The 63132-nt window shown below is 37.5% G+C and overlaps 2 protein-coding genes across 2 annotated transcripts; both read left to right on the top strand.

Moving 5' to 3' along the window:
• The first annotated feature begins 15033 nt into the window (after positions 1-15033).
• On the top strand, positions 15034-42077 carry LOC126831134 (fibroblast growth factor receptor 2). The gene is made up of 19 exons (XM_050561797.2): positions 15034-15136; positions 15944-16154; positions 16405-16555; positions 16873-17021; positions 18030-18142; positions 25245-25280; positions 26925-27153; positions 28251-28392; positions 29012-29163; positions 31124-31249; positions 31656-31768; positions 32459-32545; positions 34490-34652; positions 35600-35710; positions 37561-37757; positions 39820-39942; positions 40237-40348; positions 41350-41446; positions 41663-42077. Exons 4-19 carry the CDS (start codon positions 16931-16933, stop codon positions 41838-41840), a joined length of 2070 nt encoding a protein of 689 aa, XP_050417754.2. The 5' UTR covers positions 15034-15136; positions 15944-16154; positions 16405-16555; positions 16873-16930; the 3' UTR covers positions 41841-42077.
• A 6444-nt stretch (positions 42078-48521) lies between these two features.
• LOC126831138 (bile salt-activated lipase) lies at positions 48522-53044 on the top strand. The gene is made up of 3 exons (XM_050561804.2): positions 48522-48652; positions 49270-50103; positions 52911-53044. Exons 1-3 carry the CDS (start codon positions 48601-48603, stop codon positions 52979-52981), a joined length of 957 nt encoding a protein of 318 aa, XP_050417761.1. The 5' UTR covers positions 48522-48600; the 3' UTR covers positions 52982-53044.
• Positions 53045-63132: the final 10088 nt, after the last annotated feature.

Here is a 63132-nt window from a genome sequence, read left to right as displayed (position 1 = left end):
GTTCAATATTATAGATTTTATGTTATTATTGTTCATGTATGTTGATTTAAAAAAAAACTTTAGCAAGTTTAGTCTCTTAATTGCGGTACAGCACGAATTTTCGTTTACGGTAAAATTCCATTCCTAAATTTGGAATATTGGCTGAGCGCAGTTGTGAACCGGTCTGCGCAGGCGTCAGTTTACAATGGCCGCCCCATTCAAATGAATGTTGTTTGTGTTTTTGTATCGTACAATTCTACATGAAAATAGTGTTGGATTATTATAAATTTGTGTCAGATGTGTCAGGAAATGATTCCTGTTGGTGATCAAAGAAGAATCACGGTGAAAAATAGACGGTAAGGATTCCAAAATAGCCTTAGAACCGAGATGAGGAAAAGTCTTATTTTCATACTAGGACTCTCATATTTTCCTTACTAGAGTAACTACTGAGCCAGCTGCTTGGATGGCTAGTTCCACACCTCTACAGTAGTGAACCCTCAATGGAACTAACGGATAGAGCCAAGCCCACTCTACCACAGTAATCCGCTCTACGCAGAGATCCAGTTCACCGCAGGTGTTTTCTGGTGGCAGAGGTGAGATACAGATAGACAAGCCCCAGGTGGAATCCAGATGGACAACCCGAGATATAGATCGACAAACCGGGATACAGACAAATCGGATGGATCTAGATAGCCATACTTCTTCGAGTAATTTCAGAATTGGTGATAATCAATGCAAACTGGTGTTTCCTGAGAGCAGCTACTCATTTGGATGTTAGCTCTAATATAAAATCCATAGAAGAGCCAGAGGAAGACTGCAATAAAAAGGCTTCGCGATACGGTCTCAAGGCCAAGAGCGAAACCGGTTAGTTCTGATGTACATAGCCTGATAAAGAATCCGCCAGCATCCAGAGCCAATACTGAAGAACCATTTGATGCTGTTTTACCGATCAGAAGAAAGAGTTAGTATACCAACAGCCGGATATGTTATCCAAAGGAACACAGACAATAAGCGCTATTAAATCAGCATTGGGGTGTAGTAGAAGGGAGTGTAGCAGCTACCACAGTCTGGTATTTAGTAGGACTTCCATGGTGCACTTAAGGTGTATATTATTATATCCATTTTTTATCCAGAAATAAACCCCAGAAACATCAATGTAGCTTTCTACAATGTCAGGATGTTACAAACAAATCAGCACCTACAGGACGTTGGACATTTACTGCTTAGACCGGGAAACTGAACATATTATAACACGGTGCATTCAAAATAACCATTATTCCCTCTTCCCTGTCTAAAGTATAAAAGCACATGCCAAAACCTAGCAGAATATGTATATGGTCAAACCCCTGTCTTTTATTTATTAACCAAATAACAACCAAATCGCTATGCAAATGGCTGAAAAACCTTGGATAATATTATAAACAGAATTACAAACAAACTGAAGATTAATATTATCAAATGAATATTGGTTTTGTCTACGTGTAAAGAATTATCGATAATCTAGATTCAGGTCTGACGGCGAAGAAATAATAAGAAATATCGAAGATATAGTTACAGGTCTGCATCCAGATTTACATGCAAGGGTTGTTTCTCGTATACCAGTATGACGAAGTTGCACGGTAAAGTCTAAAAATTAGAGCCAACTGCAGATTTCGCCAAGGTCGCGAGATGTAAACAGGGCTAGGGCACGTGATTGTTGACGAGATTATGGGTAAGTGTTAGGCTACCCCTGTTTACATCTCGTGAGCTTTGACCAAATCTTCAGTTGACCTTAATTGTTTTTACTTCAGGTTAATTTGGAACGAAGTGGTTTCTATCCCCTAAAACACACTTTCCCCCCTCACACCCCACACATTGGGAATCTTATACACATATTTAGAGATGTGCAGCGGCATTAAAAAGTAATGTTTTACCAAGCTCTAAGAAAATCATCATTTATATCAACGTGAACTCATTTCCCTCCAATCCCCCCCCCCTCCTTTTCCACACAAGCACACCTGCAACCCCACACCCTACCTCCCCACAAATCAAAACAGTTGTCCAGGGGCATCATATACACTTATTTAGAGATGGACAGTCCTAGAAATTTATGTTATATTAATATATAACATGATCATCATTTACGTCAACATAATCACATTTCCCCTCTAATGTAGACATTGGACCCCCCCCCCCCCCATATCTCTCAAACGCCCTCTCAAACGCCTGATCACCACCCAGATTCGGAATCTACGCAAAAAAAATGGTCAAAAAACTTTGTCTCATAAATTCACGGCTCGAGTGGCAATTCCCCCTCCCCCGTTCAGCCACCGGACTAATTGGAGCATTATTTGCCTTAATTCTATAAATTTGGGTATAAACTATTCCTTATACAGCGATCCGGTTTAATGAAGCGATATCAGATTTACAATTTTCACAAATGCAAGATAATGACAAATGGATTGAAGGAGTCCCATCGCATTTCGCGCAACTGAGATTTTTTGTGGGCGGCTCTCTGATGGGGAGGGGGGCCATCAACAAGATAGCCATAGACAGAAGCCTACCCGGACACATAATATATCTCTGGAAGACTGAAAATTAGCTGGGTTCATCTTTTACGACCACAGTTCGTCACACCATATTTAACAATCAATAGGTTCATCCTCTCAAAGTCCTTATGTTTCACACAAAATTTGAAAGGAGATTCATGAAAATCTGTTCATTGAATATTGGACATAACTGCGACACGCCCTCTCATGACTCCAATGCTTCACACCTAATTTGAAAATAATCTGTAAAAGAAACTAGCTGCAAAGCATTCAGAAAAGAAGCCGTAACTCCTGACCATAGTGCTTAACGCCAAATTTAAAATACAAAATCCATTCACACTGTTCACAAGGTTTGTGATCTGTATTATTATAACCACAAAGATCCCAACATGTGACAATTATCTGATAGAAATATTGAAGGTGTAAATGTATTTGAACCGTTTATTTAAAAACTCATCGCAAGTTAAGGCGAGTAGGGACTGGGTAATAATACCATGTGGCCTGAACTAAAATTCCGTCAAATATATAAATCCCCATTTCTCATAGAAATAATGCATAATCACATCACAAGAAGAAAAAAAACATATAACTCACCAATCATTATGTCCCACTTCCGATGTATTGCTCGGTATGTGTATTGTATTTACTTTTTTTTATCTATTGTTTAACTTACATATCTTACTGACCCATTCTAAAAAGTCTACGCATAATCCAACAAGCGCTAGCCATGCAAGATACGCACATCTTATTTTGCAATAATGGGTCTAAGACATAGAAAATGAACCCATCCTCTTAGTATCCCAATACTTACAAGGACACTGTTAAGAACTGTAGCCTCTATCGTGTTCATAAGGTTTTAGGAAATGAAGGCCATGGAACGTAGAATGTCGACAGAATTCGTCCCCTTATGACCTAAAGGCTTCGGACCAAACTTCGGCCCCTGTTGTTTTGGGCAATTCATAACGATGACTTCCAGGGTTATGACCACTGATTACGAAAATTTTACCATTTTAGAGACAATAATATTATCATTGCATCAATATGTATGTTTAGCATATACACTATATTGGTTAATATAGAACAAACAGAATTGGATCTGTACGAAATTTAAATAATATGTGAGATTGGTAAAATATACCCTCCGCCCCCTCCTCCTTCCCTGATACCCACAATTGTGTGTGTGGAAATACGTCTGCACAGCAGCTATGTTGCGAAAGCAGCTTGTCCAAGATAAAAAAAAAAGCTTGCTGTTGACCAAATTTGATAAGGAAATCTTTTACTGTGGTCACGGGATTTCGAAAAAAAAAGGTGGGGGCGTCATAACTTTGGAACGGCATGTCGTGGTACGTTAAATATCGATAAGGTACGTCCTCTTATACATGTAGCTCCAATGTTTCACACCTAATTAAAAATGTCCGATAAAAAAAACTGTAGCCTCTGTCGTGTTCACAAGGTTTTCGCCAAAGGGGAGGAAACCAGGAACGGAAAATCATGACCCAGATGCTTCCGGTCTAATTTGGAAAAGTCCTTAATAACTTTAGCCTTTATCGCGTTCACAAGGTTTTCCTATAAAAGGGACATAACTCTGACACAGAAAGTCGGTGAATATCGACACGGTTCCTCCTCTCTTGGCCAATGCTTCACATCAGAATTGAAAAAAAAACCGTTAAAACATGTAGCCTCCTCTAACGTGTTCACAAACCAATTGTTCAACGATGGACGGTAGGGTGATGGCATAATGCGTATGAAAAGGATGTTAACATTTAAACTGGTGACTTTATTTCTATTAGATTACAGCCAATCGTGTCTTTTTAATTTCTCAATTACGGTTTTTATGATTATCTTTTGGACTGACATTTTACAATATTATTTTATTATAAAAACTGATCAATATTCAAGAGTGTGTCAAAATAAACTATAGGAAAAATAATTGCGTAAACACGGAACGTGAATCATGTAATTTTTTTTATAACAAGTCTCGTTAACGTAATTTTATTGTATATGAACTGCGTCATTCAGTTATTTATTGATCCGTTTGTGATGTCATTTCACCTTTCATTTATTGGTAGTTTGTTATCGGGAGGAACAATATTGAATACTTTAGCGTACTGTATTCATTAGGGTTTCTCGGCAGTGTAATTATATGTGATAAGCTATTGGCTACACCAACCATAACAATTAACCTGGGGTGACTGTCATTTCCGAAATAGATCTTAAGGACCATGCAGTATTTATTCACGCCACCTTCAACACAAAACAGTCCAATGCTGAAGTGGGGCCTTCTGCTAATTAGACACTTTTGACTTCTTATCATTTCTGTTCCATTCATAAATTTGGATTAATATGGGGATGGGCGTTGTTTCTGGAGCAGATCTCATGAACCATCTAATATTTCATTTCCCTGGATACAAGTTAGAAACAATCTTAGAGTGAGTTTCTTAAAGCGGGCGTCACACTGTCCCGAACGGACACATGATAGAGTAAATGTTTATGTTCACCTCTGATCGTAAAACATCAGTCCATTCGTGAGGGCATTTAAGCCATCGTATGGCATCCTGTGGAGTTTCTCAGATTCCGGCAGCAACGTACTGAGCGCTGGCAAAAACTTGCGAAAGTTCATTTTCGTTTTGAATTCGTGTGTCTATTTTGTCGTGCATAAGACCATCGTGAGGTCATCTTGTCAAATCGTGTCACCTTCGTCTTCACTTCGTATTATCACCGGTGCCATTGGACATTCTTATACGTCCACATTTTAATTGCACGTAAAATCTTGTTTTTAGCGTGTGGTCCCTCTAGAGGTCTCAATTGTTATCTTATTTAAAACAAACATTTAAATTGATCACCGTTACACCACAATGGCGGTTGAGTTCGAATTTTGTGAAAATGACCCCTCCTCGTATCACATAGTGTAAAAGTATGTAATACTAAGGTTGTGGACCCTCTAGCGGTCACAATCTTTATTCTATTTTGATGAGACTTGAAGTATATGTTTTTAACCCAACTATCCCGGTGATTTTCGATATTTTCGCATATCGGACCGTAACTTCCTGGATTATGTCCCCTGGTTTTACGTAAAATCGCGTTTTTCAATTGCAAAATGTGGGCGTATCATGTATGGCAAACGCTTGTTCTCCATACGAACACAATACGAAGTAAACAAGAATCTGCCCGATTGACTTTGTAAGGAAGCACGACTACGTGGAGCTCTCGCAATGCCCTCGCGAAGGAGGGGGGGGGGGGGGTACATAGGCTAAACCTGTTCCCCAATCCCATTCAGACATCCTGAATAAAAATATTGTTTATAGAAAAAAAAGAAAAAAAAAGATTCCCGGTAAAGTGATATAAGAAAAGAAAGAACCAAGAGCAGACAGGGGCAAATAAATATATTCTAGCTCTTTGATCTTTTACGTTTTTATATAATAAAGGACATGTTGACCGAGCCTTTTGAAGTTTTATAAAATTGTATATAATGTATAGTACTGGCAAGTCAGTGATGTTATTTTTTTATTTCTTGTGTTCTAATAATTCGAGCAAAGGTAGTATACAAAAAACACAATTTTAACTTCTGTGAAGCTTGACATGCGCATTTTATGTTTGTATGTATAAACAGTGTTCTTAAAATTAGTTTTTATACGTGCACATTTTCAGGCTGAGGTACTATGCCGTCGTCCCTATCCATCTGTGGACACTCAACATGTCACAATGTTTATCCGATTTTTCATGATACTTAAAACATTATTACATCCCCAAAATCCCGGATGGGTTGGATTTTGGCACGTATCGGACGGTAAATTCTTGGATTATTGTCCCTGATTGTACGAAAATCGTGAGTTTTTGGGGTTTTGGTTTGTTTTTGTTTTTTCATGTCGACATGTCGACATATTATGTGGTCGCCCCTGTCACGTGACTTATGATTGCTATGGTTTCTTATCAAGTTCTCTGCACTATATCACGAGCCATACCCATCCCACGACATAGTGTCGAAATTGGAGAATGCGGGTGGACTAGATGGTAATATTTTAATTTGCTGTAAACAAGAGGCAGAGCATCGTATAATGAAGTTTTATGTAAATCCAGTAAGAGGTGCACAACCTCCAACTCATCCGCAAATTTGTGTAATAAACACATATGTGAAGATTCATCAAATTCGAGTAGACATTTCGTACTATTAGGGTTAATAATCAGGAAGTTGCTGATAAAAATGTGAATGGGTGTCCGGACGGACACATACTGTACATAATTTGAAGATAATATTTGAAAACTTGGACGCACAGGAAAACCCCCTTTCCAAACTATAGCGGTAGAGTTTCTGGAAAATTTTCTTCAAATATTAGCTACACATGGATCTTGCACATGCATGGTCGGAAGCTGTTAAAACTGTGGAAATATTATTAAAAACAACCTGTCCCAGACTGAAATGTTTTCAAGATCTTGATTAAGTATTTACTCATACATATTATATTACACTAATAATTGTGTTATTTTAGGTCTTTTACACGATGGCTTCAGGATATTACATTATTAATTTAATAACGTTTTAGTTTTCAACAAAATGGAATATAACGTCATACAAATTACCTATCAACGCTTATTAACTGAGTTTTTGAACGTTGAAAATATAATATAGTGTCTGGATCATTATTCTTTGTTATTCACTAGCTAATTAATTTTGATGAAAGGGATTTATGATTTATCAATTTTCATTATCCTTGTTGTAAATGTTTCCAGAGTACGAAACTCAAAGAGCAGAGCAGAAAGTTAGATTATATCCGCATATATTCGATGAGCGACTTGCTGCATGATATGCAACGATCTGAATTTGTGTGAGAGAGAGGGAGAGAGAGAGGGGGAGGGAGAGAGAGAGTTCAACGTCCACTTGACACAAATTATGTCATTTCGGGACTAACACATGGTTCAATTTTATTTCAATAATTCGCTTGCGCGTAGGGGTCTTTAGCAGTGGGAGGAAACCGGAGGACCTAGAGAAAACCCACGAGGTTGGACAGGCGACCCTACTCCTTATCACGTACAACCGGGTAATCGAAACCACGCCAGTTGACTCAGTGACAGACCTTATGATACGTGCTAACCATTCGGCCATCAAATCCCCCATCTGATATTGACCATGATACACTAATCAGTGACATTTATACCAAAAAGGAAAACAGTTTACGAGAAACGTGATAAAATAAACAATAATAATAACAGTAATATAGAAAAACAATATATTGCGCTTTGTCCAGTCTTTTTGCGACCCATGTCAAAAATCGTGCGACTGTGTAGGTAGATTGTAAATATTTTGTTTATTTGTTGCAGAATTTTTAGTCCGAATCTAATATTTCGGCTTCATATGACGACGCATGTTCTAATTGTGTGTCATCTACTTCTTCATCGCTAGGTTTACATCTTTAGGAACGAGGACATTTGATCGTCGTCGAACCAGATTTTGTTTGAAATAGTTATCGATTAGTCGCTTGTTCTGCTGAGGACGCCATCTTTAGTTCAGCCCCAAAGCTTTGTCATCCTGGACAATACACATGGTAAAGGGTGTTAATGGCTGGGTTTCCAATTCCTCAACGCAAATTGGCTTAAAACACCCGATCTCTAGTCTTTGAACCCATTAACACCCTTCTGGTATGGAGCGATAAGTCGCTGCCAAAAACTGGTGAATACAATAGCCTGCTGTCGCGCAACAGTTGCAGCTCCCACGAGAAGTCATATGTTCTCAGAAAACTTAGAGACCGGTTGGGTGGGCAGACACATGGTGAATTATAATAATAGGCCTTATGTTCTTGTGGACTTATAGTGTTCTTACGGAAGAATAGGAGTGTCGAGGGTTTTCTTTAGTAGAGTTCTTGATGGTGGGTCGAGGGTCTTTTTAAGCAGAGTTGTTGATGGCATCTGAGATTGGTCGACTTTTGCATGAATGTTAATCGTCGTACGTTAAAGTCGAATGAAACTCATGGGAAGGGGGCCCATAACTTTAGAAAGTTAAGAGTACCTGGTCCCGTTTACCACTCACCTAGCATAGTAGAATTTTGTACGCGATTTTCAAAAGAACTTGAACCTAGCTCCCTTGCTAATATAGAAACAAAACATGAAATCCCATTAATTGATAACAAAACCAAACGCACAAATTAAAATCTAGAAATGTATTGCTCCTACATTAAATGCGATGTTGTTATTCGTGGTTTTTAACATTCACATTTAAGGGTTGGAGGTCATAAATAAGTATGGAAGACCAAATGGGACAATATCAATGATTTTTGTTTCAACATTCCAAGTTGAACATTTTATTTACGAAAGCAATGTTTGAAATTACCGACTGTTAATTCTACATTCTTCTGTCAAGCACAAAATCAACACTTTAAACAAGAAATTGACCCTGTGTTTCGTTTTCGACGTTTTATCGGTAGCATTTGTATATCATTAATTATTAAAATTGAACAATAATTTCTTACATTTCCACGACAAAGAAAGCAATTTGTTGGTTTCTAAAACTATTTAAAACAGTTTCTGGAATTTGAAAATATTTTCTACGTTTCAAAAATTCTTCTAACTAAATTCTTGAAATGAGCAAGCAGGGGCGTACATAACGATTTTGTTTGGGGGGGGGGGTGGTTAGCGAAAATGCGACCGACTGATGCCCATACCCCTAGTATGAGTGACGAATTCAGGAACCGAGCACCACAGGTGCGAGTTTTGTAGGGGCCATGTGAAGTAGCGGATCTAGATAGGGGTGGGAGGTGGGGTCCAAATCTAGGGCGCCACCTCATACACATTGTATAATTATATAGTTGTTTGCCGATCGTTGTCTCGCTGGAGAGCAGTTTTATTTAAGTTGACATAAAGTTTATGTCATATATGATTGTGCCTATAACACTGAGCAACCTGAGAAAATTTTGAAAAATTGAGTCAATATCTTGGCATTTGAGGTCATTGCTGGGAGAAATTCTTATGGACGAGGGGGCCAGAAATGTGAGTCAATTTGACAAAATCTCGAGATCTGCCCCTTGTCAATTCCGCCTGTTTTGCAAGAGTTGACAGAACTTTTGTATAGTCTGACGCCCCACGACCCACACACCAGTGCCAGTGGTACTACTAACATAACTAGGCAGTTCAGTATAACCGTGAATATGATAGTGCTGAGACAGTATAAGACAACAGAGGAGTGGAAGAATGATGTTATAATGGAATCGAGCGCCGCAGGCTCGAAGAAATTTGAGATGTGTAACCGAGTTTTTAATTTTTGGGACTGGGCCTGACAATTTTAGTCAATGTCATGGCAAATGGATCCAAATTCTCGTTAACGAGAGGATAAGAAATGGGACCTATCTGTCAATGTCGCCTGTTTTGTGAGAGTAGAACTAACAATTCTACAGTCTTTTGACCCACGACTCACTCACTAGTGGTACTACTAACTGGGCGATTCACTGTAACTGTGAATATGATAGTGATGAGATAGTAAAAGTCAGAGAATTAAGGAGTTGAAGAATGATGGCATAATGGAATTTAATGCCGATATGTAACTGAGCTTTTAATTTTTGAGGACTGGGCCTGAGGGCACTTTACCTCAATGGGGGGCTTACTTTGTCTCTGAAATGCCCTGGACTTTGGGGAGAGATTTTGCAGAATTCTGATGGTCAGAAAACACCTCATTAATTCATTTAGTCTGAGACCGACTGCGGTGAGCATTTTTTTGGGACCGACTATTTTTTGCCATGGGGTGAAAAACATTTTTTCAAACATAAGTCGACAAGGTTATTTTATACTTAAGTTTTGCATGAGTAGAGTGACGTGTGCAGTGAGCACTTATTTTGATACCGACTGCTCATATCTTACGACCGACTGCACTGATTTTGCGACCGACTAGTATTTGGGATCTATTCTGGCATTATTTGTTTACCTCATTAATTCATTAAGACGGTGATGCATAATTTTGAGACCGACTGCAGTGACTGCACTTATTTTGAGACCGACTATTTTTCTCCCTGGGGGAAATTTTGTTCTTAGACCTACATACTCACAACAGAATAAGAGTGAAACACATTAAGTTGACAAGGTTATTTTATACTAAAGTTTTGCGTGAGTAGCGTGACGTGTGCAGTCAGCACTTATTTTGATACCGACTGCTCTTATTTTGCGACCGACTGCACTGATTTTGCGACTGCTCTTATTTTGCGACCGACTGCACTGATTTTGCGACCGACTATTTTTTTTCCTGGGGGGTGTACCCCCCCCCCCACATTTACGCCCCTGTGAGCAAGTCCCCAAAAAATACAATGAATTACCAGCAGTATTACCTCAACTTTGATACAGAACATAGAAACTAAAATGCGTATGGATGAACAAATTCGCTATAATTTCGTAGTTTTATGTTATGTTAGACAACATAAACTATTATCTCTCACAATCACATTACATTTTTGGCGTGTCTTTGGATTTTTTAAAACATAATTTATATTCTTAAAAGCTGAATACACGTAGAGCTTCAGGACCGGACTCATGCCACATCAATTGTGGCTATTCACGAATTAGTCTAGTCTGGAATTAGTCTAGACTGAATTATTGGCGAATTTTAAAATTAATCCACCCAAATGATTTGAAATGTAATCTCCATAGACCTTTTGGGGGACACTTTGAACATGCCATGCCTCTTAATTGATACGGACTAGCTTATCAATTAAGACAATTTATTTTTTCCAAGAAAATATACTGATGGCTCCAGTGTGCTTCTCGGGTTTATGTTATGTTATTGATGTAAGTTTTCATTTTAAAAACAATAATAATTTAAAATATTAAAATTTAATTTTAAATATGCCTATAACAATACACATTTGAGCCTTTGATTTTTTCCATAAACTGAAGTTAACCATTAAAGCTTACTAGAATAATATTTTGATTTACTGAATGATATAAAATAAGCGATATGACATCCTGTAATGCTACGGAAATAGATATGTTATTTATATATTGAAATGACCCATCGCTTAAAGATGTATTATGTATAATTTAGATAGAGAGCTGACAGTTCTCGGTATAATAGTTAAAAATAGATAATAAAAAGCAAATATGTTGAAAATTTCAGTCAAATCACTTCATTCTAGGCGATGTTATCTTTGATTGCAGAACAGTGTAGTCACGCTTGTCATTGCGTACTGTTGTTACGATAATAAACAAAATCTTGATTATCCATTTTACATGTAAATTAAATCATTAATCTAGAGCACCGGGTGTTGATTATGGTATTAGCAAGTTAATATAGGTCTTATTAATAAATTGTATAACATTTAAGGCCCAAAGAAAGACCTGCAATGGACAGATTCGCCCTTATATAATGCTTGAATCTACACGATGGAAAGTACCGACAGTAGTGGGGTGTATCTAGCTTACCAAATTAGGCAATAATCCCATCTAATTTTCACGGATTCCATGCATATTTCTGCCATTAAGTTAACCAATCAAGTACATGTAATTAGTATCTGTGGTGTATTAGCCTTTAAAATAGAGAGGAACACGACAGAGATCAGATATAGTGAATGCATCCTTATCAAAATTGGTCAACATCCAAGTTTGCTTTTCAGATAAGCTGATGTCAAGACATAGCTGCTGTGCGGGCGTATTTCTATGCTTTGCGTGGCTTTCTGGTTTATCTCTTGCCATCCCAGACAGCTACAATATGCAATGTGAACTACCGTTAATAATAGATCACAAAAACTGTGCAGTCGACAATAGCTGCTATATTACGGAAGCATATAACTACCATTCGTAATACTGCTTTTCAACCCTTCAGAACGCGACAGTCGAAAAAGTAGAAGTTACGACAAAATGTGAGGCGACAGCACGCTACACAAGCCAAAATGGACTCAAATAAAGATATATACGCGCCACGTTAATAGCACCCCTCGTTTTATCGTGTCTTCTTCTCTTCGACTTGTTTTCAGGCGTGGTTCTCCTCGTCAGTGATGCAGGACGGAGGGCCTGATAAGGATGGTCCGAAAAACCGAGGTCCCGTGTACACATTGGCGTGCACGTAAAAGACCCCTTGATACTTGGAATTCGATATAAGAGTTGGCCGTAGTGTCGCTGTCCGGGCAAAATTTCCCTCATAGCACACTGTATGGCGCATGCCCGTCTTCATTAGCCCAGTTCGGAGCAGAACAGTAGGGCCCCATTTTATTTCATTTTCATTTCTCTTCGACTTGCATTTTGGCTTGTATAGCGTGATGTCGACTTTTGATTAATGCTAGGTTTCCACTGTCGTGCGATGTGTTAGGATAGCATTGTCCTTATTGAGTCCACGATCTGGTACGTGCAGATACTTTCGGATACGTTTCGATACGATCGAAACGATTGCTACGACCGACCACAATATGATTAGACCTGATAGGATCACCACGATTTCAATCGTGGCGCGAATAGTGATAGTGGGAACCTAGCATTAGTCATATTTTTGTATTTATTCACGTCAGTAAGAGGGCGAAGTTGCCAAAATGCAACTGGAAAAGTAGAATAACACGCCGCGACATTAGCAACCTATCATTTTGGCTTGCTGTCGATTTTTCGTGTTTTGCAACGGAAATTGTTGTAGTCTCTACATTCCGGATCACATTTGCATTCGCGCAATACGCGTTAACGAAATGGTCTGTGTGATAAAATCTAATATTGATGGCTGTCATTTACGAGAATCTTAATAATGGCTTGCAAGGTCAAAAAAAAAATTATGCTAAATTGACAATCGTGTCTTGTTGAAATAACTTTAATTCGTAACATTTTTACGGTCACTAAAGTTTTTTATCTGTGACATAGACAATGACCTTTGATCAGTCCGTCCACAAAATAAAGTTTAGTGAGATTATAATCGAATTAAACGGTGATCATACGCGTCTAAATTCAGATATAAAGGTCGTGTGATCGCTTGGTTAACTGACTTTACGAGAAAACAATAGTATCATTCAGTCATGCCTCGCTGATTTCTCGCCTTGGGCAATCGCGCGAGTCTTCTATTTTATAAACAAAGTAGTTTACCGTCGTCTATACGTGTAATCAGAAATCTGTATTATGTGGCCCAAAAACTCATGAAAGATGTGAAAACACATACACACGACAGTTCGACATGATGTATATAGTAGTACATTGTGGGCATCACGATCATGACCTGGTTTGATTACTGGTGACTTTCTTTCTACGTGATCTGAGAAACCCCGGATTCCAACCTGTCTAGTTAATTTATTAGCTTACCCGAGTTTCCGTACCCTCTGTAAGCAACAGAGGCCGTGAATATGTATTACGGTTGTGTCAATACATGTACTAAGAAACACGAAGATGATTGGGCGGTGATATTATTGGTAAAATGCTAAGTAATATTTAGAGAGATTGCGACTTCGTCTACTTAGTGATCTGAGTTGAGTTGGCTAAATTTGATCATCGTTGGAAACACCTGGAAAAGTGATATTTCAAACCAACGCAAAGACATATTCTGTTAAATTGGATCTTTAGAGTTTATTAAATCTTTACGTAATGGATATATTATACATGATCTGGTGACTTTTTCACGATGGCGTTTTTTCTGTTGCGTCCAGGTAAGTTTATTTTAATATATTTACCTGTTAAATTCAAGTTTTACTGGATTCAAGGAGAATAGAAAAGGATATATTTTAAATCTGACACATATTATCCCACAAGAATTGATTACGTAATTTACCCATTTTAAACAATAATGTTAAATGGACAATTTATTCCTAATTCAGAAATAAAACCCAATGAAAATACGTGTTTCTACCTGGGGAATATCCTGGAGATAATTACCCGCTAAAACTTTGGATTTGGGTTTGTTTTTTATGAACACTTTCTAATTAAAAATAAGACAAAAATAATACATTTCTGCACCAATCAGGATATTGTAGACAGTCATGCGCCATGCGGTTGTTATGAGGGTAATTTTGCCCAGAAAGCGGCGTTTCTGCCTACTGTTTACCGAATTCTTATTGTCAGCAGAATACGGGGCCAGGAGGTCTAGCGTTCGATCGCGATGTTGACCGAGAAAGTTGCTGGGACTTTCCAGTTTTGTTTCTCCTTGTCAGTGGTGCAGGACGCAGTGCCTGGCAAGGGAAAGCGTCTAGACGTTTGGATTGTCCGAAAATCCTCGGTTCTTTGTACACGTTGGAGTGCAAGTAAAAATACCTTGGCAGCTGAAATATATACTTCTTTCCATGCAAACTTTCCCTCACAGCATAGTACTTTATAATCGAGAATAAAGTTTTAAAATTCTGTTCAGCAATGTACGAATTTTAAACACCCGAAATACAATATAGATTGAAAAAGCAGATGCTGTAACCGTTTCCATGGATATTGAATTGGGCATCACTAGTTAATAGGTCACAAAATTTTATTGTAATTTCGTATATTATACATTTAATCCATACATCGCCGATCGTTACTCTTTTTTTTTAAAAAAAAGAAGATATAATGTGTATGTTTCTTTTTCAGTGTTGCTGGTAGCGTTTACCAATGTTCTGTCTTTTGATATTCCATCAGTTACAATACTTCCCATTACCAATCAGTTTATAAGCGGTAGAGACATTAAACTTAGGTGCAAAGGAAGTAATTTCCAGAAAGGCGCCAAATTGGTAAGTTAGTGAGTGCCCTGGGAGCTGTATTTGATCTGAGCAGCAGTGACTTAGTAAGATTCTCTATGACACCCCACCCACCCGCATGGGTAAATGGGGTAGGGTATATATAACTATTAATTTAACAGGTGTAATAGGCCAGCCTACTATATTTAAAATGTTTCAATGCCTAAGAAATGTTAATTGTGATTTTATGTTGTCTAAGGTAACTTGAGGTAATTTAAGTAATAATAATCATTCTTCTATCTTTTCCGTACAAATCATACCATTTGCTATATAATTTTCTGTGAGTGCTGAACGAGATTACAACATGTCTTTACTGTTAGTCTCACTATAGTATCCTCCACCTACAAAGTTATGATCTTGGCCAATTTTCACAACCTGTTTGCTGGGTTACTGTCCCTTAGCATTCGATGGTCGATAACGTATACATTTTTGCGCGTTATCGCTGTTATCACATCCTTGTAATAACTCTCTGGTATAGATACTTTGGAATTATTGCCCTTGAAATCGAAATCTTTGAACAAAAGTTGGGGAGCAATTATTTTCGAAGCGCTAAACATAAACATAGATATAACATTTCTATAAAGACAAATTCTAGAGCAATTAAGGTGGTAGTGGTTGTATGTTTGGTTATCTGATGCCCTATGTTTCTTTCTTAAAGAGATATCTGTGAAATGTTTGACCATTGAGAAGCTCAAAATCAAAGTACTAAAAAAACGGTCTCCTGTATCGCCTTTTTAGTCTTTAGATTTATTTTAAAATTACACGGGGTACAAATCATGTGTATAAACATTTTCATTCCAGATTGTATTTAAACGGCAATACAGTCCTTTCAAATCTGTTCCTATATCAGAAAGCAGTGCATATAAGTTGAATGTACAGCCAACCAAAGATACAGACGTGACACTTGTGTTGACTATACGTAAAGTAAAATATTCAGACTCCGGTGATTATAAATGCACCGTCAATGATAGTTTTAATGAAGGCAGCGAGACGATAACTGTTCAAGTTGAAGGTATGTTTTACATTGGTTGATATTTGATTATTTTCAGCATAAAAGTTCAATCGTATGCTTCTTTAAAAATCACGCGTACTTATTTAAATACATCCCTTTTAACGCAGTCTTTTTTAGTAGAATCATAAACGAAGCTTATACAGCCTAATCAGGTCAGCCGGGAATCCTCGGTTATTTTCGTAATCTTATATTCAAATATCTCTGTCGCGCTAGTCAATGTTGTTATTTTCTGTTTTCGTTGGTTTTTCAGGTGTGCCAGAAATAAGTAATGATGGAAATGAAGATGTAGAGGGTATTTTTGGTAATCGATTAGAATTGATTTGCTCAGCTAAAAGTTATCCTCCACCACTACACATCAACTGGCTGAATTCTAATGGTAAAACAATAGAAAGTTCGAATGAGTGAGTAGACTGTAAATATATTCGTTTGCAGATACATAGGATCTTCAAAGTTTTTAAATTGTTTTAGGTATATTCTAGATATTATGATGGGATTTTCGAGAAATATTCATTTTTTATGCACGCATTTTCGTGTGGACGTATTATGTCATCGTCCCGTTCAGGCGTCTTTTCGTATGTGTTTGACACTCGACGGGCCATAATTTTATCAAACTTTAACAAACCTTAGAATATTGGTAAGTCCTATCAAAATAAAGCATTCTGAAGATTATAATGCCACCACCAAATTGTAACTGAATTTATCCTTTGTGTTTCTTCAGATGTCTCATCGATGTGAACCAAGAAGACTTCTCTATTCGACACCAAGCAGTATTAATTATGTATTCTCTAACAGAGAATTTACTGGGGAACTACACATGTCAGATTACTAATATTTATGGTACAGCTGAAAGAATATTCAATGTTAGCGGTTAGAATTGTTTGACTTATTGTGCACTTAGGCATTTTGTTATTGATCATCACTTATTATCTATCATACATGTATGATATATATCGGAATTATCATAATTGTTGCCAGTGTTAAATAAAGTTTAATTTATTAATATGTGCAGGGCTGAAATTTCCTTTAACTGGTTACCGGGTTAAAAATTGAAGTTAACGAGTTAATATGAGTTAATTATCAAAGCTCCTGAATCAGGGTCATTTTTGTATTCAACCCATTTCAGATAGTAAACAAAAACTTATTCTTGGTCATTATTTTTATTCTGGACTCCAAATCAAGGATTTTGGTGGCATTTAGACGGGAAACCTTTTTTAAAAAAATCAAATTTGGTGCCTTCGACCTTGATCCATGATTCCGAGTGGGAGACTATGGAGACCAAGTTATTTCGCCCGGAGATGTGCGATCCGGCAGACGTAACTAAAGCGACAGTGGCAACGTGGTCTCTGAATAATATATGTCATGAATTAGGACCTTTCACTGGTCTGTATAACTATTTTCGAGTCGAATATGGGTATATGACGTCACAGAGTGTTAACGCGTTAATTCATTTCTATTAACGCGTTAATCTCATTTCTATTAACGCGTTAATCTCATTTCTATTAACGCGTTAATCTCATTTCTATTAACGCGTTAATCTCATTTCTATTAACGCGTTAATCTCATTTCTATTAACGCGTTAATCTCATTTATACGTTAACTAGTTAATAAGTTAACTGCTCTCAGCCCTGTATATATGTATATACAATCCAACTCTCACTCCGTTAATTAAATATTTAGATTTGAGCAAATATTTTAATCTGAGAATTTTCTTCGTGGCCCTGCTCTCAAACAGATCCTATTATTGTTGTATGCCAATAAAAGTACGTACCCTTTTATGCATCATTTGAAACTCCTGCTGCATACGTGAAAAACTACGAAGACCCATTAGTGTCAAACAAAACAAAATAATGAAAACTTGAAATATTTTTGTTATAGCTAAACCATCTTTAGAAATAATTGAACCAGTGATTGACAGCACAAAATATTTTATTGGCGACAACATCTCTATTAGATGTCGATCTATAAATATTCCTGAAACACCAAAAAAGGTAATATGAATTTCTATCATTATATAACAATAATACATATCCTCTGTCCCCATGTGTATAATGAAGGATTTCCTAGTTTATAATTCCTTATATATCAATTTTAGTATTTAATTGTAGGGATAAGCCAGTCAACACCCCAACACGCCTAGACTTTAAGTACATTATTTAAATCACTTCAGCCCAGAAAGTATTTAAATGCATCAATTCTGACTTACTTTATTGACACATAAACTTTAATTTGGATTCTATTGGTTTCACCCCGCCGTTTTACTCTGAGTTAGACACATATAGTATATAGTAGTAATAAGTATTGACACTTCCTGGGCTACATTTAGACCTTCATGTTGTGTACTTCTTTAAATAGATCAAACTTGGAAAACTTATGTTGTTATATAAGGTCATTGTTTATATATGAAGTACAGGAAACTACAACATCTATGATAGTAAATAATTTCTACACCCTGAGTTTAACACGCCTAGAACTCAGACCTAACGACTCAACACACATCTTGTCTCTATTCCGGCCTCTAAGTCGAGGCGGCTGTGTGGATATGTTCTTCTAAGAACCCCGCATGACGTCTCTATACCAGCCCAAGCCAGATGCTGTGGTTACGCCCTTCTGAGAATACCGAATGATGTCGTTTGCAAACTCTAAGCCGAGGCGGATAATGACACACGCCTCTCTAGGAACGCCGTATATTATGTCTAAAAGAACCTTAATCGCACTCTTTCTTATGAAGAGGATACGTACATGAGTCATAGACTGACCTCCGGGAAGTTTGACAGGTACTTCCTTTATTTGATTGGTCACCTGCACAGAAGCTACCCTAGATTTAAATACAATGTTCTAATATGGGCACCAAGGAGGAAGAGGTGGACGAATGATGTCCAGTTTTCTAAAGATTTGGATTACCAGACTATGACCGATTTTAATCTTCAATGTACGTAATTAGGCCAAATCCTGTTGTCACCCATTTGCAGGTAACGACTTCTATACATGTACATTAAGCAGAACATCTTTCAGAGAACTTAAATAGCCCCTATAGACATATAATGTTACATTATGTCTTCTCGATGCAAGCCAACCCATATTGCTTGAAAGTTTGGTTTTATATACTGCCGGTCGTCTTCATCAGCCACCCTGGTGCAGAAAAAGTTGGAAGTTAAACTCCATTTCATTCATTGATTCATATACTTTGGGGTCCTTAAATGCATAATAGCAGTCCTGTCATATAGAACGTGTTTTTGACTATTGTGATTTAAGTGCACGATCTGGCTTGTTGAGACCTTAATATACAATGAGTCATTTCAAGACCCGGGTTACGTTTGTGTTGAGCTTGTGTTGTAGTGGTGTATAAGTGGTGTTCTTTTTAGTGACTTAACTCGAGTCTCTCGATTTAGCACTAGTGTTTCCACCAGTGTCTAAACTAGTTTAATACCAGTGTTTACACTAATGGAATATACAAAAAAATTATAACACTAGTGTTATTTTTATATGTTACACTTTCGTTTTTGTCTCCTAACGCATTACATTCAATTCTTTGCGTGAGCTGGCCAACTAAAAACACACCAAAAGAAAGATAATTGGGGAAAACTAAGCGCTAGGAAGTTAAGTAACTAGGATCTATGTTGAATTTTTGTTGTCTGATTTGATCATTATTCAGTTGGAATTTCCTGTCTGAAATTTCTCGTAAATCAGCAGGTCTGTATCAACATTTCTTTGTCTTACGTTTTGGCCATATGTGGGTAAAAAATCCTTTTGAGCCTTAACACTAAATCTAAAAGCCATAAAACAAATTCCCTTTTTGCTGTCTGCTGTTTGACACCGGTTTTGTAATAAATGACTTGAAATGAGATTTTTTTAACACCGAGGGGCTAGAGTTATTTTTAACAATATAATATTTTTTATCAAGCTGTTATTATCTAACACATTTTTATGTAATTAAAAATAAAATTGCACAAAGGTCTTTGTTTGATTATTTTATAATGTAAATTTGGTTCTTTAATCGGAAAATTGATATTGAAAATATGGACAAACTGAGGTATTCGGGTATACGTTAGTCTTTGGGTAATACAGATACGACACTGGTGTTCATGTTGTGTAAATATATCCATGTTTAACACAACCTCAACACCACAGACCTTAACTCGGATTGATTTCAAATACAGAGGGGGTCTGAGGTTGAGTTAGCACAGCGTTACACTAGTGCTTCACGATCGTGCACTAGTGTTACACTAGTGTTATTATCTAACACATTTTTATGTAATTAAAAATAAAATTGCACAAAGGTCTTTGTTTGATTATTTTATCATGTAAATTTGGTTCTTTAATCGGAAAATTGATATTGAAAATATGGACAAACTGAGGTATTCGGGTATACGTTAGTCTTTGGGTAATACAGATACGACACTGGTGTTCATGTTGTGTAAATATATCCATGTTTAACACAACCTCAACACCACAGACCTTAACTCGGATTGATTTCAAATACAGAGGGGGTATGAGGTTGAGTTAGCACAGCGTTACACTAGTGCTTCACGGATCTTATTGGTGTTAAACACTATACCACCATAACCCCATATTCCTGAAGCAATGGTCCGAGAAATCCCTCTCTGGCCATTGCTGGATTGACTTCTGACACGTGAGCTTTTGAAGGAGTGTGTGTATTCTTCCCGTTCATTTAAATCTATCCCAAGTACAGCAACGTGGCAGCCCTTCTTTTAATTTGGGGGATCTTCTCTAAAACTTTGGACAGTGATTAAAAGCTACAATTTCATATTTTTAAGTTATATTTTTAAAATTTATTAAAATAAAGCCTTAAAGATACATTATGTAAGATTTAGATAAAGAACTATCCATTCTTGCTACTATTCAAAAAAAGTAGGGGATATTTGATTTTGGGGGCATAATACTAAAATATGCAAATGACTACGAAAAAAGTCACTATAGAACCTAACAGAAGAAACATTTCCAGTTACATGTGACGCCCAAACGCACCAATAGCTACCGCATGGAATGCAGGTGATGCTTGGGATCATCATGGGGGTCCAACCCAAGATTTGCACGACTCTGACTTTGAATGTTACAGTCATTGTGGCATTGGATTCCAGGGTGGAAACATCAGTTGAATTGTTTTAGTGACCAGAAAACAAATTTTGATATGCGTCGGCTTACCCAAAATGAAAGGTTACGTGCCCTTGGCATGCTACAGATCGGCACAACACAGGCGGTTGTGGCGCGGACGATGAATGTTTCTCAGTCTGTCATAAGCAGGCTATGGTCCAGATACCGTGATACACAATCTGTACAGGACAGACCACGCTCAGGTCGACCAAGGGCGACAACTCAAGCCCAGGATCGATTTATCCGTACCTTGGCCTTGAGAAATCGTGTCATCACAGCAAATCAGATCAGCGCTCGTCTTCAAACAGACACTGGTGTGAGAGTGAGTGGCCAGACGATTCGGAATCGACTGCATTGGGGTCACCTTCGCGCCCGACGTCCTCGCGTGATCCCTTGTTTGAGAGATCATCACATTCAGGCAAGACGTCGTTGGTGTAGGGATCGTCAACACTGGGATAATCGACGCTGGAGCAATGTGATGTTTTCAGATGAGTCAAGGTTCACTGTTGATTTTTTGGACAGACGTAGGAGGGTGTGGCGTCGTCGAAACGAGCGCTTCCAAGACGTTAACGTCATCAGACATGATCGATTTGGGGGTGGTTCTGTTATGGTGTGGGGAGGCATCACTGTTGCTGGAAGAACGGCTTTACATGTTGTTGCAGGGCGTGTTACAGGCCAGTACTACCGGGACAACATCTTGGCAGTCCATGTTGTGCCGTTCGCACGACGTCATGGCCGCCGTTTCATCTTCCAGGATGACAACGCAAGATGTCACAGGGCCAGGATCGTTACAGGTTACCTCCAACAACAGAACATCACCACATTACCTTGCCCAGCACTGAGTCCCGACCTCTTCCCCATCGAGCATGTCTGGGACATGCTTGGACAGAGGTTACGTCAACGTCAACAACGTCCTGCCAATGTCCAAGAATTTGCTGCTGCGTTGCAACAGGAATGGGACAATCTGGACCAAAATGACCATAGACGTCTCATTAGGAGTATGCCACGTCGGATCAATGCTTGTTTGGCAAACAGAGGAGGATTTACCCGTTACTGACTTGGTTGTGATGCTGTGGTAACTTTGCTGTTTGACCCGGGTATCATTTTACCCTTATAATGGTCAGTCTGTGCCTTACGTAGTCTAACGATCATTTGGAATAAATCGATGAATGTGAACTTCATTTCATTTTGTCATTTGTTTCTTCGTCAGTTTCATTAGGTGACTTTAATAACACTTAAAAATCAAATATCCCCTAAATCGATGAATGTGAACTTCATTTCATTTTGTCATTTGTTTCTTCGTCAGTTTCATTAGGTGACTTTAATAACACTTAAAAATCAAATATCCCCTACTTTTTTTGAATAGTATATAATAGTTCGAAAGAAGATGATGTAAAATGAATAATTTGAAAATTTCATTCAAATTACTCTATTGCAAGCGAAGATATTAGCCTTTGAAGGTTTGACAGACGTGTGCAATAATTTCAACCACAGTACTGGTTGATCGAAGCTAAGTCTCGGTCCTCCATATTTGATTAAATCAAAGTATCGCTGAACCATTCTAATCTATTTAATATCGGAGAAATCTGATGCCATCGAGAGTTGATTAAGACCTGGATCAGTTAATTAATGTCTAATTAATACTTTAGAAAACATTTCAGGCCTAAAGAAAGACCTGCAATAGGCAGATTTAGCTCTTGCATAATGCATGTTTAAAATAGATGGTATCCATAAACAGTCCTACCTTGTTAAAGAATAATCCTAATAATCCTATAATTCACTATTGCCAGCTGAGAAATTGGCAAAAATATCATTTTCAGCTTCAAATTCAAACGTTTGAACATAGCTATTCCATGGAGGTAATGAGAAAACAAGGGAGGTAATTGTGTTATTATTTCCTGTGTCAGTGATTTTTAAGGATGGGAAATAATGACCATGGTCGTATAATAGTGAGTTGATAACCTATTGAGCAAAAGAAATAGAAATAATTATGTTTTGACTTACTTAGAAAATATGAAATTCTCGCTTTAAGGTATTAAAAACGATGAGAGTATTCTTCGTCTCTATACAGTATTGTTTACATTGTATTTGTGTTGATAGCCTCATTTCTCACACAATTAGTTTTTCTGCAATATTCTGCTATGCACTGGTTAATTGGGCATAATAAAACCGTGAGTAATGACGTAAAGTTAAGTAAACATATTTGGTCCAATTTGGAGCTTTGTTTAAAATGTAACGATATTGTTACGCAGTTATGGCTATTGGTTGTTAATCGGATTATTGACCAGTCATAATTTGGAACAGAAATTTGCTTCCACTAAAGCAGTGTTTAGTGGGATTAGTTCTAATCAAACGAAACACTGCGAGAAGTATGACTTAACCCAGGTTTTAAATTGACCGAATGGGTTAAGGTGGTGTAGTGGTTAACCCCAGTTAGATCAGTGTAGCAGACATTCAACATAGATCTCGGTTACTTAAATTCCCAAAAGCGGTTCGAAGTTTAACTTGGTGGTTATTATAGTCAGTCAGCCCATGTATTTTGGATTGCAAGGAGTACTTGTCATTTATTTACACATGAAGTTATTGATGTTTTGTTTGACATTTTAGACAGATTCATAAATTTACTTAAAAACTTGACATTGCCAAGTTGACAGATGGCAGAAATATGTTTGCAGTATTGTACATTGATGGTTATCTTCAATAGAAGGCTTGATCTGGCTTTAACTCCGTACATGAACGTGATTGATAGTGTGATTGTTAAAATACAACGCCCATGCCATGCTGGAGATGCCTACTGTTTTGGCCAAAGCGGTACATCGTGTAATGCCCTGAATGTTCACTATATCGTGGATCGGAGATGAGTGGCGAGACACATCATAACGGGTATCCCAGGCACTTCACGACAAAACTGCAGCAGTGCTTAACTCAGTTTGTAATGTATTGAAACAGTATGCAACCTAATGATGTAGTATTCGGAGATGCAGTTTATAGAGGACTTTATGGCTAATATATAAGCATCAACCTGACTGGTTAGATTCTGTATGCAATTATAATTTTGTCAAGCTTCCAATTCGTTCGAATCTGCGACATGATGGTGATCACTAGTGTTAAATTAGGACACCACTACATCACAACTTTAACGTAAGCGCAACCCGGGAATTGACCAAACAGGTGAGGTCAAAAGTGGTGTTGGAGTAAATAGTTATGACCTAATGTAACACTAGTGTAAATCTTTTCCTGACTTTTGGCCCCAAACAAAGTGTTACGCCAAAATGGGAGATATTCAACTGTGAATAAAATTACAAGGTAGAGTCTCCAGACAACACTAGTGTTATCCGAAGCAAATTTTTGTATAAAGGGCTTTTCATCTATAATAATATTTGTGACTGTCGTTTGTCTATCTGTTCGTAATTGGCGGCTACACTAGGGCTGTACCGGGCTGAAATTTGGTGCAGTAACATAGATTAAGTGGCGTTGGCCTACCGCTCCCGGTTTCGGAGTGATACGACTATCAATCCGTGCAGCGCCGGGTCATCCGCTAGTATTGAATAATGATATTAGGCGAAAATAAAACAATTTTAATTTTATCAAGATTACATAACACTTTACGTCTTACTTTTGACCTCGATAAAAGTGTTAACCCCTAGGGGGATAGAGGTACAGTCCTATCGGGGCTCATGTTAAAAACAACAGGAAAACTTCCATGAGTTGAGATTAGGGAAACACTAGAGTGACACTAGTGTTTGATTCACTTCACTTGAATTAATTAAGAGCTAAGATATTGTTATAAATTTGGTTGAGGTCAAAACAGTGAGTAAGTGTGAGTATGCCTTTCTTATAGAGTTAAATAAGTTCAGAGCAGAAGTATAATCATTGCCGCCTTACAACGTTGGATCATTTTCAACAGTTAAGTTGCTTTTAAAATTACTGTTTTTGTAGCAAACGCCTTACAACTAAGATATATTTGTACGTTTTCAGGCGGAGAGTATTTTCAACGAAAGACCACATAATCAGGTTTGTCTCAAAATTGAAACTTTTACTTACTCTAATAGATACCTAAAAGATACACCACCAATTTGTTAGCAGTTTCACATTTTTCTCATTAAAATATTCATTTCGTTTTTGTTTTTTCATTTTCGTTATTAACAATGGTTAAAAACGCAATGCTAAATTAAAAGTTTATTTACTGCAACAACTTTTAACAAATGTACATAACAATTGACAAAATCGAGATAATTATTATCTGTGGATATAATTGCATGAACGAATTCACTACAAATGCACAAAGCCGATACCATGAAACAAAGCAAGGGTCAGCTGAAGTCAATATCGGGTATGTCCACCCTGAGCTCTTACACACGCTGTGGGATTGTTTGCCAATGATTTTGGGGTGCCTGTGCCAACTCTCCAACAGTTTGTGGTGGCACGGCTTGTGTTCGAACCCGTCGTCCAAGTTCTTCCCAAAGGGGTTCGATCGGGTTACGAGTAAAGCGTTCATGTTGACGTCGGTAGATACGGTGACGTCCATCAGGAAAACTGAGGTTGAGTCGGGATTCATCCGATAAGATGACATTTCGTCATTGTGTGTTGTGCAGATACCCCTGATTTGCGTCCAATTGCTGTCTGGCAAGTCAATGGCGATGCAAAAGGATTTGACGTTGGTAGGGTCGACGGCAGCGTAACCCAAGAGCAGCCAGGCGCCTTCGGACTGTTTGAGGGCTGATCTGACGTTGCCGTGTTCCAACAGTTCTCCTGGCAGTAGCAGTAGCTGACTGGAACCTGTTGCGCAGATGCTGTAGTCGGATGTGGCGATCATGAGCAGCGGTTGTTACAGTTGGCGCTCCAGGTCGGGTCGATCGGCAACTCTTCCAGTGGCGTGGAAGCGATGTCTGAGGCGAGCAATGGTCGATTGGTAGACATTAAACTGTCTGGCGACGGCTACCTGTAAAGCCCCCTGATCCAGCATGCCAATAGCTCTGTTCCTGTTTTCTTGTGTAAGGCGTGGCATTTTTCCGAAGTGATGGATGTTGAAATTTTGATCTATATTTAAAGGGCCAGAGTGCAGGGAATCCACGTGCAAAACATGTGACATGGGACTGCTTAAAATCGTGAAAAAAGACAAGTGTTGCGTTTGCACGAACAAAGTTCATTTCCGAGAACTGATATTGGGCTCAAACTCGAACTCCACAAATTTCACCTATGTGCCATATGATAGGAAAGCCCAAGAAAACGTTTACCAGAAATATTTCACGAATTAGGCATTGCGTTTTTAATGGCTTTGAGTATATCACGATTTGCACTCCGGCTGGGTGTGAAACAGCTTTATTTAACGTCCGCTTCCACCGAGGTGATGTCGCTGACAGGTAAGGTAACCTAAGACAAGGGTTAAAAATGCAGGTTTAACATCCACTCGGTACCAACTAGATCATTTTGGGACTTAACATAATATCATAATATGGTTTAATTTTATTTCAATAATTCACTTGCGCTTAAGGGGTCTATTAGCAGGGGTCTACTGCGCGTAATTGGTCTATTAGCAGGGGGGGGGGGTAGTGTATAAGGAATAACATATGGGTTGAATAATGTACTATTCCCTTGGGTCGTTATTACGGGCACCATCTTTTAGAAACTCATTATAATGTTAATTTTGTTTTTCAGTTTTTATGGCGATTCACTCCAGATGAAACAAAAGAATCTGTATATCTATCCGTTAGTAAATACAGGGGTAAAATATTTGAGATTTATACAGAATTGCAAACCAGCATTATGATCAGCCATTCAACTCTCACTATCTGGAAGGCTCAGTTTGAATACCAAGGACGATATGTTTGTGCACGAATGATAAATAATAAAGTAGTCAGGGCGTACATAGATATAAAAGTGAAAGGTAGGTAACAGTTTCAAGTCACCAGATGTCTTCAAGACTGGAACAGATCGGGTCGATATCAACCTCCAAACCGTTCACCGTTCGCAAAAAATCGGCATTGCAGGTTGGAATTGTATAACTCCATGCAAAAATATAATGGGTTAATGATGTCGTTCGTTTGTTACTATTTTGAAATTGCCCCGATTTGTTTATAACCCAAAGATCTTGGTTCCTTTCGATATTCGCGCATATCGGATCGTAACTTCTTGAATTATGACCCCTAATTGTACGAAAAATCGCGTTTTTAGCTTGTGGTTCCTCTAGAGGTCACAATTATTATCCGATTTAAAAAAAAACAACGTTCGAATATATCACTGTTACACCATAATGTTGGTTGAGTTTGAATTTCGTAAAAATCGGACCAAAACTGCCTCGTACGCAAATAGTGTAAAAAATATGGTATATCAAGGTTGTGGACCCTATAGAGCCCACAATTTTTATCCGATTTTGATGGAACTTTAAATTTAAGCATATATCACAAAGATCTTGGTTCTTTTTGATAATTGCGCATATCCGAACGTAACTTCATGGATTATGGCCATTGATTGTTCGAAAAATCACATTTTTACTACATTCCATAAAATTGTCGACTTTTGATAACTATTTTTAGTTTTTTACCATAAGAAATAAAAATGACATAAAATGGGGTTTAACGTCCTACTTTTACCATAAGAGTTCCACATTATGTTTGACTTTCCAAAACTTTCTTCTCAGACCCCTTATCTCCCTGTGTGGTACTAAATTCCACAAGATTTTCTACTTGTGTTTTGGCCTGTGGTGTTTTTCACCAAGAGTTCCTTGAGATATTAGAAACACTTAAACACTTATCAAAACTATTTTTAGTTTTTTACCGCAAGGGTTCAGTTTCACATTATATTAGACTTTCAAAAATTTTCTTCTCAAACTTTATATCTCCCTACTTAGAAGTGTCTGTGTTTTATTTTTACCACAAGAGTTCCGAAAAACAGTAAAATGACATTTAAATTACATAGAGTTATTTTCTTTGGCTTAGAACTAATTTTATTCGTGAGATTTTAACCACCATCTTCAAATTGTAGGTGTACCCACAGTTACAACCAATAGCTCTGAGTTGGCTGTTCTCCCAGGGCAAACAGGCCGACTACACTGTAACGTAACAGCAAGACCTGCAGCCGATGATGTTGAATGGTTTATAGATGGTATTCCTGTTCACATTGATCGGTTCGTAAACTCTACAATAGTTATATTTTAGTACATTAAAAGTGCAATATTCTATGTAAGAATGAATCAATCGAGAAACAGCTATATGGTTATACACTTAAGCAAGTATCCCGTAATGTTACTTCAAGTTAGCATTACTTTGTGTTTAATGTCGGTGTTTGCCTTCAGGGTCAAATTAAGGCCCATGCCACCAGGCGGATCCCGTCTAAATCATCTGTGGTTTGTGGTAAGTGTTTATTTCTATATAAACTATAATAATAATAGCTTATGCAACTGTATGGCAGTTTGTAGGGTTTATAATACCATAATTCCTTGATAAGGCATGTCAGAATTGGCTCTAAGCGCATATACTATCCCGTAAGTCGCACTGGGGGATATGACAATTGTCCTATCCAGTTCTATCAACCTCACGCGTCTTGAGAAATATTACTAGTTCGATATATTAGATATCAAATTAACTTCAAAGGCACAACGTTTACCTGGGCCCTGAGGAAATTTTTTGAACACGCGTATACTATTTATGTCCCATAACGCACCATCCAGTCATTTCCAATAATGATATTTACACCATTCTGCATAGATATATATATATATATCGGTTTGCAACTTTTGCTTTCAGACGAAAATATGATATAATTTCGTCCGCGAGTGATATTTACCAAACTTCGACACTTGTAGTAAAAAGGGTAAAAATGCGTGACTACGATGTGCAATATTCGTGTAGAGCTGAAAATGAGATAGGTGCTAAAGGGCTAAATCTTAGACTGAAAGGTAAATCAATATGTTTGAAATTACTTTTAACAACCAATAAATGTTATTCATCACTCGTCTGAATTGTTTTAAATTCCGTACACAAGTTTCGAATTTCTATAACATGTCATGTCTATTCATGTGATACTTCTATAAAGGCTTACGGTGGCGATTTTAAGTTTTGGTTCGAGCAAAGCTGGTATGGGTTGTCTTGGTGGTGATTGGTGAGTCAGTTTTTAGTTATTCGACCTTATAAAGCTGTACATCTAAATACCAGTTCTCGATTTTATTCTGACGATGAAACTTTTTTTTTACCTTTTCATGTCTACTCCATCAACCTTATGTATGTTCTTTGACTAGTGTTCCTCATCTCAAACCTAACAGAGTTGTGTATGGCTGGTTTTGAAATTGACTTTTTTGTGAAGAAAATTGAAAATCTTGTTTTTATTCAATATTGAAGAAAACGAAAGGTGTTAAACACCTTATTAAGCCGCCCGTCCGTCAACACTAGAGGCTGCGATTTTTGACGGATTCTTTTCAAATTTGGCGTTAAGCATTTTGGTCATGAGAGGATACACCCTGTCGACTTTCAGCGTTCAGCGGCTTTTCGTTCCGAAGTTACCCCACCCCACCCCCTTTCCGAAAACCCCGTGGACGCGATAGAGGCTGTAGCTTTAACTGATTCCTTTAGTGGGAAGCATGGTGGCCATTAGAGAGTGAAACCTATCGATTCTCAACATTGTGTGGCTTTCAGTTATAGACTTATCGCCCCTTTGCTTAAATATCAGAATTTTCCTTTCGGGTAAGCTGGTGTCAAGACATCGCTGTTTGAATAGACCAGATGAAGCCGACACAGAGTCAAAACCAACTCGATGCCAACTAATCAATAACTTTAAAATTCATGTTGGTTTATGGTTTGCGTTAGATTATTGTGCGTTGTGCGGTTATAAATTCATTGAATAAATAGCAATAAAACAACACGTTTCTAAAACATCTATTTACAGTATACTTATTTATACTTATTTGTTTTTATATGACGTATAGTTTACTTTTTTCTAATGCATACAGTTGTATATGTCTGTTTAGTGTGGACGTTAAACCCAATTGTGTGGCTTACAGTATACTTGTTTCTAAATTATACAGATGTATATGTTTGGGTTTTTTATTGTGGCTTACAGTGAACTTATGTCTAATTTATACAGTTGTGTATGTTTTTTAAACGGCCACATGTTCATGTGTCCGGACGTCCGTTCACATTTTGTTTGTGGACACTCTACAGGTTACAATTTTTACCAAATTTTGACGAAATTTGAAATATAGACCTATTTCCCAAAGATCCCAGTTCCTTACGATATTAACATGTATCGAACCATAACTTCATAGATTTTAGCTTGTGGACATTCTAGATGTCACACCCTGTATCCGATTTTGGTGACATTAGAACTACAAATGTATGTTAATAACCTACAGATCTTGACTCCTTTCGATATTGGCGCATATTGTACCGTAACTTCCTGGATTCTACAAAATAATCGCGTTTTTAGCTTTTGGACCTTTTAGAGGTAACAATTTTTATTCGATTTTAAAAACCGTTTAAATATAACCGTTCGTATTTCGTGAAAATCGGACGGAGACTGTCTGATGGATTTGCAGCTCCCCTTTAAGCAGATAGTATAATATCAAGGTTGTGGGCTCTCTAGAAATCACAATTTTTATCCGATTTGGATGAAACTTAAGACATGTTTATATCCCCAAAATCATGGTTTATTTCGATATTGCTGCATGTCGGGCCGTCACATCAAGGATTATGGCCCCTGATTGTGTGAACATCGCTTTTTAGCTTGTTCTCTGTCCATCTCTTGCAAAATGTGGGCGTATCTTGCATGGCAACCGCTTGTTATATTTTTGTGATATGGCTTACAGCATACTTAGTTCTAATATTGTTACAGCTGTATATGTTTGTTTCCTATATGACCTACAGATGTGAATGAATGTGAAACTGGTCATCATAATTGTACTAAAGAGGGTTTTATATGTAGAGATATCATTGGTTCTTTTGCTTGTGATTGTAAACATGGCTATGTTCAAGACAGGGGTACTTGTATAGGTAATGTTATTCAATTAATATAGGATTGTAAATATATAGTCATAGATAGGAAAATATATTTACCGGTTAAATATATATTACATAACTCATTTTATAATGAGTTGATGACAGTTACGATGGCCGGATAATGTGATAGAACTCTCTGTATCCGCCCGATACCAAGGCTAGAAACACTTACTTGTTGACTCTCTTTTTTCGATTAGTTAATTAATTTATTGTGAACTTATGAGCCTTAAATTTTAGTTTTTTGGGGCTTTAGAAATCTGCTTTCGGGTAAAAATTCGACCTGTTGGTGGAATAATTGTACTGGACGATATCTTTAAGAAAAAATTTGATTAATACTATACATTTTCTACAAATTCCACGACGCATGAAATAGATGCACAACTTTCAATTATATTTTCAGTATTAAGTAACAAAGCTGCGGAGAGTTTTGCAGTAATTGTTGGAGTCAGTATTGGTGTAACAGTTGTGGCGGTGATAGTTATTGTTGTTTTAGTTTGCTTTTTTCGTAAGAAGGTAAAAATCCCCCGTCTTCATTTCGTGTAACTTTTATGGTTCTGATCTTCTATGTCACATAAGATCTAATATATAATCCGAAGTGTTGTTCAGACTGCTTACATATACTGTGGTAAGCATAAATAGTTTAGTGAACAATGTCAGAGTGAGATTGAAACAGCTCTGGTTTTATTATTCTTTATAAGACACAAGTCTGGACACAATAATAAAACATAGTTCGGTAAGTCATGGTATATTAAACGAAGAAAATCGAATATCTGATCGAAAAACCTATCAAAATTTAATTGGATTGTTTAACCAACCCTAAAGATTTATGTGAACAGTAACAAAGTACGGAAGACTATTTCGGTCATTTAAATATACTTTATGCAACAGCTAAATCTGCCTATTGCAGGACTTTCTTTAGGCCTGAAATGTTATATAAACTATTAATTAGACATGAATTAAATTATCCAAACCATAAACAACTCTCGATGTCATCTTATGTGTCGGATTATCACTGGATTTGAATCCGATCTGCTGCTTAAATGGATAATCGAGACTATGTTTTTCATCTTACCGACTTTAGTAATGATGATCGTGGCTAGGCTTAAAATTCAAAATCAAAAATAAATATTCTGATTATCTTGTAATAAACAATAAATTGAAATATGGAAATCATTATGTTATTTTTTCGGAAATTTCTTGCAGAGAAAACAAGACACAACAGAACCATTAAACACGCATATGGTAGCTAGATATAACATAAGTAATAATTCTAATATGACAACACATGAGGTAAGTTCCATTGGTATTTTCTTGTGTATAGAAACTTATATTGTATGTGTTAACTTTGGGGAAGCGAAGCATGTTGACATACTATCCTGTATGTCTTCAGAAATAACTAATGATCTTTGTTGCCACCATACACCATGGGATTGACGGGCACCACAGACATTTGTGAATTCAAGAAAAATGTACTAAACAGCAAAAAAAAAAACGTCAGTACGATTTCAAAATCAGAGAGGCACTTTAATCAAATCATTCTAGAAAACGACTTGCTAAATGAATCAAAGCAATTTTTTGTGAACAGTATGTTGACACATTAATGATTAATTCATCACAATTCCAAGACATTACGGGAAGTTTTAGAGTCTGTACACAGTCTATACATCAGTATCTGGTGTGTCCCCCGCGGGTGTCAATAACAGCAGCGCAGCGTCTGTACATGGAATGGACCAGACGATTGATGAACGCCATTGGCACCTGGAACCACACTCTCAGAAAAGCCTGGCGCAATCCATCGGTTGTATTTGGTCTCGGTACGACCTTATTAAGTCTTCTCTGAATTTCATCCCAAAGATATTCAATCGGGTTTAAGTCCGGACTAAGGGCTGGCCAGTGCATAACGTTGACTTCGTTCTGCTGTAGAATGTCCCAAGTAACTCTGGCGGTGTGGGCACGGGCCTTGTCACGCTGGAAAACGTTGTTTCGATGACGTGCGAAATGTGGTATGACGTGGAGTCTGAGAGCTTGATCGATGTAGCGCACTGGACCAAGATTTTCGAACACCACAGGACCCACTATCTGGTTCAAGCCAATTCCACCCCAAACCATTATGCTTGGACCTCCCCATGAGTCTCGTTCCATGACACATTGGTCAGAATAACGCTGGCCACGTCGACGCCATATTCTGGCCCTGCCATCTGCAGTTGATACGCAATACCGACTCTCATCTGTGAACAGAACGGTTCTTCGTTGCCTGTGTCGCCAGTTCTGATGTTTTTGGGCAAACTGTAGGCGTTCACGTCGATGGCGAGGGGTGAGGATCGGTCCACGGTGATGTCTACGGCAATGGATGTTCTCTGTGGTGAGACGTCGGCGCACTGTATCGGTACTGATGGGTCTTCCGTGTGTTCCCACTGTCTGACGTGCAGTCTCAGATGCCTGTGTGGAGGGATTCTGCACGTGCTGTCGCACAACATGGCGGTCTTGTCGCCTTGTGGTAACCCTTGGTCTACCAGTTCGGGGGCGATCATCTGTGGTGTTGGTGACCCGAAAGCGTTGCTGAAGCCTGTAGATGGTCCGAACATTGACCTGGAAGTGATTGGCAACGGCTTGGGCAGTGTGGCCAACGTCGAGTCTTCGAAGCGCCTGGTTCCTCTGAGCTGTCGTGAGTCGTGGCATGCTGCTGACGTTGTAGTGTGAATGATTCAACTAGGTATGGGGGTGCATTTTATAGGGCTGATCCCGGTGAACAGCACGTGCAGCATGCGTTACATGGAAATCATGGAGAACACATTACCATCTCAGAAGTCCGGTTGCGTTTTTGAGAACATATCCTGGGTTCAATTCTGTGTTTGGGAAGGACTCTTATTGCTCAGGTAAAGTTGGAGATGTGGTCACAAATAAACAATGAAAACATTTGGTAAGTTTTATGCAATGCGTCTATTCAGAGTAACATACTAACATTACGTTTCTTTTGCTGCTTAGTATATATTGATATAATGTGCATAGATAAATAGGGTTTCAATTAGAGAGAGCTTTCTTTTTAACAAATCCGTTATTATCATCTTCACATTGTCAGTGGTATAGAACTAAACCCTAACATCTTATAACTTGACTCTACTGAATTGATTACTGGTATTCATAGGCATGACATGTAAGTCAAGGTATTGGACATGTTGGAAAGCTTAACAATATGTATGAATGTAAGATTTTACATAGATTCAAATTTTTCAGCCTAGTGAAAAGCTTCAAATAGATACGGACTTATTTCCACGAAGCCGCTTAAAATTTTTGAATAATCTGGGAGAAGGTAAATTTGGAAAAGTTTTAAAGGCAGAGGCACTAAGTATTTCTAAAAGTGGCATGTGGGAGACAGTTGCAGTGAAAATGTGGAAAGGTTAAAGACTTTATATAGTTTCATTCCGTTTTTTTTCTTTTATCTTGCCATGCACTTGGCAATCTTGGCCCATGATTAACAATACTCTTGATGAGCAAATACAATACACACCACAGTTTTCAAAGGTGGTATCTTATTGTTTTCTTTAAAATGGGGTTTACTGTCCAATCGACACAAACTAAGTCATTTCGGGACAAACACTATGGTTCAATTCTATTTCATTAATTCGCTTGCGCGAAGGGGTCTTTGGCAATGGGAGGAAACCGTAAGATACGGGGAAAATCCACGATGTTAGACAGGCGATCATACAATTTGTCACGCTCAAGCGAGTAATCGAAACCACGCCACTTGACTCAATGACAAAGCATTGAGCCACCCAACCCCCACAACATTTGACAAACTCTGCAGACAATATAAATTAGGCAGTGCTACCTGTAAGTTTTAGGTAAAATATTTTGATTGTCTAAGTCGGGATTAATCTACGGTTGAACTTTCGATTTTGTGGACTGAGCCGTGAAAATTAAATAGTGTTCGAAAAAAATATGCAAATCACCATCGGCGGTTTTAAGTGATTTTAATTATTTTGATATTATGGTTTTGTTTTGGTGCAAAAGAACAAGACCTTTCAAACTATCATTCAAATTTCAAATTTTCATTTATGAAATATTTTCCTAACCCACGTTATTTAGATAATATCATGAAATGTTTTTGAAAAAGTGACTAGAAATAGCTAATTCGGATTCTGTTTAGCTTCAACTAATAGATAAATCAAATTGATTTTACAGGACGCATTTTTGGACGCTATAATTGGATAATCAGATAGTGCTGAATTTTCAGAAAATGTTCACTGACACTGGTTCACAATGCTCAATAAGAATTTTTAATTTGAAAAAAAATGCTTAATAAAAAAAATACATATTTTCCTTTATTTTTAACTCTTGCATCAGATTCTTCTACAGATGGAGAAAAGGAAGACTTTTACAATGAATTAATGATTGTAAAAAAAATCCCAGCACATCACAATGTTGTTAGTTTTCTTGGGCGAACTCCCGCTGAAGGTAAGTATTCGTTACTTGTCACAAAAATATAAAAGAACGTCACAGTACTGCCAAAATCAAACCTCTGTATGCACAATCTTCATTGCCGGTGTATGTTTCATTTTAATTGTCAAGTTTTTCCTGACTTCTTTATTCTAATTTAAATGAAATAAAATGCTCCGACTTGGCTAATGAAGACGAGCATACGCAGCCGCAATATGAAGCTGTGTGAAAAATTTCATAGAAAAAATGTCACGGTCTAAAATTTACCGAATACGAGTTGCCGTTTACCTCCGTATAGTCCGATTTATTTCGTTATTACTATCCCCTTCTAGGCGGTAATAATATCGGAAACGGTGGAAAGTGAATAGTCTCAACAACAACCAAAGAGACCAACAACAACCAAAGAGACTATGTACTCACATTGTACAACATACAATAATTTGAACAGGTACGCCTAGTTTCTAAACACTAAAGGCGTGGTTTCGATTCGCCGGTTGTACGTGAGAAGGAGTAGGGTCGCCTGGCCAACCTCGTGGGTTTTCTCCGGGTCCTACGGTTTCCTCCCACTGCTAAAGAACCCTACGCGCAAGCGAAATATTGAAATAAAATTGAACCATGTGTTAGTCCCGAAATGACCTACACAGATTTCAAGTGGACTTGAAAAAATCCAGAATATGGATATAAGCGCACTTTAAATCATCGTGATTGCCTAGTCGTTTAATTCGGCGAGATTCAAAACTTTTAATAAAGTATCCATTTTGAAATCATTTTTCTTGGGCTACTCGTTTAAGGTCGTGGGCTTATTACAGGTCTCGCCTCGGCATTCTTGTTTGGAACTACTGAATGGTTACCGTAGAAACATTAGCATCTCTCTATCTATGCCAAGCTATGACACACTTTTGAAAAAATGAAATATATCATTTTCTACGGACATCAAAGTGTGTGTACTTCGGGTAGTTAGCCGATTCATAAGTATCTTCACTCATAAAGATATGTCTATTATAGGTCGTTCTGACATGAGATAAACTCTCCCACTCTCCATCAGGAGAGGTAACTGGCTTTTGGGTTCAAACTACTCTCTTCCAGTGAAAATGTTATTTGTCAAAATATTCATATTCAAGTATTTTTTTAATCTTGTTCATTTAAACGGGGAACGAATATTGTGCATATGAAGGTGTGATTTTGAACGTGCTGCAATTTTTGTTTTGGATTATTTGAAAAGTCTCGAACTCAATATTTTCCATAATATTCGCAATTAAAAACACGAATTGAATATTGATCAATTTCAATCAATATTGATCAATTTCAATCAATATTGATCAATTTCAATCAATATTGATCAATTTCAATCAATATTGATCATTTTCAATCAATATTGATCAATTGCAATCAATATTGATGTTGTTATCTTGCCGCGAAACTATATGATCCTAATATCCAATATTTAAAACACAATCAAAATTTTATAATCAATACACGAGTCGTGTACCCTATGGTTTCGGTTGTCATTTTGTAATGAACAAATAAAAACCGACCCTACAACACAATGTGGAAGTAATTAGTAAAGGGCAATTCACAAACGACAAAATAATAATTTATAAAACGTGTAGAATGCAGTAAGTAGGCGTAAACGACTTCCGTTCAATTTGAACTGTTCACGTATTTCATCGAACATAATTGATTAGAAATTACAATATATTTATCAAAAATTGAATATAAATCACTTTGCATACATTCATATTACATTAATATGTGCTTTTAGAACCATTTTTGTCTATGTCCTATAAAATTTTCTGTTATAATCTACATGTATTAGTTTATTTTGGGGTTTATTTGTTTTGTTTATTTTATTTTTTTTAAATTTAAAGGTTCAAATTCTGCTTTGATGATAATGGAGTATGTACCAGGGGGTGACTTATTGACATATTTAAGAAAACTGAGAACTCCAAAACAAGTAAACACCCCGTCTACAGAGCCATCGATACATTCTCAACTTTCCCCGAAAGAGTTATTGCGGTTCAGTCATCAAATAGCTAAAGGAATGGTACACATAGCATCATTACACGTGAGTATTATTGTATCGACAAACTCAGTAAACGTATTGACAATCAATGTTAAATGGGGCTATGGGTAAATCGTGTTAACTTTCTGCAGGGGAGTGCTCATTATGCACTTGAAGTCTTTGCCGCCCCCAAAAAATAACTGAATAGAAAAAGACTTACCAGGTAGAATAATCAGTTTGGTGATGGTGCGAAGCAGCTACTGCCAATAAAATTATCTCTATTCAGTACAAGACAGCTGAAATGACGATTCATATTTGTTTCATCTAAAGCATGCAGGCAATGTGTTTTTGATATAAGGATATGACTACCCATTAATTAAGGGATGTGTTAATACTTTGTAGACATTCCGGAGAAAGTCGAACAACAGCGTTCGAGCTGTATGCCCGTCCAATTCCGGATCCGTTTATTCCCAATTAAGTCTCTATAAAATCATACAGATGCAATGATAAATCAGTTAATATCACCAATTTACCTCTGTATACATTTCCTAATGCTATATATCATTATGTATCATAATTTCAAGGAATTGCGGATTTATAAAAATGTAGGCGCCCTAGTAAACCCTCTGCACCATCCCTCTGATACGCTCTTCTTCTGAAATGGACTAAACAATCGAACAAACAAAATGATAGTGGCGGCTATCGTGCACCCGACAGGATACATATACGGTTCCTATCTTTAGAAACAACTGCTACAATACATTTAGGGAAGACACCTTTGTTTTATTTATATATGTATCCATTCTTTCCCCTTTACCATTCTGTTTTGTTGTTGCCACAAAGATGGGAGAACTGTCGCAAAAAAAATCATAAAGTTATTTATGTCGAAATAAATGACTTTATAATAGATAAATCCCATCTATTTTATGATCAATCCATCAGATTGAGATGACATGATGTTAGGTGATCCAACAAGTTAATCATTAATTCGGATTCTTTAATGTCGTCTTGTTCAGATTTTAAACGCCAAAATAGGTTTTTATGTATATTTTATTAATGATAAAACTTGTAATGTAATTATTTTGTAAGACGAAGACTCGTTTATTTGACATTAAATTTCACAATAAAGACACAAATATTAATAGATTATATTATAAATAGAGAATATATGTTTATAAATTTGTGATTAAAGGTTTTTGTTTCCATAATATTAGATAGTAAATTTTGATTCGTGACTAATGACAAAATATGTTTTATTAAATATAGACTGCGCATGTTTTGCTCTGCATTGACGTAACCAATGTCAAACTACGTTTATACTACAGGGTAGAGTTTATGCTACATTTTGAAATACAAAATGCAAATTCTAATTGCAATATTTAAGAAATACGTCATATAAATTAACATGATAATATATAAGTAAATTACTAACTGTACGTAAGAAGTTACATGCGTTGAAGTAAGCATATTAGCACATGCATTACTTGGTTAAGAGTTGGAATGATGTTAGAATTCGGCTCTATGAACTTATACATTCCTGGCAACATTGTCGCCGATTTGAACGCAATCTAGCGCATGAAAACGGTCTGTTTAATTAGGTAAATCAATATCATAACAATTAAACAAAGGCAGTCTATTTAAGCAGGTGAACGTTAGCAATCGTATAAAAACGGTCTACGGAATCAAGTGAACAATAAGAATCATATCAAAACTGTCTATTTTATCACGTGAACAATAAGAATCATATCAAAACGGTCTATTTTATCAGGCAATCATATAAAAATGGTATGTTGTGAACAGTAACAATCATATAAAAACAGTCTATTTTATCAAGTAAGCAATAACAATCATATCAAAAAGGTCTTTTTTATCAAGTGAACAATAACAGTCATATCAAAACGGTCTATTTGATCAGTCAGTCGAATAAATGTTCGTATGGAATGAACATATCTATGTCAATGTTGATGGAATTTGTATTGTCGCAACAAATGGTGTCAACATAATATAATAATATGTGTTCATAAAATGTTTCCCACTTGTTAACTCCTTTTTGTGGCTTTTAGCTATTATGGATTCCTAACTTAATGTCATTATAAAAATGTCTATGTAAAGTTTAATATTTCAGATTGTTCATCGCGACGTGGCTGCTAGAAATATTTTAATCGGAGAAAATAATATTTGTAAAATATCAGATTTCGGTCTAGCTAGGGAAACAGAAGGCACTGACGAATATGAAAGATGTACAAAGGTATGAATAAACTTTGATATAAAGTAATCGAAGAAGTTTCGGCTTATAGTCACGTTGCAGGTATTGTTCTTATTATACCAAGTCATAGTTCGCAACACTGTGCCTCTCGTTCTGTTATATCACATTAAAAACCCTGTCGAACTTTTCGTAACTAAATTAGAGAAATTTATTCGCTGAAGACTACTAAATTTTAATTTGTTTCTTTGTTGTTTTTTGACGGTTTTCGTTTTTTGGTTTGTTTTTTCGGGGGGTTTTTTTGGGAAAAATATTTCATTTTTTTTCTGGTTTTCACAGGGTCCGTTACCTATACGTTGGATGTCAATCGAATCTCTGAGAGATAATCTACACACGATTAAATCAGATGTATGGTCCTATGGTGTATGTTTGTGGGAAATTGCTACTCTAGGTAAGATTAATAAGGAGAAGCTGTTATTCTGGGTAAGAGGAAGCCACGGTGACTCAGTGCGTAAGATACAGGCTCACTAACCAGATTTTGGGTCGGAATCCCTCTGTTGGTCGAGATAGTACCTTAAGATTTGTAACTGGTGCAAGGAACAGGTGTCGAGTCGTTCGAATGCGACGAAATAGCCAGATCCACCCGTCTACTGGTTGGTGCGCAGTAAAGAACCTCAACGGTTGGGTTTTGATAAAGAGTAGGCGGAAATACCGCTGTCGAAACATATATTTTCTCATCAGCACCACGCATGAGTTATATGGGTCTTGTTTAACCCGGTTGGTGCAGAAAAGTTAAACCTCATTTCATATTTCTATTTCTAGATTGTTACAATGCTATCTAAATTTATGTTATTTGTTAGGTAATATAGATAACATGTTAGTTCTCAGTACCGTACTTTACCGTATTTATTCTATTGTTGCCAATTATCACTAAAAAACAGATATAATCGTTATCGTTTGTTAACCTAGAATTTCTTTTGTCGCGCTGACTTATTTGTCAAGACGACACTATTCGTAACCTTAAAATAGAACCGAAAGATAACTGGAGGGTACACTTAATTGTCAGTAGTTTATAGGCACAGGTTTGGGCGATATGATAAAAGACATCATTGTCAAAATTTAAAATTAAGCCAAGTCGACATTCCTCTAGACGAACGTAATAATTACATATAGCACTCTGCTTAAATTCTGTTTCAGTAAGTATGTGTCCACTATAGTGTTTATTTATTTGGTCTATTTGTATTATTATTTGTTTAGATAATTTCCAGGTAAAATTATATATAAACTGTGCTTTTAAATAAAATATGATACCAAATGATTCAATATTACCGAAGAAAAATATTTGATTGCAAATTACTCTATGTACATTTTGCAGCGTCTCCAATTTTATAAGATAAGTACTCGTTCATTAAACAGAGACACATACGACTCTTTCATCGTTTCTCATTTTAGGAGCCAGTCCATATCCTGGCAAATCTGCTAAAATGGCCATGGAGTCAATTCTAACTGGTGACCGTTTAGAATGTCCAACACATTGTAAGAAAGAAGTGTAAGTAACCTAGGTTAGCCAGAAATACACATACCTTCAATATTTAATCTACAATTGTCCTTTTCTATGTACTTCTCCCGACAAGTAGAAGTTATTTTGTTGAAATCTTAAATTTTAATGTTCTTCACGGTCCATGCTGCAGGTAACTGCATGGCTACGTAAATAGTATTGATAAAATTCACATGGTTTCAAAAGCTACCTTTGTATTGGTTTCAGGTATGACATTATGGGAAGTTGTTGGGCAGATGACGCGACATGTCGCCCATCATTTGAAGATCTAATGTTCAAGTTAGAAGGTTTATTAGAAGACGAGGGAGAATATATGATGCTCGATAATTTTGATGAACAGGTGTATTCTGTAATCGACGATGTGCGTCATGAAGAAAGACTGTAATCTGTTTGGAACATTTTAATCAGTGGGAATAGTAATACTTGTTTAGTTCTCATATTCCAGAATAAAAAGATTAAATTCGCGAATAAATACAAAGTCTGTTTCTTCTGACAACCTGTGCTACATGATGTATGAATGCGTTTTTCTTTATTTATGTAGCTTTGTAATACATGTTTTTAATGTATGTAGTTTTGTAATGTTTTAATGTATGTAGTTTGGAATGTTTTAATGTATGTAGTTTTTTCTAAAGTTTTAATGTATTTGGTTTTGTAATGTTTTAATATAGTAATTTATAATGTATACATGAAAAAATTGAAATGAAATGGGGTTTAACGTCCTACTGTTCTGCTCCTAACCTGGGCTAATGAAGACGGGCATACGCCATACAGTGTGCTATGAGGGAAATTTTGCCCGGGCAGCGGCACTATCGCCTACTCTTATATCGAATTCCAACTGCCAAGGGATCTTTTACGTGCATTCCAATGTATACACGGGACCTCGGTTTTTCGTCTCATCCGAGGGACTAGACAGCTGTCCTTGCCAGGCCCTCCGTCCTGCATCACTGACAAGGGGGAACCACGCCGGAAAATCTGGATGAACTTTCTCGGCCAATACAGGGATCGAACACCCGACCTCCAGGATAGCGAGCCAGCGCCTTACCCACTTAGCCACTTGATCCGCATGTATACATGAAATATAAACCCAATCAGTTAAAAGACGTGAAAGATTAGTGAGATATCAATTCGGATATTCGTCAATTGCTACTTTAACTAAAATTAAATAAATAAATATATACAAAGATACACTATAATAAAATTACGGACCTTTAGTAGTGTCGGATTTTACATTGTAATAATCAATTCATTTATTTTATTCAAATTGCGGATCATGTGAATCTTGGTCATTTTCGCCTTTCCGACCTTCAGATCAGCCCTCCGGTCCTTGCGTTACTATCGTTGAAATGCAATAAATCTGACTTTATTTAGAAAATAAATGGGGTTTAACGTCGTACACGATTAGGCTTATTCTTTATTTAGATAATTTTGATAAAACCCGAAGTATACTTTCATTATCTTATTTACACGTCTAAGTTTAAACACCATTTCTGCATACTTCATTAGCCTACTGCAATCTGATACCCAATAACGCATGTTTGATTCACTACTGTAATCTGAGTGGTTGATTGTTTAAAAGACAACATCTTTATATCTAGTGAATGGGTTTTGATTTTAAAAAATAATAATACATGCCGTCTTATTGAAATTCATATTGTGGTTTCGGGGGCTTGTTCCGCAATTCTTTTAAAGCAAAGTAGCATTTATTTGCAAATTATTGGAATAAGTTAGAACATCAATGTTGTCAATGCATATTTATTTAGCCAATTGTTATGTTTTCTTTGGTCGATTATTCGAAATGCAACTCAACTCAAACTGAACTTGTATTCTTGATAACAGTATATCCTAACAATAACGCTAACTGCTTATATTTGATTAACGTATTGCAAAAACGTACTTCTTGTTGGCTGATTTTGATAACAATTGAAACAAACATCCATTGTATCAGTTTCTCGCATAAATTCGAGCTCCAATGTCATTTGCACGTATTTAATTAACCTACTGTAGATATCAGTGCCATGGTTATAAAGACTCAACTTCAATGTGACTGGCAGATGTACGTACTGTAGTCTATCCTTCCTGTAAAATTGTAATTCACTGATAAAATATTGGCAGCGGCAAAACAACTAGCCTGTTATCAATACGATTTGGACCAGATGCGAATACACCATAACGTAGATGCATAATATTCATAATTTCCAAAAACCAGAAAACACAAGGGACAACCAGGTTTTTTTTTCCTTTTTTTGTACAATTCGACAGTCTTTTAATCCATGTTTTCAAGTTTCAAATAATGCGCAGTATCAAATATTACGCTATTCCGTTTAATCATATTCCACCCAAATGTTGTTGACATCTTTAGTCATAAATATATACTTTAACAGTACATCATTTTGAAGACATTATTATCAGCAAAGCGTGACTTAAAACGCCAACTAGACATAAACCTTGGTCTATAAATTATGGCTAATTAACGTTCAGATAAGTAACCGTCATTGAAAATGAAAACAGGTCGGGACATTTTAAATGTTTCTTTTTTTTCCTGTGACGATTTAGAAAACGCAAAAGAACAACCATGATATGTAAATTGTTTATAGGCGTGTTTCTTACTTGTAGGATCGTGACCCACATTGGCGTCACAATATGAATTACAACAGGGCCTCCAAGTTAATGGGTTAACATGCTGTAATAAAATTCAAATACATATTCGTATGCCGTGTTTACCCTGTCGACGTTTGATGAAAAATCTGACCCAATTTTCCGGATTAATATGGGAAGAGGTTGGTAATGTATATCTTTTTACGGTCTGATGGTAGACATCTTGAAAATCGTAATTATTTACCCACAAAACCTCGCATGAAGCCATAATCAATAACAAGTTTATTTTTAAAAATAAACAAGATTTTAGTCCCAATAGATTATGGCCATTTGAATTGTTTACAGGATATTCTATTAATTTTACGCTGTTATCTGTATGTGACTGGTTTATTAAAGTAAGAATTTCGATATAATCCCCGCCAATTTTTGACACATGCATCGGATTTTTGTACATTACATTGTAGTAACAGTATTGTATGTAATATAATGCAATAATATCTGGGATGTTGCTCCTTTAGAGAGTCTTCTCTTTGTGATTTAGTCATTTCTGTTAAGCCTTGTATATTATTGGATGTCGAGAAGCCTAAACCAATAAAGTTGAGAAACAAAGGTGTGATTTTCCTCGAAGATTGTAATAAAGTAGGGTATTACTTACATGTATTCTGCTTACCTACAGCAAAGTCACAAAATACCCTTTAAAATACAGAGTCGTTCGTATACTTATCGTATTGAACCCAAGAGAAGCGTGGGAATCGCGTATTGCCTGCGTACAGCCAGTGTAGGTAAGCGTATGTCTTATGAGTGGCCTGTGTCCAGCCTATCGAGTGACAAAATGCCCATATCAGCGGCGGCCTTTCTACATTGCAGCAACGTTCGTTCGTTCTTGGGAGTTTTACGTCCACTTCCACCAAGCATGATATCGTAGACAATTGCAGCATCATTGCACTAGACGTTAAATACCTTATTCAATCGTCAGGCATAGGCCAAGATGTACCTTACATCTTCATGCCAGCGTATGACCAGCGTATTTGACCTATGAATAACGTACCTCTAGCGTCACTCTCGTGTATTCAGCATATGCCTAGCGTATTCTTGACTTATACGCATGCATAAAAAAAAATTCTGCCTCGCCGTATACCAGCGTATGCTACCGTAAGCGACCGTGCTTGAAACATACATAAAATATGCCTTACCTAGTGCATGTGAACGTATACCAAAGTATCAGTGATATTGTTGAAACGTTGGTATACGCTAGTACGATACACAATAGTGTGATAGGGCCATTACAATTTACTTAAAAGATAACAGTATCATCGGTGAGTGAAATGACATAACTCGACTTAAAGGATAATCACTCTTATATGTTTTAATGTTTCGACAATTCATCTTAGAGCATGCAATATGGATGGAGTGAGCGCAATTACAAATGTACATTATTATTATTATTATTATATAGTCCTTTATACCCATACAGATGAACCGATTGGTCAATACGTTCACGTTGTTTAAAGAAAATATTTCAGATCCAACATACAACAAGACAGATGAAACGTGTGATATAAGTCCATTCCAGTATTTGACAAAATAGGCCCTACTAAGTAATTAGTTTATAGTGCAAAACACCAGTTATTCAGCAACACGAGTATTTGTTCTTTCAATTCTTTAGTATTGGTAAATAAATGAACATCATTCGTCTTACGGTATACTAGCTGATCAGATACCAGGTAACCTTAACTGATTTCACAAAGTTACCAATCCATTATTTAGAACAAAAGCGAAGAATGGGACATTAGTCAAGATAACAACTACAAATGACACAGTTAATCGAGAAGTACAATAAATTAAAACAAATAAAGGATTTATGTATCATAAAATAAAACACTGAAAATATTAATGTCAGTTCATGCTTCGATCATTGTCGGGCAGTGGTAGATTTATGGGTTATCGTCCAGTTTAACTTGCAATTGACTAGTTTTGATATCAGTATTATTCATAGTCTGGGGGCCAGTCACCATGGATATCGACATAAAAAAAATTGTAGTGTGACCTACCCATAAATAGGATTATTATCCCTAGCTAGTATACTAAATCATTTATTTCAGTAAATAATTTCTAAATGTATTATCTTAACGATGATTCGGTGTGAATTTGAGTGACAAATGACCGCTAGCACCTTCGTTTACTTCTTTTATAGCTCTCTTCGCCCAAAGTGGACATCGTTCTGATAGGTGGCGCGTGATATAATTATTCAATATTTTATGTCCAATATTTAATGTCTAAACATAACAAAAAAAACTCACCATACTACAAACTACGCACCTTGTCGGGGTAATAAATTTGTTAAGTATAACTTTTATTCCTTAATTTCTGAACGTGAAGCTACGCGGTTGCTATATTCACAGAATATTTACAAATTTAACAAAATCTTTGAATTCATTGATTTGATATATTATGCGTTTGCTGTTTATCATTTGCAGTGTATTTTTATATTGTGCGTTCGCGAGTTTGCTTTTTGGTTTAGTATTATAAAGACCTATAGTAGATCCGCTTAATCATCTGGATTTTTCAGCTGATGATTCATCAGAATTTTACCACCCTTTGACGTGGGGATAAAATAACATACTCGAATTCCGACGACAGGTGACGAAATTAAGCATTCCACACCATACTAAACAGCAAAAAAAAACATCAGTGCGATTTCAAAATCAGAGAGGCACTTAAATCAAATCATTCTAGAAAGCGACTTACTAAATGTATTAAAGCAATTTTTTGTGAACAGTATGTTGACACATTAGTGATTAATTCATCACAATTCCAAGACATTACGAGAAGGTTTTGAGTCTGTACACAGTCTATACATCAGTATCTGGTGTGTGGTGGACACACCAGATACTGATGTATAGACTGTGTACAGACTCGCGGTGGGCGAGTGTCAATAACAGCAGCGCAGCGTCTGTACATGGAGTGGACCAGTCGATTGATGAACGCCATTGGCACCTGGAACCACACTCTCATCTCGGTACGACGTTATTAAGTCTCTTCTGAATTTCATTCCAAAGACGTTCAATCGGGTTTAAGTCCGGACTAAGGGCTGGCCAGTGCATAACGTTAACACCGTTCTGCTGTAGAAAGTTCCGAGTAACTCTGGCGGTGTGGGGGCGGGCGTTGTCTTGCTGGAAAACGTTTCGATGACCTGCGAAATGTGGTATGACGTGGGTTTTGAGCGCTTGATCGATGTAGCGCACTGCTGTTTTGCCGCCTCCTCTCCCTGGACCAAGATTTTGGAACACCACAGGACCCACTCTCTGGATCAGGCCGATTCTACCCCAAACCATTATGCTTGGACCCCCAAATGAGTCTCGTTCCATGACACATTGGTCAGAATAACGCTGGCCACGTGGACGCCATATTCTGGTCCTGCCATCTGCAGTTGATACGCAATACCGATTCTCATCTGTTAACGGAACAGTTCTCCATTGCCTGTGTCGCCAGTTCTGATGTTGTTGGGCAAACTGTAGACGTTCACGTCGATGGTGAGGGGTGAGAATCGGTCCACGGTAAGATCTACGGCAATGGATTGTCTCTCTTGTGAGACGTCGGTGCACAACATGACGTCTTGTCGCCTTGTGGTAACCCTTGGTCTACCAGTTTGGGGGCGATCATCCGTGGTGTTGGTGGCCCGAAAGCGTTGCTGAAGCCTGTAGATGGTCCGAACATTGACTGGAAGTGATTGGCAACGGCTTGGGCAGTGTGGCCAGCGTCGAGTCTTCCAAGCGCCTGGTTCCTCTGAGCTGTCGTGAGTCGTGGCATGCTTCTGACGTTGTAGTGTGAATGATTCAACCAGTGGTCCCAGTGAACAGAACGTGCAGCATGAGTTACATAAATATCATGGAGAACACATTACCATCTCAGAAGTCTGGTATCAGAGTAACATACCAACCTGGCGTTTCTTTTGCTGCTTAGTATATAATCAACAATGCTGGGAAGTCAGGAAGGTTAGTCCATATGAGTGATTCAATATACCGCCACGCCAATCTTGGGGATATTCAACGTATCTAATATTTACATACATTAGAGTCTGTCTCTAGGGTGGAAATCAACGAGTATATTTTACGACTTATTAAGACCGGTCACGACCTACATGATCTCTTTCTGACGTGTCATTGTGTAAAATGTTGTACATGGTACTTTGTGTTTGTAGAATGAAGTAATCATAAATTCTCAATGACGGGTAGATAGTGAACGGACTAAGATCTCGTGTGTGCGATGGTGTCCCTGCAATACATCTCGTACTTAGCTAAGTGATGCGTCTTTAATTTTTTGATTTGGGAGATTGTCATTGTGTCATCGGGGTTTTTTGTATTTTCATTCATTGTGACATCCGACTTGTGTGTTTACTGTGTCGACTTACACAAACTATGCATGCCATTTCGGGCTATTATCGTTTTGTCAGCTTGTCATACATCGTGACGTTTACCATTACCAAGATAAATTACATACGTTTTTCGAAAGAACATTATTTTACAACCTACCAAGTCACTCAATGAAGCATGGCTATTTGCAGCTGCAAAAATGTCCTTTATATGTGGACAATTTTATTCGGTATGTAACTGTTTGTTTATTTGTTTTCAAATTTATTAATCTTGGGGTAAACTGGGTCTCTTTTCCCGAAAATCGCCTAATTGATTTGGTTCTTCTAGCTTTGATGTTAGGTTTAATGGGCGCTGGACTCGACTAGGGTTTGGACCCAGAATACTATAGCAATCGTTTGCGATAGTGCATTGGTCTGCATTTAAAAGATCCATTGACTGCTACAATGCATTGCAGAATATAGACTAAAACGACGCTTTCCTGCTAACAGTTGACCAACGAAACATTGAATATGTTTTAGTTTCAGAATGATGAGGTAGCATGTGGTGGTATTTGGCAGATTTAGTTAGTACTGGATAAATCGTCTCGATAGAATTATTGTGTTGATTTGATGTTAATTCCATTCGTCCTGCTTCATGTTGTATACTGTAACCACTTTACTATTTGTTCTGTTTACTTTGAACTGTTTTTAGATATTCTCTTTTGAAACAGATTGTTAAAATAGAATTTGAATATGAATATATTTTAGTGCCATATGGTTTCTTTGTATACACCGTCTGAATTCCTTAAAAGAGTGTTGTCATTTTTTAAAAAATAGGAATGCATTTCCTTTTATTTTTCTATTTTAGTTTTGCTCCCAAATGTCAAGCTACAACAGAATCTTGCGCTTAAAAATTTCCTAACAATCCTAGCCAACACAAAGTCGCCAACATCAAATGCAGTGTCTCCAAATGCGGCTTCTCAAATTGCTCCGGTTTATAAAACTGATCCCATGTCATTCACAGTACAAGATAATGGAATACCAACTAAACAAGTTGGTTCCTTTATAATAGCATCACCAAATACTGGAGGTAGTTCCCCTGATAACCAGGTCGGAGGGTTTGTGCCTCCTGGAAATACTGGAATAATAAATAAACCAATCGATGGCAGTGAATCAAAGTATCCGCCCAGTGGTGGGTCGGGGACAACTTATCCAAACAATGGTGGGAGTGGAACGGGGACACCTTACCCAAATACAGGCGGTAGTGGAACGGGAATAACATATCCTAATACTGGTGGTGGTCCAACATATCCACCTGGAAGTGGAACAACCTATCCAGATAATCGGGGTGGATCAACGTATCCGCCCGGTGGTGGACATACACATACTGAAGGCGGTTCCCCATATCGACCATACCCGAATACTGGTTATCCATCACACCACCACGGGGGAATGTTTTCAGGGCACCTGTACCATGGTCCGAGTAGTTGGATGCACAACCCTTTCATGGCATTTGTGGATGGAATGGCACGTATCCATGCTTTAAGGAGACTAGGTTGCCGTACCATATCAGATATGTATCAGTTGGGTTTACCACCGCTCGCTTCTATATCGTGTACCCACATGTGTCCACCTTCTCATAGGTGTGTTCATGCTTCACAGTCCTACCACCACACCATTGGATTCTGTTGTCCATTTTTCGGTAAGTAAACTAAATCTAAAGAACATGTGAAACATTATTGATAAAGACACAATATTTAGCCTAGATTACGTGTAAAATTAAGCAACTAATGCAGACTTTATAAATGAAGGAAAACTGTTTTGAATGTTGTCAGCTATACATTTTACATAATCAATCATAAAAGAACAGTTCACCCACTTACGACTAGGGGTTTCGTAGTGGGTAGAAGTTTAGCAAGGTATGGTTTTGCACTATGGATTCATATCATAAAAGTTTACCCACCAAATAATATTAAAATAGTATGTAAATTATAACTATTGCACATAACTTGCAAGACTTTAGTGTGTCTCTATTTTATGGGCCGTCCCTCAAAATGCTTTACAGGTTCGCCAAATAAGAATTCTAGTTCACCAGCTCTGTCATGCTGCCCATTTATCAATCCTGCATATACCAAAAGTAAACAGGGTAGTTGTGATTCAAAATTATTTATTTTTCCAAGCTACAATTATTACACATTATGTAAATGTGTTTGTGCATACGAACCTTATATGATACACGATATTTTAATGACCAGTAGACAGGTCAACGCTTCCAACCATACACCAACGTACATGTAACTGTTGTTTAGGTTACATTTTGCTTTTAAATATATATTTATTTTGCAGTCCTGATTCTAAACTTTATACCAATTTATTGGACAATGTCTTAATACTAAAACCCTGAAAAACAAAATAACTAAGAAATACCTCAAGCCATTTAAGTCAACAGTGAAACTGAATCCCAAAATAAACAGATGACACTCATTAATGACATTTATCTTTTTATAAAGCATTATCTTTTTACAAAGCATCTATCAAAATTGTTTATCACTCTATATAACTTACAAATCTTCATCACCAATTGATTCAAAATATTAATGTAATAAAGAAACTATTTCATGCCCCCGCCCTCAATTAGAAGCACAGGAATTGCGTTCTAAAGTTCGTGCAAATCGAACTGCTAATCTCTGCTTAGCGTAAGTAAATGTTTTTCGTCGAATTGTCACTGTGGAATCGGATGTTAAATAAAGGTAGTTTCACACTCTCGGTTAAACCTTTCACCTAATAAACATCTACACCAATTTCGAACACTTTGCATCGACTTGAACCACGGTTATGATGTTCCAAAAGGTGTGACGGATAGACAGACACGCGCAAAGCTAAGCGGAAAAGTCATGATATGCGCCTACTGAACCCATTTTAATAGGCCACAGCTAGGAGAATAATACTAATATTAATGTAGATGCCAAAATGAAAGGAAAGTCAGTCACACCAATTATATGTTAACCAGCTTGAGGGTACCAACCATGCAATATCACCCACTGGTGGCCAAACAGTGGTTGACAATGTGTGTACTATTTAGTGGTTGTCCCCCTAAGACTATTAAAAAGGGTCCGTCTGTCTGTCCGTCACAGGGGGGTTGGGATGGCCTAGTGGTTTAGAGTGTCACGCTTCGTCCTCTGGTTTGCGGTTGTGGTTTCGATCCCTGGTGTGAGGTATGTGGCTTGGAGATAGGGGCGCCTTCTCAACCTCGTGGGTTTACTCCGGGTACTCCGGTTTCCTCCCACAGCAAAGACCCCTGAGCGTGGGCTAAGATCATTAAAATGAAAATAAAGACAACTTGTCTGCGATATCACCTTCGGTGGAAGCGGACGTTAAACACTAAGAACAACAACAACAACAACTGTCCGTCACACTTTTTTGGACACATAACGCTGCTTCTAATGAGCTAGAATATTCAAACTTGGTGTAAGTGTTCATCAGGGGAATGCCTTGACTACGATAACTTCGCTTCTAATTAAGTCACAGCAATACCTTGACTAAGTTCGATAACGAGCATTTTCGGTTCAGGTTAATAAGAGTGATAAGCAATTTGATTGGTCGGGACTTTGGGGCTCAACAACTTTGATTCTGATTGCGTGAGAATGGTGAAACGTGGCGTATATCATTACACGTTCACTGAGTTTGATAATGCACATTTCCTATAGTTCCATTACATCAGTAACTTGACTAAGTTCGATAATTGACATTCCTGCGTCTATTTTTGGGGCATAATAACTTTGATTCCAATTGAGTGCGGGAGAGAGGGAGAGGGGAATGGGGTTTAACGTCCACTCGACACAGACTAGGTCATTTCGGGACTAACATATGGTTTTTAATTTTATTTCAATAATTCGCTTGCGCTTATGGGTCTTTGGCAGTGGGAGTAAACCGGAGGACCCGGAGAAAACCCACGAGGTTGGACAGGCATCCCTACTCCTTGTCACGTACAACCGGGGATTCGAAACCATGCCATTTGACTCAATGACAGGCCTCGTGATACAGCGCGTGCTAACCATTCGACCATCCCCCCCCCAATTGAGTGCGAGTAGTGAAACTTGGTGTATAGTTTCATTACGCCAAACTCGGAATATAGTTTCAGTACATCAATACCTTGGCTAAGTTCGATGATGAAAAATTTGATTGGTCGAGATTTTGGAATTTGACAACTTTGATTCTAAATGAGTCAATAATGAGCATTTTCTGCTCACATTAAGCACTGATAAGCAAAATGATCGATGCTTTATAAAAAGGTAGATATACAATTTAAAAATGTGTGTCATCTAATTAGCCTACTTTTTCAATTTGGCGGGGGACATCAACTCACTGTTGACTCACTATGGCAATTTCAGACTGTAACCTTTTTAAGTTTTGTGAGTGTAGATGATATATCAGACTCGCAGAAACACAGAAAGGTTCCTGTGTAATTTATTCATTTTAACCTTTGAGTATTTTGTTCTCTCGTTTCAGTGGATGAGTATGTTATACAGTTTCAAACTATGATGGGTCGATATTCAGTGATGAACGAACACTTCTTCTAATAATAACAGATCCATTGTGTTGTTATTCTGTTACTGAATAAATTGTGCTTTAGGTTTGTTTAATGTGGATATTTTCTTTTTCCCTCGACAGTTTCAATGCATTGCAAAAATATTTTATACCAGTTTACCAATATTTTACCAAGATGTAGTTGCTTTAAAGGAAATGCTGTATAGGAAAAATAAATGATTACAAATAATTCAGCAGCTAAAAAAGAGAAATTTATTTCACTATCCATTTCCTCCTTCTAAAGTAGTTTAGAATTGCATCAATTTGCTTAATGCTGTTATAAGTTAATCTTGGCTCAGCGAGAAGGCACTGGCTCACTAACTAATAGGTCTGGGGTGCGATCACGGTGTTGGTCCCGAAAGTGTCCCGAAATTTCCGAATAGCGCCGCGCCCCGGGCAAACTTTCCCTCGCAGAACACTGACTGACGTATGCACGTCTTCATTAGCCCAGTCGGTGCTGAAGAGTAGGACATTAAACCCCATTTAATTAAAACTGTGGATGTATTTTATGTTTATGTATATTCTTCACCAGTAGGTTTACAAGCCTGGGTTCCCAACCTCTGGGTCGTGGGGTCGTAGCGTACTACCCTAAAACTTTTGGAAAAATGCTATGTTTTCATGAAAAGCATATAAATCTCTGATCTCTCCACCTTTTGCTACATTACTAATCGTCTTTTCTCAATTTTCATAAAGGTGTAAAAATGTAAACAATAAGTTGTCAAAGAAGTAAAACAATAATAAATGTAAGTAATGATTATGTTTCATAGTAAAAGGTGACTTTGTTCTTCGAGGAGTCGCGACCAGATGGGTTCGCAATAAACAAAAGGTCGGGAACCATTGGTTTACATTGTTTCAATGGCATTTAGCATCGGCGCAGGAGACCGCGTTCTCAGATTCTGTGAACCGTCCATTTTTCGGGCAATATATTTCCGTTTTTCGGGCACAAACATCAGAGAATGAGACCATATATCATAGAAATATAATTGTACAAGAAACCGCATGCGGTTTATGGTTTGAATACTATATATAATACTTAAGATCTCACGCAATAACATTTGTGGAAAACTCGTTTTAAATAATTAATGATTGATTCATTCTGAAAATTCGGGCAAATAGCCTCAGCCGCTGAGATTGGTCCCCTATGCCTATGGCATTTAGTTTATTACTAAACGACGCTTCGACTAGGCTTCTTTAGCATTTATAAAATATAACGAGAGAATATATATATACTATTCAAAAAAAGTAGGGGATATTTGATTTTTAAGTGTTATTAAAGTCACCTAATGAAACTGACGAAGAAACAAATGACAAAATGAAATGAAGTTCACATTCATCGATTTATTCCAAATGATCGTTAGACTAAGTAAGGCACAGACTGACCATTATAAGGGTAAAATGATACCCGGGGTCAAACAGCAAAGTTACCACAGCATCACAACCAAGTCAGTAACGGGTAAATCCTACTCTGTTTGCCAAACAAGCATTGATCCGACGTGGCATACTCCTAATGAGACGTCTAAGGTCATTTTGGTCCAGATTGTCCCATTCCTGTTGCAACGCAGCAGCAAGTTCTTGGACATTGGCAGGACGTTGTTGACGTTGACGTAACCTCTGTCCAAGCATGTCCCAGACATGCTCGATGGGGGAGAGGTCGGGACTCAGTGCTGGCCAAGGTAATGTGGTGATGTTCTGTTGTTGGAGGTAACCTGTAACGATCCTGGCCCTGTGACATCTTGCGTTGTCATCCTGGAAGATGAAACGGCGGCCATGACGTCGTGCGAACGGCACAACATGGACTGCCAAGATGTTGTCCCGGTAGTACTGGCCTGTAACACGCCCTGCAACAACATGTAAAGCCGTTCTTCCAGCAACAGTGATGCCTCCCCACACCATAACAGAACCACCCCCAAATCGATCATGTCTGATGACGTTAACGTCTTGGAAGCGCTCGTTTCGACGACGCCACACCCTCCTACGTCTGTCCAAAAAATCAACAGTGAACCTTGACTCATCTGAAAACATCACATTGCTCCAGCGTCGATTATCACAGTGTTGACGATCCCTACACCAACGACGTCTTGCCTGAATGTGATGATCTCTCAAACAAGGGATCACGCGAGGACGTCGGGCGCGAAGGTGACCCCTATGCAGTCGATTCTGAATCGTCTGGCCACTCACTCTCACACCAGTGTCTGTTTGAAGACGAGCGCTGGTCTGATTTGCTGTGATGACACGATTTCTCAAGGCCAAGGTACAGATAAATCGATCCTGGGCTTGAGTTGTCGCCCTTGGTCGACCTGAGCGTGGTCTGTCCTGTACAGATTGTGTATCACGGTATCTGGACCATAGCCTGCTTATGACAGACTGAGAAACATTCATCGTCCGCGCCACAACCGCCTGTGTTGTGCCGATCTGTAGCATGCCAAGGGCACGTAACCTTTCATTTTGGGTTAGCCGACGCATATCAAAATTTGTTTTCTGGTCACTAAAACAATTAAACTGATGTTTCCACCCTGGAATTCAATGCCACAATGACTGTAACATTCAAAGTCAGAGTCGTGCAAATCTTGGGTTGGACCCCCATGATGATCCCAAGCATCACCTGCATTCTATGCGGTAGCTATTGGTGCGTTTGGGCGTCACATGTAACTGGAAATGTTTCTTCTGTTAGGTTCTATAGTGACTTTTTTCGTAGTCATTTGCATATTTTAGTATTATGCCCCCAAAATCAAATATCCCCTACTTTTTTTGAATAGTATATATATATATGCAAAAAACACGACCTGGGTCATATATATCAGTAGTGACGGGTGTCGAACCATAGTCATGATATGTTTTTTATTTGGGAATTTCTCTTAGCTATATTGCTCACGACGCTAATCTCATATTGTTGTCACATTAGTTATTATTTGGCACACCCAAACATTTTATAACGTACATTATTCCGCCCGTCCCAATTTGCTTTATTTCCCCCTAATAAAACCGAAAATTCACAGAGATATTGAGTTGAGACTGTTTGACAACCAACTTCTTTCAATTTACTTATACTGTTATCAAATTTTATAATACTAAAGAGAATGTTTTGAACTGAGACTAGTAATTCTCCTGCTCCTGACTTCAATGATGTTATTCTTTATAATCCTAACGCGTTCAGCATGTCTAAAACGAATCTATATTTCCTGATCCACCCTTCTGCCTGAAAATCATGAATACACTTAGATTCTAGACCAAAGAGTTAACAAAAGGTGCCATATAAAGACGAAAATGAGAAAATGAAAGAATTACTAAGATACGTAGACGAACTACATTCGCCAGGGGAAAAAATTAATATTCTTAATCCACTTTCTTATTTTGATTAGTTGTGTGGCGCTCTATCGTCGTCAAACGCTATTGAACAGTAAGCCGTTAAACCCGACTTTATTTCATTTTAGATGCTTTTCTCTCAAGACCCATAATCGAAAAACAATATTTTGAAATGACTATATGTTTGATTCAATAAGTGTATATTTATTTCTGTAGATGTGAGTATCAAGTACGGGATGCTAACGTCGGACCACCCTAGACTAAATACTTCATCACATGCAATTACATACAAGCATATAAGATACATAAACTATGCAACTATCCATTTATACATAACCCATATATTTAATGGGTTACTGTAAAGCGTAGGCAAAAGGGGTACAAATCAAGTCAGCAAGTCTGTGTGCACCTCCGCAAGCAACATTGACGTACGCAAGGGAAAAGCTTCGTTTGTTGGTTCCTTCTCCACTCTCTCGGTGACATGCTGTTTCCAGTCCAAGGAGAATTTGCTGTTTGGGACCTTGGAAGATACGATATCCTTTTTGTCCCACAGTTGATCGATTGGTAACCGATAAGCAGAGAGGACTGGTCATTCGATCACTGTCACGTTGTTTTGGTTCAAGAAGTATACGAAGACGTGCTGTATGCGCTCGAGCATTATCATTAGTGTACGATCTGAAACAAGCTGTTAAGACGCCACCCATTGCCTTTCAGGCTTTGGCCGATCTATAGTGGGCCCTGTCTGCTGGAAACGATGGGGGGAGGGGGGGCGAATGGTTAGCACGTGCGCGCTGTATCATAAGGCCTGTCATTGAGTCAACTGGCGTGGTTTCGAATACCCGGATATACGTGACAAGGAGTAGGGTCGCCTGCCCAACCTCGTGGGTTTTCTCGGGGTCCTCCGGTTTCCTCCCACAAGCGAATTATTGAAATAAAAATTAAACCATACATTAGTCCCGAAATGACCTAGTTTGTGTCGAGTGGACGTTAAACCCCATTTCTCTCTCTCTCTCTCTCTCTCTCTCTCTGGAAACGATAGGCCGGTCACAGGATGGCAGCGTGATGACATAACCTTCGGTCGACGGAACCGATCTGGTACTCATGTTTTCTTGAAATAACGCCATGGCGGGTTCTCGGTGTCCACGTGTCGTTCTACAGAACTTAATGGAACATTACAATTTTATTGTAGCCTACAATATGTATGAAATAAAATCACGAAAGACGTAATATCAATATCACAACAATAGAAATGATATTACAACATAAGTTTAGATCAAAGCAAAGTCAGAAATGTATACACAACAAAAATAATACAATCTGAGAAAACAAAGTACATGAATGTGAACAGGTTCTATGAAGGAATTGTTTTTAAAATAAATGCTTCTTGATTTTAAAAACGGGGAGCGGAGCAGTTAGACAAGACCTACTATATATAAAGTAATTTATTCCATAAAAGAGGCGCATGAACATTAGGAACCCAGGGCAAAAGTAAAAACATCGGAAAACTTTAGTTTTAAAAGAATTTTATCATCAGATAATCTAAGGTTTCTACTGGCTTTATACATTTCTAAAAATTCAATTGTTTATACATTGAAAAATTGATAGTAAAATCTTAAAATCAAGTTTAACATAAATTGGTAACGAATGTAAATTTTAAGAGCTGGTGTGCTGTGAGTTCCACATTCCCATTCAGCTTAATTGATTATTTTATTTTGCTGATATCGGCCCTCATGCCGAGACAATGTTCGGCTGGTAGTAAAAGTGGTCTGTGCATAATTGTGGGTTACACAGTTCAGTTTTTTAGCCAGAAGCCAGTGAAAAAGACCACTATACGGTTTGTGATTAAAGGGAGACAATCTGAATGGAATTTCACCCGTTCTTTATGCAGACCGCCATTAAAAGACTGTTTGCCTTCTGAAATGGCTGCCCGAGGCCCACGTCCCCTCTGCGCCCCTCGCTGCTTGCCACTGCCCGGGAGTTCCATTTCTCATATATGTCCTGCTCGGCGTGCATCTCTCTAATCTCTTCACTGGAAAGTATATTTTAATTTTCTGCACAGCGTTCACGTATTTAAAACACTCGTTAGAATATTGTAGAAAGAAAGACGTTAAACAAAAATATTAGGACAAACAATCGGGTGCCCCACCATAAATAAATATCTCCAAATATCTCGACAATTACACCACAATATTTATATATATACCAACCCTAAATCAGTTTCGTACATTTATAGACACTAAATAAAAGGTCATGTTGTACTTAATAAGCTATGACCATTTTAACCATCGATAAATAATAGACTGGAAAATGGTTACGAGTGTCGGCCTTAACATCCGGCACTTTTAAGTAAAATAAAGGTTACGTGCCCTTGTTTTGAAATTAGTCTCGCTTAATAGGCTGGGAAAATCAAGACTACTTTTTTACGAAGCATAACAGAAATCTGGAACAAGAAATTGAATTTAGAAACACGCATGTTAAGCAACTCAATAATTGTTTTAAGAACCTTGTAAAAGTAAAATGAAACTACTGCTAGTATCATGTTCTTGCCTAACCCGAGTGTTTCAGAGATATTATTTGTACTAAACTAAAACATGCCGCTCCTAACGGTGTATTTAATGATAAAGCAATTTGAAAAATAAAACGAACGTAATTTCTAAATCTGCTGTAATAACCAAAAAGCTAAATATTACTGCTATTCGGAATCGTCAACAATACATAGTTTATGGCACCGCCCGACTAACCAGAAATCACTTCGAGACAAGCCACTGAAGCGTGCACATTCGCCGTGTAGAGTTCAACTTTGAGTAGGGAAAATTTTCGATGCATGGGGCAGCCTACAAACAAGACAGTGCCAACGTCAAATATGAGCCCATTGTTTATGGTCATAAAACAGCACACGGCAAATGAACAGGAAACACATGGACTGCCGCCTTGTGAAAAATGTCTGTCACTTAGTATACCTCATTGACGGTATGGTGTTGCCCCAAACCACAAACTTTATGTGAAACTCAGCGACTATCGGGGACATTTTCATTTCCAATGGATAAGTGTCTGCTCAAGTGTACCCACTCCGGTCTACGGTATAAAGATATCATTGTTATGTCGAATGTACATCGTCTTAGATCCTCTGATAAGAGCCAACTTAGTATTCCAAAGTTTGATTAAGAAATAGGAAAAGGTGCCTTCTTTTTTTCTGCTCCTTCATTGTGGAACGATTCACTAAAAAATATTAAGGATCTGCAACCCATAGAGTCAACAGAAACATTCAAAAAACAATTCAAAGCCCTGCTTTTTCACGAAGCTTATTGACATTAATTTCAACGCGCAATAGAAACTATTAAAAATTGTTTTTGAGCTATAAATACCAAGGATTATTATTATTATTATAACTATTGTAAAGCTTGATGGGTTTAACTTACATTCAAATTACTGCGAGAAAACGCTAATTGACACCAAAGCTTAAAGATGCATTAAGTAACATTTAGATAAAGAGTTGTTCTTTCATGCTTTACTCGTTCAAAAATATATAATGAAAAATTCGGGACTAACATATGGTTCAATTTTATTTCAATAATTCATTTACGCGTAGGGGTCTTTAGCAGTGGGAGGAAACCGGTGGACCTGAAGAAAACCCAGGAGGTTGGAAAGACGACCCTACTCCTTGTCACGTTTAAACAAGAAATCGAAACCACGCCAGTTGACTCAATGGCAAACCTTAAGATACAGCGCGCACGCGCTAACCATTCGGCCATCCAATCCCCCGGACTACATATAAAGCAACGCTGTATAATCCATCGTCAAACATTGAAATATCAGAACAGTACGTCGGTAAACAAACTGCTTTCCTCGAATTGTAATCCTGAACATCGCCCGGCACGGATTACTTTTCAAGCACTGACAGTACACTACATCATGGAATTTTAACTTAAAACATATGTCCATATTGGCATTCTCCGTACACCTCTATGTATTATGTAAAAGGTTCAAATGGGAAATTTGACTATTAAAATACTCCATAAACACTACCCATTCACATAGTCTGATAATCAATACTAATACAAGAGAGAGAGAAATGGGGTTTAACGTCCGCTCAACACAAACTAGGTCATTTCGGGACTAACATATGGTTCAATTTTATTTCTATAATTCGCTTGCGCGTAGGAGTCTTTAGCAGTGGGAGGAAACCGGAGGACCCGGAGAAAACCCACGAGGTTGGACAGGCGACCCTACTCCACGCCAGTTGACTCATTCAGCCATCTAACCCCCCACTAATACAAGAATAGTAAGGACTTTTTATAAGTTTTTACAGGAGTCTTCATGTTCAGGTTCTTTGTAATTAAATTTTTACTTTCGTAAATATATCTTTTACGTAACCGATTTGTTTAAGCTATGTTAAAACCAGAATTCCCCTCCCCTTCGTTTCTTAATTATATTTGCCACGGAAGCCTAAAAATGTGTTTAGAACACCACTATATAAAGGAATAAAAAGTACCAGTTCCTATGTTCTAAATTAAATTCCGAACAACTTATAACATATTTTGTTTTATAAAGTACATTTTTTCTGATGTAATTTGTACCCTAACCTAAAGCATTACACAACATTTATTTGATGGGTATCCGTGTTCAGTCGCACATACTAAGTATACTGACTATGAACCCAGTAATGATGCTTTGTTTTAAATCATTAAAAAAATTTCTAGTGTAATTTATAACCTAGAGCATTACACAACATGTACAATTAATTGATGTATATCTGTTTTTATGCACTACAATTGGATTGATGTAATTTATAACCTAGAGCATTAAGCAACGTGCACAATAAATTGATGTGTTTCTGTTTTCATACACTGGAATTGGATTGGTGGACTGTAATTTATTGTTGGCTTCTAGTTTGCCCGAATTGTCCATATCTGGATAGCATCACTTAGTCTCTTTTGATATAAGAGTGTAACTGACATCCAGTGACTAGTTTGTATTTGAATTGTACTCACAAAGTATAGTTGCATCGTTATCACTGTTATGTTCATGGGAATATGCAAACAGGAATTCTTCATGATTTATGTTATTGCATACAGAATTTTATAGTTGTGACCACGTAATTATTCATTATGTCGCTATTTTTGACATAAGGATAAACCACGATAGACGTAACACATACATGTATACTGTTACTCTAATTAAAGTAAAACAACTTTTATAGTACGGGTATCTCATTTAAGATTACTGTGGTGGATTTTTTGATTAAAGTAAAGCAACGGGTATCTAATTCGCAATGGGTGTATTCTTTTGGAGAATAATGATTTCTTGTAAGTATTCATCATTTTTAGTCAGTTCATCCACAAATACATTCAAAGAAACCAAACAGGAAAGTGGGCCTGGACTAAAATATCCCGGTTTCAAATGCATCCGTAAGCAGAGGAAGAGTAATTGGGACTGTCCCCGCCCGGCTTCCCCTTAATATCTTCGGGGCTTAAACTGCGAGCGTTTTTTCGCCGTTCGGGTTGTATGAAAATCCTGGGTTCACATGGGTACAGCTAAAGTAATCCTTGGCAGTTGTAATTCGAAGAAGAGTAGATGGAGATAGTTGTCGCGGCGACGTTTATCATGTGGTGCCATAAGGCAAAAAAACAATAGGTTACTCCGGAAATGGATGTAAATATTTCGCTAAGGCAGGTCTTTCTTCTGCCATTATTGTCTCATGGCAATCCAGGACGGACAATATGTTATATTAGGCCGTGACAAATTATTAGTTAATATGTAATTACTAGTTTGAATAGAGAGTGCAATGATCAGAACGGTTTTTCGTATGGCTACTTTGTCATTAAAGTTCATAAGACAAGTAAGGTTACTCGTCACAGGATACTTGATACCACCATCCACGCATCAACCATTATCGGAACAATAAGGGTGCTCTTATATAAAACTCCATGCGCGCGACATTTTACACCTTTATAAATCTGTTCTTGGTTCTTGATGGATATCTTAGCCTTCGTCCTAGTTTATAGTCTTTTGTACTATGTTTTTGTCATTCTTGATGAATAGCTAAGTAATTTTGGTTGACAACTGAAACATGTACTTACGAACGTCTATTTCTCTCTATTTTCAGTTTTTCTTCCTTTCGTCGGGCTCGTAATTGGAAATCCGGTAAATCAAACATCCAGCAATTTAACACGCGTCACAAATGAAGACAATGATGTGGAATCTTTATACAGTCAGTTTCCAATCACATCTATTGCACCGAAGTTAAAACCAACAAGTCAAACACCTGCACTCGATTCCTATAGTTTAACTAATACCTCGAATGCTACTATAGAATTAATGTTACTTGATCTAAATGAAGGAAACAGTTCAGAAAATGAAACGAATTCTTCAGAAATTACACCACCAACAACTGAATCAAATGACGATCAACGTAAAGATAGTGATACAAAGCATGACGATATAGACACAAATTCGTCGGACGATAACGATCACTCAAAGCGTGATGACCCTAAACCAATAAAAGTTCGCTTAATGTTTTTAGCAGAGGCTTCTCGCGTGTCAGACGAAAATTCGAGCATTTCTACAATCACGAAGATTCAGCCCATAATTAGCATTGATGCCAAGGGTTCAGTTGCTGATAAAGACCAACCCTACTTTGCGCCTCCTTATGATAAGGAGAATGATTTAATAAGTGTATTAAAGGCGCCCCCCGATATTGTGACAGACGATTGGCCTACAATAAAATACCAACCCATTATAACATCAACAATAGAAAATATAACTATACCTATGGAAAATAAAACAATCACTTCTCCCGAAAGAATAACATTGGTGAATTCGAGTATCAAACGTTCCGTTG

This window comes from Patella vulgata, chromosome 8 (genome assembly GCF_932274485.2).
Source record: "Patella vulgata chromosome 8, xgPatVulg1.2, whole genome shotgun sequence".
NCBI lineage: Eukaryota > Metazoa > Mollusca > Gastropoda > Patellidae > Patella > Patella vulgata.
The sequence above is the reverse complement of the archived record's forward strand: the minus strand, read 5'-3'. Positions and strand labels throughout refer to the sequence as shown.

What these genes read in the sequence shown, in the direction of transcription:
- LOC126831134 (XM_050561797.2), top strand. Translation starts at nt 16,931, where the DNA reads ATGTATTCTCTAACAGAGAATTTACTGGGGAACTACACATGTCAGATT. An exon ending in AGACAGGGGTACTTGTATAG is followed by an intron (nt 31,250 to 31,655) that starts GTAATGTTATTC and finishes TTATATTTTCAG; the next exon opens with TATTAAGTAACAAAGCTGCG. An exon ending in CTAATATGACAACACATGAG is followed by an intron (nt 32,546 to 34,489) that starts GTAAGTTCCATT and finishes CAAATTTTTCAG; the next exon opens with CCTAGTGAAAAGCTTCAAAT.
- LOC126831138 (XM_050561804.2), top strand. Translation starts at nt 48,601, where the DNA reads ATGGCTATTTGCAGCTGCAAAAATGTCCTTTATATGTGGACAATTTTA. An exon ending in TATGTGGACAATTTTATTCG is followed by an intron (nt 48,653 to 49,269) that starts GTATGTAACTGT and finishes TTTCTATTTTAG; the next exon opens with TTTTGCTCCCAAATGTCAAG. An exon ending in ATTCTGTTGTCCATTTTTCG is followed by an intron (nt 50,104 to 52,910) that starts GTAAGTAAACTA and finishes CTCTCGTTTCAG; the next exon opens with TGGATGAGTATGTTATACAG.